The sequence below is a fragment of the Pseudophryne corroboree genome (genome assembly GCF_028390025.1).
Source record: "Pseudophryne corroboree isolate aPseCor3 chromosome 3 unlocalized genomic scaffold, aPseCor3.hap2 SUPER_3_unloc_2, whole genome shotgun sequence".
NCBI classification, from domain to species: domain Eukaryota; kingdom Metazoa; phylum Chordata; class Amphibia; order Anura; family Myobatrachidae; genus Pseudophryne; species Pseudophryne corroboree.
The window spans coordinates 779,767-851,855 of NW_026967508.1; the positions used below are offsets into that span (position 1 = coordinate 779,767).

Here is a 72,089-nt window from a genome sequence, read left to right on the forward strand (position 1 = left end):
CCTCCTCAGCCAGGGTATCAAATTTGTAGAATTTAGCAAACGTGTTTGCTCCTGACCAAGTAGCTGCTCGGCAAAGTTGTAAAGCCGAGACCCCTCGGGCAGCCGCCCAAGATGAGCCCACTTTCCTTGTGGAATGGGCTTTTACAGATTTTGGCTGTGGCAGGCCTGCCACAGAATGTGCAAGCTGAATTGTACTACAAATCCAACGAGCAATCGTCTGCTTAGAAGCAGGAGCACCCAGCTTGTTAGGTGCATACAGGATAAACAGCGAGTCAGATTTTCTGACTCCAGCCGTCCTGGAAACATATATTTTCAGGGCCCTGACTACGTCAAGCAACTTGGAGTCCTCCAAGTCCCTAGTAGCCGCAGGTACCACAATAGGTTGGTTCATGTGAAACGCAGAAACCACCTTAGGGAGAAATTGAGGACGAGTCCTCAATTCTGCCCTGTCAGAATGAAAAATTAAGTAAGGGCTTTTATATGATAAAGCCGCCAATTCTGACACACGCCTGGCTGAAGCCAGGGCTAACAGCATCATCACCTTCCATGTGAGATATTTTAAGTCCACAGTGGTGAGTGGTTCAAACCAATGTGACTTTAGGAAACTCAAAACAACATTGAGATCCCAAGGTGCCACTGGAGGCACAAAAGGAGGCTGTATATGCAGTACCCCTTTTACAAATGTCTGAACTTCAGGCACTGAAGCCAGTTCTTTCTGGAAGAAAATCGACAGGGCCGAAATTTGAACCTTAATGGACCCTAATTTTAGGCCCATAGACAGTCCTGTTTGCAGGAAATGGAGGAAACGACCCAGTTGAAATTCCTCTGTAGGGGCCTTCTTGGCCTCACACCACGCAACATATTTTCGCCAAATGCGGTGATAATGCTTTGCGGTTACATCTTTCCTGGCGTTGATCAGGGTAGGGATGACTTCATCTGGAATGCCTTTTTCCTTCAGGATCCGGCATTCAACCGCCATGCCGTCAAACGCAGCTGCAGTAAGTCTTGGAACAGACTGGAGCAGGTCCTTTCTTAGAGGTAGAGGCCACGGGTCTTCCGTGAGCATCTCTTGCAGTTCCGGGTACCAAGTCCTTCTTGGCCAATCCGGAACCACGAGTATAGTTCTTACTCCTCTCCTTCTTATGATTCTCAGTACTTTTGGTATGAGAGGCAGAGGAGGGAACACATACACTGAATGGTACACCCACGGTGTCACCAGAGCGTCCACCGCTATTGCCTGAGGGTCCCTTGACCTGGCGCAATATCTGTCTAGTTTTTTGTTTAGACGGGACGCCATCATGTCCACCTTTGGTTTTTCCCAACGGTTTACAATCTGGTGGAAGACTTCTGGGTGAAGTCCCCACTCTCCCGGGTGAAGGTCGTGTCTGCTGAGGAAGTCTGCTTCCCAGTTGTCCACTCCCGGAATGAACACTGCTGACAGTGCTATCACATGATTTTCCGCCCAGTGAAGAATCCTTGCAGCTTCTGCCATTGCCCTCCTGCTTCTCGTGCCGCCCTGTCTGTTTACGTTGGCGACTGACGTGATGTTGTCCGATTGGATCAATACCGCCTGACCCTGAAGCAGGGGTTTCGCTTGACTTAGGGCATTGTAAATGGCCCTTAGTTCCAGAATGTTTATATGAAGAGATATTTCAATGCTTGACCACAAGCCCTGGAAATTTTTTCCATGTGTGACTGCCCCCCAGCCTCTCAGGCTGGCATCCGTGGTCACCAGGATCCAATCCTGAATGCCAAATCTGCGGCCCTCTAGTAGATGAGCACTCTGCAGCCACCACAGAAGAGACACCCTTGTCCTTGGCGACAGGGTTATCCGCTGATGCATCTGAAGATGCGATCCGGACCATTTGTCCAGCAGATCCCACTGAAACGTTCTTGCATGGAATCTTCCGAATGGAATCGCTTCGTAAGAAGCCACCATTTTCCCCAGGACTCTCGTGCACTGATGCACTGACACCTGGCCTGGTTTTAGGAGGCTCCTGACTAGCTCGGATAACTCCCTGGCTTTCTCCTCCGGGAGAAACACCTTCTTCTGGACTGTGTCCAGAATCATTCCTAGGAACAGTAGACGTGTCGTTGGAATCAGCTGCGATTTTGGGATATTTAGGATCCACCCGTGCTGACGTAACACTACCTGCGATAGTGCTACTCCGACTTCTAACTGTTCCCTGGACCTTGCCCTTATCAGGAGATCGTCCAAGTAAGGGATAATTAATATGCCTTTTCTTCGAAGAAGAATCATCATTTCGGCCATTACCTTGGTAAAGACTCGAGGTGCCGTGGACAACCCAAACGGCAGCATCTGAAACTGATAATGACAGTTTTGTACTACAAACCTGAGGTACCCTTGGTGAGAAGGGTAGATGGGACGTGGAGATAAGCATCCTTGATGTCCAGAGACACCATATAGTCCCCTTCTTCCAGGTTCGCTATCACTGCTCTGAGTGACTCCATCTTGAATTTGAACCTTTTTATGTAAGTGTTCAAGGATTTCAGATTTAAAATTGGTCTCACCGAGCCGTCCGGCTTCGGTACCACAAACAGTGTGGAATAATACCCCTTTCCCTGTTGTAGGAGGGGTACCTTGATTATCACCTGCTGGGAATACAGCTTGTGAATGGCTTCCAAAACTGCCTCCCTGTCGGAGGGAGACTTTGGTAGAGCAGACTTCAGGAACCGGCGAGGGGGAAACGCCTCGAATTCCAGTTTGTACCCCTGCGATACTACCTGTAGAATCCAGGGGTCCACTTGCGAGTGAGCCCACTGCGCGTTGAAATTCTTGAGACGGGCCCCCACCGTGTCTGCGTCTGCTTGTAAAGCCCCAGCGTCATGCTGAAGACTTGGCAGAAGCAGGGGAGGGCTTCTGCTCCTGGGAAGCAGCTGCATGGTGCAGTCTTTTTCCTCTTCCTCTGCCCCGGGGCAGAAATGAGTGGCCTTTTGCTCGTTTGTACTTATGGGAACGAAAGGACTGAGTTTGAAAAGACGGTGTCTTTTTCTGCTGATGTGAGGTGACCTGGGGTAAAAAGGTGGACTTTCCAGCCGTTGCCGTGGCCACCAGGTCCGATAGACCAGCCCCAAATAACTCCTCCCCTTTATACGGCAATACTTCCATATGTCGTTTGGAATCCGCATCCCCTGACCACTGTCGCGTCCATAACGCTCTTCTGGCAGAAATGGACATAGCACTTACTCTTGATGCCAGGGTGCAAATATCCCTCTGTGCATCACGCATATATAGTAATGCATCCTTCAAATGCTCTATAGTTAACAATATATTGTCCCTGTCCAGGGTATCAATATTTTCAGTCAGGGAATCCGACCACGCTACTCCAGCACTGCACATCCAGGCTGAAGCGATTGCTGGTCGCAGTATAACACCGGTATGTGTGTATATACTTTTTAGGATATTTTCCAGCCTTCTATCAGCTGGTTCTTTGAGGGTGGCCGTATCAGGAGACGGTAACGCTACTTGTTTAGATAAACGTGTGAGCGCCTTATCTACCCTAGGGGGTGTTTCCCAACGCGCCCTAACCTCTGGCGGGAAAGGATATAGTGCCAATAATTTCTTAGAAATTAGCAGTTTTTTGTCGGGGGAAACCCACGCTTTATCACACACCTCATTTAATTCGTCTGACTCAGGAAAAACTGTTGGTAGTTTTTTCACCCCCCACATAATACCCATCTTTGTGGTACTTGTAGTGTCAGAAATGTTCAATGCCTCCTTCATTGCCGTGATCATGTAACGTGTGGCCCTACTGGACATTACGTTTGTCTCCTCACCGTCGACACTAGACTCAGTATCTGTGTCTGGGTCTGTGTCGACCCACTGAGGTAACGGGCGTTTTAGGGCCCCTGACGGTGTCTGAGATGCCTGGACAGGCACTAATTGATTTGCCGGCTGTCTCATGTCGTCAACAGTTTTTTGCAAGTTGCTGACATTGTCACGTAATTCTTTAAATACGATCATCCAGTCAGGTGTCGACTCCCTAGGGGGTGACATCACTAACACAGGCAATTGCTCCGCCTCCACATCATTTTCCTCCTCATACATGTCGACACACACGTACCGACACACAGCACACACACCGGGAATGCTCTGATAGAGGACAGGACCCCACTAGCCCTTTGGAGAGACAGAGGGAGAGTTTGCCAGCACACACCAAGCGCTATATATATATATACAGGGATAACCTTTATAAGTGTTATTCCCTTTATAGCTGCTTTTTATTATTATTAGCTGCCAATAGTGCCCCCCCTTCTCTTTTTTACCCTGATTCTGTAGCAGGTCTGCAGGGGAGAGTCAGGGAGACGTCCTTCCAGCGGAGCTGTGAGGGAAAATGGCGCTTGTGTGCTGAGGAGATAGGCTCCGCCCCTTCACGACGTCCTTATCTCCTTTTCTGTAAAAATGGCAGGGGTTAAATACATCCATATAGCCCAGGAGCTATATGTGATGTATTTCTTTTTGCCAACCTAAGGTATATCTGTTATATTGCGTCTCCGGGCGCTCCCCCCCCAGCGCCCTGCACCCTCAGTAACCGGAGTGTGAAGTGTGCTGAGAGCAATGGCGCACAGCTGCGGTGCTGTGCGCTACCTTAGTTGAAGACAGGACCGTCTTCTGCCGCCGATTTCACCGGACCTCTTCGCTCTTCTGGCTCTGTAAAGGGGCCGGCGGCGCGGCTCCGGTGACCCATCCAGGCTGAACCTGTGATCGTCCCTCTGGAGCTAATGTCCAGTAGCCTAAGAAGCCCAATCCCCTCTGCACGCAGGTGAGTTCGCTTCTTCTCCCCTTAGTCCCTCGATGCAGTGAGCCTGTTGCCAGCAGGACTCACTGAAAATAAAAAACCTAAAATAAACTTTTATTCTAAGCAGCTCAGGAGAGCCACCTAGCCTGCACCCTTCTCGTTCGGGCACAAAAATCTAACTGAGGCTTGGAGGAGGGTCATAGGGGGAGGAGCCAGTGCACACCACCTGATCCTAAAGCTTTTATTCTTGTGCCCTGTCTCCTGCAGAGCCGCTATTCCCCATGGTCCTTACGGAGTCCCAGCATCCACTAGGACGTCAAAGAAACTTTTAATAAACCCTAATTAGGGCTGTATTGATGCTTCATAAAAATCAGCCGTGCGTCCACGAGCTGAAATGATTGTAAGAAGGAGACTGATGAAAAGTGCCTCTGTTATAAGTCACTGTCCTCCTTAAACACAATAGAATCTCATTAGTAAAGTGTCCCAGTATTGGACTTGCGGACAACCGTGCTGTAGTGTTAAGTAGCAAATGGATAGTGATGGTCAAATTCACTTTGTAGTATATCACCTGATGTGGGAGCCTCTCCGTCAAAGGCGCTGTACTAAGCCGGGTTTGCAGCGGCTCTGTGCAGTGAACGTACAGCTGGTCTCGTCACCTGGTGAACCATCCAGATAAACACGGTGGTTTGATTCCGCTATAGGGTGCTGTGCCAATCTGGATATGCAGCAGTGTAGAAAGGCTGAAGCAGCAGATTCCCCAGCCGTTGGTGGAAAAGTCCGTATTAATTGCGGCTGCGGTCCACTCGATGCGTACGGCTCACAGGGTGTCAGGAAGATATAGCAGTCAAATGGAGTCCTTCAAAGGAGTACCTTAACGCGTTTCTCGGCCCACAACACTGGCCGTTTCATCAGAAGGAGTACAGCGCCTTACAATCATTTCAGCTCGTGGACGCACGGCTGATTTTTATGAAGCATCAATACAGCCCTAATTAGGGTTTATTAAAAGTTTATCATTTATATTTATATTTAATTTTATTCATATTTGCTCAGGAGATATGGCAGTCTTGTTTACATTCATATAATATCAATTGTTTATTTTTAGGCTAGTTTATGTACTGCATTTTTATGTGGATGACATTAATATTTTAAATAAAACAATATACTGGATTCATTCTGCGCTCCCATTCTTTCTTTTTTCATAATGTCTGCTGGACCTGCTAGTATATCCGACAAAGACACCCTGTTGAAACAGCACTGTACTCATGGGTAAGCATTGTGGCGACCCGGCGGAGAGTTGTTGGAGCGACTCTTTCTAAGGTATGTATAAGACGCTTTTTAGAAAGATCACTCAAGAAAAAAATAGTCACTAACCGATCACTCACTGCTGCAGGTTCTGGGGTCCGTCCGTTGACGGCGCGGTTGCTTGTGGTGTTGTGCGGAAATACGGCGTGGTTGGCGGCAGAGGTGATACAGGTTCTGGGAGTCGGGAGTGCGGGGACCGAATGGCTAGAGGCGCCTGTGTCTGCAGTATAGGAGGTGGTCATGTTGGAGACCAAATGCAGCACCTGTGGGTGTTAGCCAATCCTGTGCTTGTGCTGTCTATAAGTAGGCTGGGATTATTTCACTCTTGGCCAGCGCTTTGTTGTAGCTTCTCTGTACCCTAGCTCTGTGCTCTCTCTGTGGATTTCTGTGTGATTCCAGTGGTCCTGATATCGCCTTCGCTCCCAGGGGTCTGCCTGCAGCCTTCACCGCAAGAGATCCACCAGCTCCCTGCTGTGCTGTCAGTCAATCGCTCTCCAAGTGGCAACAACTGGAGTCCCATGAGAGGTTACCTTGTCGTTCAGTGACTGCCTGCTTCAAACACACAGCCTGTGAAAGTTTCTACTTAATCCTGGTTCTTGTTTACCCAGCTCTCAGCTTAACCCATTCTTCTCCATTGTCGTCTGCTGCAGCTTTTCACAGTGCTACAAGTATTATCTTCACAACCAGCAAGTATTCCTTTCAGTATTGTATCTTCATTTTTGCATCATTCAAAGACAGCTCTTTATTAGTGCTTCAGTTCAGCCTCTAAGCGTCGGTAACAAGTCTTCACAGTTATTCATCCATGTCTACAATATACCGTTAACTCTTCTTACAGTTTGGCACCAATTATTGCTTTATATTGGACAATTCTTCATTAATCTTCAGGCACATTTTATCTTATTCATATGAACATTTCTTCAATACTGATCCTGCTTATCTTGGTTCTGGTATGAATGGTCGACCATGTTATGGTCGACAGTCATTAGATCGACATGGTCGACATGGACACATGGTCGACAGATGAAAATGTTCGGCACATGAAAAGGTCGACATGAGTTTTTCTACTTTTTTTGGTGGTTTTTTGTGTAAAGTGACGGGGAACCCCAATTAGTGCACCGCGTCCCCTCGCATGGCGAGCGAAGGGCAAGGTGCCTCACTGCACTCGGCACAAATTACTGTTCCCAGTCGTAGTCCACGTGGATCGTAAAGTATGGAAAAGTTCCACATAAGAAAAAAAAGTAACAAAACTCATGTCGACCTTTTCATGTGTCGACCATGTGTCCATGTTGACCATGTCATTGTCGACCTAATGACTGTTGACCATAACATGGTCGACCATCTGAACGGATACCTTTATCTTTTTACCATTCATTGCAGTACGTCAGTTTATATATGGTGACTAATGATTGTCATTTAACTCCTTATTGGAACTATTGTCTATTAATAAATATATGAACTGGAACTATATCCGTCCTCCCTGTTTTCACCATACTCCAGCACCTACACCTTCGGTTGGTCCAAGGTTAACGGATCCACAAAATCAGTCGGTCCTGACAATAGTAAGACTATAAAAATAAAATAAGAAAGCTTATGGCTGCTAAAAACCAGCAGCCCATTGACCGTGGTCCGGCTCCTGCCGCACCAAACAAAAAACTGATTTGCCTGAGCCAGGAGGCGGGGATATATGGATGGGCCCGTTGCATGCTGGGAGGCCGAAAAGCTTTGACCGATTGGTACAAATCCGCTGTCACTTCATCAGATCCCAATGTTATCCTGTGGACCCTGCCCGAGAAATACTAAATCTGGTAAGTACAAAATTCATATAGCCGCATGTTGAATGTGGAGCAAAACCAAGTATCCACTCAGTAGCCATTTTATTAGGTATACCTTCCTAGTACTGGATAGGGACCTCTTTGTTCCCAGAACGGGCTGAAATCTATGTGGCATGGATCCCACAAGGTCTTGGAAACATTCCACAGAGATTCTATTCCACAGTGACATGATGGCATCACATATTTAATGCAGATCTGTCATTTGCACATTCATGCTGCAAACCCAATCCCCCACCCCCCATTCCACCACAAATTTGCACTTTAGGATTATGACCTGATGACTGTGGAGGCCATTGGCGAACAAAGAACTCACTGTGATAATGGTGGAAACATCTTGAGATGATCTGTGGCTCATAACATGGCGCATGATCTTGCTGGAAGTAGTCATTAGGAGATGGGTAGACAGTGGCTATAAAGGCATGCACACGTTCAGCAACAGTGCTCAGATAGTTTGATACATTTAGATCATGCTGAACTGGCATTATGGGCCTAATGTGTGCCAAGAAAATGTAACACCACCAGCCTGAGCCATTGACACAATGTTGGGTATATCCATGGATTCATGAAGTTCGCACCAGATTCTGACCCTACCTACCAATGGCATGTCCAGTGGTGGAACTCAAGGAGACAATGGGAGATTTTAGCTTTGGACGCCTAGGTATTTGGAGGGGTGGCAGTGGGTGCACCAAGTGGTCAAAGAGGGCAGTCTCCCAAGATCGGTTCTGTGCCATGCATTACCTTTAGTGACTGAATAGCATTACATACAGTTTGTACTCTCTGTATGTGCGCTGCTCTCTCTTCTGCCTGTAATTAATGTCGGGTGGTCTTGTTGAAGAGTGGGGGGCAATCTGGTCTGTGTGTGTGTGTGGGGGGGGGGGGGGGGGGGATCTTGCACCGTGGCATAATTTCTATGTCACAGTAGAAATTGAGAATTCATCCAACCAGATGTTTTTCCAAGTTACAACTGCCGAGTTTTGGTGAATCGGTGCTGTTCTACTTCCTATCCTTATCTGACATGTGCCTCCTGGACTGCTGGCTATCGAGGGAGGGCCTCCACCATCTTCTCATCCTGCAGTCTCCTCCAGTTTGTCCACAATCAATCAGCAGCTCTGATCCTGTCTGCCTGCTCTTCCAGGGGACTGGTTCACTGACAGCTATTATACCTACCTGTCATTCTGTTGTATAGAGATCTCAGTGGTGGGGTTTTTTTCTCCTCTACTGTCTAATGTAAAATAAGACTTGGCCATGCATAAGCAATATGGGTGCGGATCGTTGGGTCAACAGTAACTAGGTCAAAAGTCAGTAGGTCGACCTCTATTGGTCGACAGTAACTAGGTCGACACCTGAATTAGGTCAGCACGGTCATCAGGTCGACGAGTTTTTGTATTTTTAAATGGTGTTGTTTTCTTCATAAAGTGTCCGGGAACCCCAATTAGTGTACCGTGTCCGCTCGCCAATGCTTTGGGCAAGGTGCCTCGCTCTGCTACAGCTGCGCTCGCCACAGGTTACTATTCCCAATCGTAGTCCAAGTGGATTGTAAAGTATGAAAAATAATGAAAAACCCATGTCAACTGTTTCATGTGTTGACCTAATGAGTGTCGGCCTAAGTGTCAACCTAAAAGACCGGATACCAAGCAATATATAATACAAAACAGATTCCAAATACCATTCAAAATATTAGCGCTCCAAATTCCCCTCGCTGCGTCACTCACTAAGCATCTTTTAGAATGGTCCTGGACATGCGAAATCCTGAAAGATAGCTTCACCTACCCTGTCAGCCAAGAAGATCAAACTTTATCAAATGTTTTAGAAGAATTTCAAATTATAGCAGTCATGTATTCCATTTTGTATACATACCATATTCGGGCTATTATTGCCTGCATGGGAGAAGGTATTGGGTTTTGTCAAAGGGAGCAAGATATATAGGGGATCGAAAGGGATAGTGGTTTCAAATAGGTGCGAGAGTAAGGCAGTTACATCCCGCCAAATAACAGCAATACCAAGAACTGCATCTATCTGAGGCGTCAGGGAACATATATGGGGCAGATGTATTAACCTGGAGAAGGCATAAGGAAGTGAAAAACCAGTGATAAGTGCAAGGTGATAATTTACATATTGGAGCCGATTGGCTGGTGCATTTAACAGTTAGGAGCTGATTGGCTGGTGCGTTTATCACCTTGCACTTATCACTGCTTTATCACTTCCTTATGCCTTCTCCAGGTTAATACATCTGCCCCATAGTACCAGCGGTATAACAATTTCTAAACATTACACAGATTAAACTGGAGGCAGTGGGAATGTGGGAAATTTCATCTTCATTTGGATCGCTTGCCACCACACTTGTAATTGAATAGTGGCACTAGCCAAAGTAACAAATATCACAAATATAAAATTTACTCGGAAAAAGAACATCTTCCCAGTGTAATAATAATTTTATTTATATAGCCAACAGGATTCAAGGCGCTGTAAGCACAGTGACTGTCGCACTTGTTTGTGAATAATAGAGCTTGGTAATACCTGAATATTTTGTTATCTAAGTATTGTAGCAATGTTATACTTTGCTTTAAAGACTGATCTACATCCCTATTGTATTTAAAAAAAGAGGAGCACATTTTTATAACATGAAGGAAAATAAAGCAGTGATAAAACAATACTCCATATTCTGTAATATTATCCTTTCCTCCAGTTCATATAAACGGTACAAGAAGGGCTCCGGCTGACATAGAGGGGGCTCCGAGGCATATAAAGGGGCAGTAAGAGGCTTTGACGCATATAAAGGTGCACTAGGGGGCTCCGAGGCATATAAAGAGCCAGTAAGAGGCTCTGAGGCATATAAATGGGCACTAGGGGGCTCCGAGACATATGAAGGGGCATTAGGGGGCTTCGAGGCATATACAGAGGCTATGAAGCATAAACAAGAACATGGTGGTGCATCAAGGCATATAAAGGGTCTCTATGAGGCATCTAAAGGGGTATTAGTGGGCTCTGAGGCATATAACAGGGCATGAGGGGGGCTTTTCCTTACAGTCGTTAGATAATGACCTGAAATCTGACAAACAAAATGGTTGTAAATCTGCTACGGCTTTGGTCACAGATACGGGGCAGGAATCTGAAAATAAAAATGTGATAACCCTAGATAGGTATCAAGAGGTTTCTGATGTGTAAACCCTTTATGAAAAAGGCCTCTGACCTGTGTGTATTTTCCAATGATTAATAAAAATTGATTTATCTGTAAAACATTTCCCACATCCAGAACATGTACAAGGCGGCTAACCTTTGTGAACTCTCTGATGCTGAATAAGACCTGCTTTCTGCTTAAAACGTTTCCCACATTGAAGACACATAAATGGCTTCTCACCTGTGTGTATTCTCTGATGCTGAAGAAGACCTGACTTCTGCTTAAAACCTTTCCCACACTCAGGACATAAAAATGGCTTCTCGCCTGTGTGAGTTCTATGATGCTGAAGAAGACCTGACAGCTGAGTAAAACATCTCCCACACTCAAAGCATGCGTAGGGCTTCTCACCTGTGTGGATTCTTCGATGTTGAGCTATTTCTGATTTCTGTTTGAAACATTTCCCACAATCAGGGCAAAAATAGGGCTTCTCACCTGTGTGAGTTCTAAGATGCTGAATAACACCTGCTTTGTGCCTAAAATATTTCCCGCACTCAGAATATGACAATGAATTTGCACCTTTGTGATACTTTTGATGTCTGACAAGATGTGATTTCAGTGGAAAACATTTCCCACACTTAGAACATGGAAACAGTTTATGTTTTGTATGAGTTGTATCCTGTGTAACAGCAACTGTGTAATATGGGGAACTTTCCTCATTACTAGAGGGATCAGATGATGGAACTGCAGTGTATAGTACTGGACATAACTCTGGGGGGGTGGCGTTTTCTCCCGTAGAATCCTGTGGCATGATGCTATCTTTCGTATCACAGTCTGTAGATAAAGCTAGACGTTTGCCCGTGCTATTGTGTCCACCTGCCGGGGATAGAAGAAACATACATTTCTGAATTGCAACAAAATGTCCAAGCAATCGCTCAATGAAACATTTACAAGTTACAATTCGCGAATGAAGAATTGAGGAATTTGCTATTTTTATTAGCAAATTCGTAAATAATAGCGGTTTATTTTTATGTTAAGAAATGTGTTTGGACAAATTGGTTATTTAGGTCGACACGGAAAAGATAGACAGGTGAAAAGAGTAAAGTCGACACGTGGAAAAGATCGGCATGAAAATAGTTGTCACGGGTAACTGTCGACACAACTTTTTTTTGTGTCATTTTGTTTGGTAAACCCCGTCACCTCAAATTAGTCAATCACTTCGCTCACCATGCTTCAGGCGAGGTGCCTGTTCCCAATTGTAGGCCACGTGGATGGTAGAAAAGGAAAAAGTTGTCACCTTTTGTACCTATGGACCTTAAGCACTGTCAACCTATTAACCAAGTCGACCTAATGGATGTCAACCATATGAGATCGTCCTATTGACTGTCAACCTAATTAGGGTCGGCCTGTCATCTGGATACCAAATATTTTTTTTTATTGAATTGGGATTAAATAAATTAGCTCATAGTCACAAAATTAGTCATTTAAAAATAAATGGATGGATGCTGGGGTCCACATTAGTACCATGGGGTATAGACGGGTCCACTAGGAGCCATTGGCACTTCAAGAGTTTGAGTGTGTGGGCTGGCTCCTTTCTCTATGCCCCCCCTACCAGACTCCGTTTAGAAAATGTGCCCGGAGGAGCCGGTCACAGCTAGGGGAGCTCTCCAGAGTTTCTCTAGTAAAGTTATTTTTTAGAGTTTATTATTTTACAGGGAGGCTGCCGGCAACAGCCTCCCTGCTTCGTGGGACTAAGGGGGGGAGGGGGGAGTAGTGTCCGCCCTGCGGGGTCTGAGCCACTATCTCCGCTGACAGGACACTGAGCTCCTGAGGGGATCAAACGTTCCCTGCCACAGGGGACCGCTCACCCCGACAGCATGCCGCCACCCCTTTACAGAGCCAGAAGATGGCAAGATATGGCGGCACAAGAGTAGGAGCGCAGCGCTGAGCGGCTGTGTATCGGGAAGGGTCAGCGGCACACAGTGTTGGCGCTATGAGGGGCGTCCTGAGCCAGCATCTTAATACCCTACACTGGTCACGGACGCTAAACGGAGAGTGAATGCCCAGGCTAGCGTCAGAATCTGCAGTACACAGACGCTAACCGGAGACTGAATACCCCAGCTAGCGACGGCCAGTATAAAGAATTTGTGCGGCGGGAAGATGAGCCATCTTCAGGAGGCGGAGCTTCTCCTCAGAGCGGACCTAGCAGTGTTCAGTGCCATTTCCCTGCCTGCAGTTGCCGTACACTGGGAGCTGTCCCTCCAGGCAACTCCTGCTATCCTGAGCGGTACCATGGGGTTGCAGATGAGGGAGGGGGGGGGGGGGGGGGGAGGAGAGAGGGCAGAGGCTAAGTAAAATCTGTGTAGTCTATTATGGTACACGGATGGCAATGGTAGTTTATTTGTTCTACTAACCGGAGACTGAATCCTCAGTACACAGACGCTAACCGGGGACTGAATTCCCAGGCTAGCGACGGAATCCTCAGGCCAGTATATAGAAGGTGCGCGGGAAGACGCGCCATCTTCGGACGGCGGGGCTTCTTCTCAGTCCGGTCCCAGCAGAGTTCAGTGCCATTTTCCTATCTGCACCACAGACTGCAGACGGTGATGGAGACGTGCTGGGGGGGGGGCAAGGGGGCGGCACACCTTGCAGGGGGTGCAGCCCATGTTTGAGGCCATTAGAGATATGTTAAATATTGCTGACATGTCACCTGAGCAAGGTTGAGGAGGCTTACTACACTGACAATAAGAAAGCCTCGCTAACCTTCCCTGCGTCTAAAGTATTAAACACTATTTGAAAAATCCTGAGTGTAAGGATTCCAGATCCCCACAAGTGTTCTGGTTACTTTCCCCTTACCTCAGGAGAATAGAAAGAATTGGGAAAAACCCACCCATAGTTGACGCATCTGTGTCCGGACTGTCAAAGAGAGGGTGGTTTTACCTGTCCCGGGATCTGCCGCGTTGAAAGAACCGGCTGATCGCAAGATTGACACTACGCTCAAATCCATATACACGGCTTCGGGGGCGATACTACGGCCTACCATTGCCTGTGCATGGATTTCTAAAGCTATAGTAAAGTGGTCAGGCATGTTACTTGAAAAATTGGTTACAACGGATAAAAGTAACGTTGAATTGTTCTTACGTAACATACAGGATTCTGCGGGATTAACGGTGAAATCCATGAAAGACCTGGGTTCGATGGCTGCAGGAATATCCTCCATGTCTGTCTCAACTTGTAGAGGACTCTGGCTGCGCCAATGATCTGCCGACACGGAATCCAGGAGAGGTGTGGAGACCCTACCCTACACGGGTGTGGTATGAAAGATAGTGTCTTTTTTAGACAGTCAATAGACAGACAGCATATGTTAGACAGACATTAGGTCAACAGAGTCAAAAGGTAGACAGGATCAAACGGTCAACATGAAAAAGATACAGTACAAAAGGACGACAGGGTCAAAAGGTCGACATGGAAATGGTCGACATAAAAAAGGTAGACACCATGTTTTTTGCATTTTTGTGGTTTGTGTGGATAGTTTAGTCATCTGGGACCACCAATTGTAGAAAGGCAGGTTGGATGTGCAACACGCCTTTCAAGAAGGTCTGTATTTCTGGAAGGGAGGCCAATTCCTTCCGAAAGAGAATTGATAAGGCCAAAATTTGTACTTTAATGGAGCCGAACTTTAGGCCCGCATCCACACCAGCTTGCAAAATATAGAGCAACCGTCCCCGCGGAATATCCTCCGTAGGAGCTTTCTTGGATTCACACCAAGACACATATTTTCTCCAAATACGGTGGTAATGCATTGCCGTTACTTCTTTTCTAGCCTGAAGAAGTGTGGGAATGACTTCACTGGGAATACCCTTCTGGGCTAGGATTTGGCGTTCAACCGTCATGCCGTCAAACGCAGCCGTGGTAAGTCTTGATACACGTACGGCCCCTGTTGTAACAGGACCTCTCGAAGAGGAAGAGGCCAGGGATCTTCTATGAGCAACTCCTGAAGATCTGGATACCAGGCCCTCCTAGGCCAGTCTGGAACAATGAGTATCGCCTGAACCCTTGTTCCTCTTATGATCTTTATCACCTTGGAATGAGTGGAAGTGGAGGGAACACACAGACCGACTGAAAACACCCACGGTGTCACCAGGGCGTCCACCTCTATTACTTGAGGGTCCCGCGACCTGGAACAATATCTTTGAAGTTTCTTGTTGAGGCGAAACGTCAACATGTCTATTTGAGGAATTCCCCAATGACTTGACACTTTTGCAAAGACCTCTTGATGAAGGCCCCACTCTCCTGGATGGAGATTGTGTCTGCTGAGGAAGTCTGGTTCCCAGTTGTCTACACCCAAAATGAAGATCGCTGACAGAGCGTTTACATGCCTTTCCGCCCAGCGGAAAACTTTAGTGGCTTCCACCATTTCCGCTCTGCTCTCCGATCCGCCCTGGCGGTTTACGTACGCCACTGCTGTATGTTGTCCGACTGAATTAAGACGGGCAGACCACGAACAAGATGTTCCAGAATGTTTATGTGCAGAAAAGCTTCCTGGCTTGACCACTTTTCCTGGAAATTCGTTTCTCCCTGAATGACTGCTCCCCAGCCCTGGAGACTTGCATCCATGGACACCAGGATGCCGAACCTTCGTCCCTCTAGGAGGTGAGAACTGAGCAGCCACCACAGGAAAGAAATTCTGGTCCTGGAAGATAAGATTATTTTCCGGTGCATGTGCAGGTGAGATCCGGACCACATGTCCAATTGGTCCCGCTAAAAAACACTCTGGCAGTTAACCTGCTCACTGAATGTAGGCCGCAACCCCCTTTTTTCATCAATGAAACGTATTGATGGCTTGACACTGTTGTAGATCTGACCCGACTCTGGATTTTCAGAGCTCTTTCCATTGGAAAAAACAAACTCTCAACAGTTCTGTATCTAACATTTTTCCCAATGCTGACAACCGCGTCGTTGGGCTCAACTGTGATTCTGGTAAGTTCAGGAGCCAACCACCTTGTTGAAGATCCGTCAGGGATAAAACAACGTTTTGCACCACTTGTTTCTTGCCCTCTCCGTACGCAGGAGAGCGTCCCAGTACAGAGTAATAATGCTTTTACTATTAAAAGGAAATCATCATACCGCCATCACTCCGATGAACTGGCACTGACAATCCTGAATAGCAAACCCAGGTAAGCCTAATGCAGAAGAACCGTATTTAGACCCTCTTTCTCCTTTAACAGATTGGAGATCCCTACCCCGAGAGATTCCATCTTGTAGTTCAACTTCTTAAGTAGAAATTGTTTGGAATTGTTCTGACCAGGCCTTTCGGCCTCAGAAGCACGAAAAAGCTTTTTTTTTTTTTTTTTTTTTAGTGACTGGGACAGCAGCGCAATGACCTGATCCTGACCTAGTATGGCGTCGCATACTACCTCCCCATCCAGAGGAGATTTTGAAAAATCAGTGAGGGGAATCATCTGGAAACTCCAGTATGTCCCCCTTTGGACTCTATTCTTAAACTCACTGGTCCATGTCCGTTCAAGGACTGACTGAAGAGTATTAGACGTGGTCCCACAGGTGTGGCCTCCCGCAAGATAGTCCCAGCAACACGCGGTGGATGTGGTGGAAACAGAGGATGATTTCTGCTTCTGCGAACTTGAAAAGGCTGCTGACCTCTTACCTCTTTCACCTTCCTGTACCTGCAAAGAAAGGGAAATCCGTATCCATTCGGTCGAAATGACTGCATCCTACAAAAATGCGTCACCAACCGTTGTGAGGGAACATAGGTCAAGAAGGTAGACTTACTAGTGGTATCTGCCGAGATCAACTTAACAAAGCCATCCCCAAACCAGGTTTCACCTTCATAGGGAAGATACTCCAGTTCTTCTCGGAGTCAGCCTCAGCATTCCATTGGTGAATCCACAACGCCCTCCTAGTCGAGGCTGCCATGGAAGTGGCCCGCGAAAACAAGAGTCCTATATCCCTTGTAGTCGCACGGCAGTATGCTGCAATGATATAGACATGACTCTATTTAAGTTGCATACAACTACTCCCCCATGCGCATGTAATGCCAGTATAATCAACGTACATGCGGACACACAATTGGAGTATCACATATCTTCCTGCATACAATCCTTTGTGACAGGGCCCCGTGCAGAACAGGGAGTGACTCTCACCTTCTATCCATTGACAAGAAAAAACTTTACCTCAGCATTCATTATAAATATCTCTATACACATATATACATACATATATACCTTCCAATGCACCTATACACACATATCTATCTATATATACACACACACACACACACACACACTATAACTATAACTATATATATATATATATATATATATATAAATATATATAAAATAAGATTTTACTCACCGGTAAATCTATTTCTCGTAGTCCGTAGTGGATGCTGGGACTCCGTAAGGACCATGGGGAATAGCGGGCTCCGCAGAAGACTGGGCACATCTAAGAAAGATTTAGGACTACCTGGTGTGCACTGGCTCCTCCCACTATGACCATCCTCCAGACCTCAGTTAGGATACTGTGCCCGGAAGAGCTGACACAATAGGGAAGGATTTTGACTCCAGGGTAAGACTCATACCAGCCACACCAATCACACCGTATAACTCGTGATAGTATACCCAGTTAACAGTATGAACAAAACCGAGCCTCTCAACAGATGGCTCAACAAGAACCCGTTTAGTTAACAATAACTATATACAAGTAATGCAGACAATCCGCACTTGGGACGGGCGCCCAGCATCCACTACGGACTACGAGAAATAGATTTACCGGTGAGTAAAATCTTATTTTCTCTGACGTCCTAAGTGGATGCTGGGACTCCGTAAGGACCATGGGGATTATACCAATGCTCCCAAACGGGCGGGAGAGTGCGGATGACTCTGCAGCACCGAATGAGAGAACTCAAGGTCCTCCTCAGCCAGGGTATCAAATTTGTAGAATTTTGCAAATGTGTTTTCCCCTGACCAAGTAGCAGCTCGGCAAAGTTGTAAAGCCGAGACCCCCATGGACAGCCGCCCGAGATGAGCCCATCTTGTTGGGTGCATACAGGATAAATAGCGACTCAGTTTTCCTGACTCCAGCCGTCCTGGAAACATAAATTTTCAAGGCCCTGACTACGTCCAGTAACTTGGAATCCTCCAAGTCCCTAGTAGCCGCAGGCACTACAATAGGTTGGTTCAAGTGTAAAGCTGACACCACCTTAGGGAGAAACTGGGGACGAGTCCTCAATTCCGCCCTATCCATATTGAAAATCAGATAGGGGCTTTTACATGACAAAGCCGCCAATTCTGATACACGCCTGGCCGAAGCCAAGGCCAATAACATGACCACTTTCCACGTGAGATATTTTAGATCCACGGTTTTAAGTGGCTCAAACCAATGTGATTTTAGGAAACTCAACACCACGTTGAGATCCCAAGGTGCCACTGGAGGCACAAAAGGGGGCTGAATATGCAGCACTCCTTTTACAAATGTCTGAACTTCAGGTAGTGAAGCTAGTTCTTTCTGGAAGAAAATTGACAGAGCCGAGATCTGTACCTTAATGGAGCCTAATTTTAGGCCCATAGTCACTCCTGCTTGCAAGAAGTGTAGAAATCGACCCAGTTGAAATTCCTCTGTTGGGGCCTTTCTGGCCTCACACCAAGCAACATATTTTCGCCATATGCGGTGAAAATGTTTTGCAGTTACGTCTTTCCTGGCTTTAATCAGCGTAGGAATGACTTCCTCCGGGAATGCCCTTTTCCTTTAGGATCCGGCGTTCAACCGCCATGCCGTCAAACGCAGCCGCGGTAAGTCTTGGAACAGACAGGGCCCCTGCTGCAGCAGGTCCTGTCTGAGCGGCAGAGGCCATGGGTCCTCTGAGATTAACTCTTGAAGTTCCGGGTATCAAGACCTTCTTGGCCAATCCGGTACAATGAGTATAGTTCTTACTCCTCTTTTCCTTATTATCCTCAACACCTGGGGTATGAGAGGAAGAGGAGGGAACACATAAACCGACCGGTACACCCATGGTGTGACTAGAGCGTCCACAGCTATCGCCTGAGGGTCCCTTGACCTGGCGCAATATTTTCCTAGTTTTTTGTTTAGGCGGGACGCCATCATGTCCACCTGTGGCTTTTCCCAATGGTTTACTATCTGTTGGAAAACTTCTGGATGAAGTCCCCACTCTCCCGGGTGGAGGTCGTGTCTGCTGAGGAAGTCCGCTTCCCAGTTGTCCACTCCCGGAATGAACACTGCTGACAGTGCTAACACGTGATTTTCCGCCCATCAGAGAATCCTTGTGGCTTCTGCCATCGCCGCCCTGCTTCTTGTGCCGCCCTGTCGGTTTACATGGGCGACCGCGGTGATGTTGTCTGACTGGATCAGAACCGGTTGGTTTTGAAGCAGGGCCTTTGCCTGACTCAGGGCATTGTAAATGGCCCTCAGTTCCAGAACATTTATGTGTAGGGAAATCTCCTGACTTTTCCAAAGTTCTTGGAAGTTTCTTCCCAGCGTGACTGCCCCCCAGCCCCGAAGGCTGGCATCCGTTGTCACCAGGACCCAGTCCTGTATGCCGAATCTGCGGCCCTCCACGAGATGAGCACTCTGCAGCCACCACAAGAGAGACACCCTGGTCCTTGGAGACAGGGTTATCAGCCGATGCATTTGAAGATGCGATCCGGACCATTGGTCCAAAAGGTCCCACTGAAATATTCTGGCATGGAACCTGCCGAATGGGATTGCTTCGTAGGAAGCCACCATCTTTCCCAGGACTCGCGTGCAGTGATGCACCGACACCTGTTTTGTTTTTAGGAGGCCTCCGACTAGAGACGACAGCTCCTTGGCTTTCTCCTCTGGGAGAAACACTTTTTTCTGGACTGTGTCCAGAATCATTCCCAGGAACAGTAGTCGTGTCGCAGGAACCAGCTGTGACTTTGGAATATTCAGAATCCAACCATGCTGGAGTAGCACCTCCTGAGAGTGCTACGCCCACTAACAACTGCTCTCTGGATCTCGCTTTTATCAGGAGATCGTCCAAGTATGGGATAATTAAAACTCCCTTTTTTCGCAGGAGTATCATCATTTCGGCCATTACCTTGGTAAACACCCTCAGTGCCGTGGACAGGCCAAACGGCAACGTCTGGAATTGGTAATGACAATCCTGTACCACAAATCTGAGGTACTCCTGGTGAGGATGGTAAATGGGGACATGCAGGTAAGCATCCTTGATGTCCGGAGATACCATGTAATCCCCCTCTTCCAGGCTTGCAATAACCGCCCTGAGCGATTCCATCTTGAACCTGAATTTCTTTATATATGTGTTCAAGGATTTTAAATTTAAAATGGGTCTCACCGAACCGTCCGGTTTCGGTACCACAAACATTGTGGAATAGTAACCCCGTCCTTGTTGAAGTAGGGGTACTTTGACTATCACCTGCTGGGAATACAGCTTGTGAATGGCCTCTAACACAGCCTCCCTGTCTGAGGGAGTCGTTGGTAAGGCAGATTTGAGGAAACGGCGGGGGGGTAATGTCTCGAATTCCAGCTTGTACCTCTGAGATACCACTTGAAGGATCCAGGGATCTACCTGTGAGCGAGCCCACTGATTGCTGAAGTTTTTGAGACGGGCCCCCACCGTACCTGGCACCGCCTGTGGAGCCCCACCATCATGCGGCGGACTTGGAAGAAGAAGCGGGGGAGGACTTTTGCTCCTGGGAACCTGCTGTTTGTTGCAGCCTTTTTCCCCTACCTCTGCCTCTAGACAGAAAAGACCCTCCTTTTCCACGCTTGTTTTTCTGGGTCCGAAAGGACTGCACCTGATAAAATGGCGCCTTCTTAGGCTGTGAGGGGACATGGGGTAAAAATGCTGATTTCCCAGACGTTGCTGTGGAAACTAGGTCCGAGAGACCATCCCCGAACAACTCCTCACCCTTGTAAGGCAAAACTTCCATGTGCCCCTGTCCACTGCCGGGTCCATAACCTTCTCCTGGCAGAAATGGACAGTGCACTGATTTTAGATGCCAGCCGGCAAATATCCCTCTGTGCATCTCTTATGTAAAAGACCGGGTCTTTAATATGCTCTATGTTAAGCAATATAGTGTCCCTGTCTAGGGTGTCAATGTTTTCTGACAGGGATTCTGACCACGCAGCTGCAGCACTGCACATCCAGGCTGAAGCAATAGCTGGTCGCAGTATAACACCAGTGTGTGTATATATAGCCTTCAGGAGAGCCTCCTGCTTTCTATCCGCAGGTTCCTTTAGGACGGCCGTATCCAGGGACGGTAGTGCCACCTTTTTTGATAGACGTGTAAGCGCTTTATCCACCCTAGGTGGTGTTTCCCAACGTGACCTATCCTCTGGCGGGAAAGGGTACGCCATTAGTAATTTCTTTGAAATCACCAATTTTCTATCGGGGGAAGCCCACGCTACCTCACACACCTCATTTAATTCTTCAGAAGGGGGAAAAACTACAGGTAGTTTTTTTCTCCCCAAACATAATACCCTTTTTTGTGGTACCTGGGGTTACATCAGAAATGTGTAAATAATTTTTCATTGCCTCAATCATATAACGAGTGGCCCTAGTGGACATTACATTTGCGTCATCGTCGTCGACACTGGTATCAGTATCCGTGTCGACATCCGTGTCTGCCATCTGAGGTAGCGGGCGCTTTAGAGCCCTGGATGGCCTTTGAGACGCCTGGGCAGGCACGAGCTGAGAAGCCGGCTGTCCCGCATTTGGCATGTCGTCAAATTTTTTATGTAAGGAGTCGACTCTTTCGCGTAATTCCTTCCACAAGTCCATCCACTCAGGTGTCTGCCCCGCAGGGGGTGACATCACATTTACAGGCATTTGCTCCTCCTCCACATCAGCCTCCTCATCAAACATGTCGACACAGCCGTAACGACACACCGCACACACACAGGGAATGCTCTGATAGAAGACAGGACCCCACAAAAGCCCTTTGGGGAGACAGAGTGAGAGTATGCCAGCACACACCAGAGCGCTATATAATACAGGGATTAACTAAATTATATCCCCTTATAGCTGCTGTATATGTATATTGCGCCTAAATTTAGTGCCCTCACTCTCTTTTTTACCCTTTCTGTAGTGTAGTCTGCAGGGGAGAGTCAGGGAGACGTCCTTTCAGAGCTGTGAGGAAGAAATGGCGCCAGTGTGCTGAGGGAGATAGCTCCGCCCCTTTTTCGGCTGACTTTTCTCCCGCTGTTTTTTGTATTCTGGCAGGGGTAATTATCACATATATAGCCCCTGGGGCTATATATTGTGATATATTTGCCAGCCAAGGTGTATTTATTGCTGCTCAGGGCGCCCCCCCCTAGCGCCCTGCACCCTCAGTGACCGAAGTGTGAAGTGTGTATGAGGAGCAATGGCGCACAGCTGCAGTGCTGTGCGCTACCTTGGAGAAGACTGATGTCTTCAGCCGCCGATTTTCCGGACTCTTCTTGCTTCTGGCTCTGTAAGGGGGCCGGCGGCGCGGCTCCGGGACCGAACATCAATGGCCGGTTCCATGCGGTCGATCCCTCTGGAGCTAATGGTGTCCAGTAGCCTAAGAAGCCCAAACTACCCACAGTTAGGTAGGTTCGCTTCTTCTCCCCTTAGTCCCTCGTTGCAGTGAGTCTGTTCCCAGCAGGTCTCACTGTAAAATAAAAAACCTAAATTATACTTTCTATCTAGGAGCTCAGGAGAGCCCCTAGTGTGCATCCAGCTCGAGCCGGGCACAGGATTCTAACTGAGGTCTGGAGGAGGGTCATAGTGGGAGGAGCCAGTGCACACCAGCTAGTCCTAAATCTTTTTAGATATGCCCAGTCTCCTGCGGAGCCCGCTATTCCCCATTGTCCTTACGGAGTCCCAGCATCCACTTAGGACGTCAGAGAAATATATACACACACACACACATATACATATCTAATACGTATACGTATTTTTTGTCAGGAACAGCAAGGTCCCTAGTGACGTTAATATTCTAATGTGTATGAACAGGTACTGAATGCCAATTTTTGAGGATCTGATCAGGAAACATTATGGTCGACCTAAGAAAGATTATTTGAATCGATCTCAGGGAGTAGTAACTGGGCAAAATAAAATTTTTGCGACCCTGAGGGGTCTGAGCGAAATCCATTCCATGAATATGACTCCCTCCATAAATATTATCACGTCTGTGATCGTGCCACAGACCTATATAATCACGCTATACATACATATTACATATAGATATAGCTCTATCTGATATGCATCACATTATCATGTCCATATCCACCCAGTCAGATATTGTTGGTGCCAACAGAGACATCCCCCTCGTCTGTGTCTCCCATATAGTTTTCCTCTACTTACATGTTGACATATTTACATGTTCCAAGTACCATTAGGAGTCGACAGTACCGACATAGTCATTCCCTTTGTGGCAGAGCCCTCAGCCTCAAATATGCCGACACACGTGTACCAAACACCCACAGACATCGCACTGGCTATAAGGGATAGGCCCCAGTACATTCTGTCATGGAAACACAGAAGGAGTTTACCAGCTCATTTCCCCCAGCACCAGCGCACTTCAGTCCCGCTCAAATCTTTATACTGGCGGGGGGTCTATATTTAGTGCCTAGGCACTTTTAATATACTTATTAGCCAGTTTAAAAACTTCAGTGTTCATGCTGCCCAGGGCGCCCGCCCTGCACCCTGCCAGTGCCGCTGTGTGTGTGGAAGCATGGAGCGCAGCGCGACAGCTGCGCGGTACCTCAACACTGAAGTCTTCTGTCGTCACTCAAGTCTTCTTCTCTTCTATTACTCACCCGGCTTCTTTCTTCTGGCTTCTGTGAGGGGTATGACGGCGCGGCTCCGGGAACAAGCAGCTAGGCGCACCAAGTGATCGGACCCTCTGGAGCTAATGGTGTCCAGTAGCCAAAGAAGCAGAGCCTTTGAACTCACAGAAGTAGGTCTGCTTCTCTCCGCTCAGTCCCACGAAGCAGGGAGCCTGTAGCCAGCAGGTCTCCCTGAAAATAATAAACCTAACAAAAGTCTTTCCAGAGAAACTCAGTAGAGCTCCGCTGTGTGTGACCAGTCTCACCGGGCACAGAATCTAAACTGGAGTCTGGAGGAGAGGCATAGAGGGAGGAGCCAGTTCACACCCAAAGTCTTAAATTGTGCCTATGTCTCCTGAGGATCCCGTCTATACCCCATGGATCTTGAAGCATCCCCAGCATCCTCTAGCACGTATGAGAAAGTAACATATTAAAGAAGAAAATTAAGAAAAATCACAAGGCATGGCTAAATCTCTGAGTCTATGGCATGCAAAATCATGCCATACATGGCGGGATAAAGCAAAGATGTATGTGGACACATCTGTATATATAAGACCATGACGCACCTAGCCTCCCAGGGTACAGAATATAGTAATAGCAATAAGTGTGATACAGGGGAAGGAAATCCACACAGCAGCTACAGGCACACTCAGTCACAGGTACAATGCAGAAGTTATTTCAGATTATATATATATATCACAAGTACAATGCAGAAGTTATTTCAGATCATATATATATATATATATACATACACACACACACACACACACACACACAAACATATATAGATATAACAATGCACAGTAGATACTGGCTGTATGTGTCAGAATACTTGTACTAAATATTCAGGTAGAAGTACCCTTGTTATTAACTAACACTGTCTAAAATGACATGTAGAATACTTAAGTGACTGTAAATGCACAGCGCTGATGAGGCAGGCGGATTTACAGTGGAGACATTGGGCCTAATTTGGATCTGATCGCTCGCTAGCTAGTTTTGCAGCGCTGCGACCAGATAGACGTCGCCTATAGGGGAGTGTATTTTAGCTTTGCAAGTGTGCGAACGCGTGTGCAGCCACCCTGTACAAAAAACAGTTTGTGCAGTTTCTGAGTAGGACTGACCTTACTCAGCCGCTGCGATCACTTCAGCCTGTTCGAGCCCGATGTCAGACACCCGCCCTGCAAACGCTTGGACACGCCTGCGTTTTTCCAATCACTCACAGAAAACGGTCGGTTGCCACCCACAAATGCCTTCATCCTGTCAATCTCCTTGCGATTGGCTGTACAAATGGATTCTTTGTTAAAACCATTGCTCAGCAATGATCTATATGACGCACGTGCGCATTGCGGTGCATACGCATGTGCAATAGGGACCTGATTGCTGCGCAGCGAAAAATGTTAGCGAGCGAACAGATCTGAATTAGGCCCATTGCCCTGCAGGCCCGGAGATCAGACCAGCTACTTGTGTAAAGATGGCGCCAAAATCTCTGTCAGGGAGTGAGGGGAAGTGAATTGCAGCCCCAGGGCGGGAACACCAGCAGTAGATGGCGCCCGGAGTTGGGGGAGGGGCTACAGGTCAGCGCCTTATCCACTCTGCTGGTCCTCACCACCGGATACTGTGGAGCCTATGTAAAACGGATTTATTAAAATCCGACCTGTGCTCCCTGCCCTGGTGGATATAGTGGGGTCCCTGTGCAGTACAGTGTCCACGCCAGCGGCGCAGTCCTTCTCCTAGGACCGCGATTTACCTGGGGGACCTTCTTACCTCCTCCCTGATGTGCAGCCATGCGATCCTGGAGAGGCAGTGTGTACCTGTGGACCGGTGAGCCTCTGCTGCATGTACCTGGGAACCGGCTGGGGGAGTATGCAGCGCTGCTAGGGAGGTGATGGAGCTGCAGCACAGCATGTCATAATGACATAGAAAGTGCTGCGGCCCTTGAAGTCTTCCAAAAAAAGCTCTTTTCAGGGCTGCCTAGCACAGCCTCTCCGTTAAGTGACCTGCTATGCAGGCACCAACGTACAAACTGAGCTCCTGTGCACAGACGTGGGGTTATAGAGGAGGCCATGCAATGCATCCTGGGAACACAGTCAAAGCTTTAGCCTGTTGGTTCCTCGAATCAAGATCCAACTCTACACCCCAATTTATTCCCTGTGGAATCCCAGTGTACCCCGCTGCAGAAATAGGAGATACACCAAAGAGTGTGGGGAGGAGACTGGTCAGATCTCTGGGCTGGTAACACACAGTGACATGATGTGAGGGGGAGAGTAGGAGTATAATAGGGGCTGATGGCTCCTGATGTATGAGATACACCACAGTGTGTGAGGAGGAGACTGGTCAGATCTCTGGGCTGGTAAATTACAGTGACATGATGTGAGGGGGAGAGCAGGAGAATAATAAGAGCTGATGGCTCCTGATGTATGAGATACACCCGAGAGTGTGGGGAGGAGACTGGTCAGATCTCTGGGCTGGTAACACACAGTGACATGATGTGTGGGGGAGAGCAGGAGTATAACAGGGGCTGATGGCTCCTGATGTATGAGATACACCAGAGAGTGTGGGGAGGAGACTGGTCAGATCCCTGGGCTGGTAACACACAGTGACATGATGTGAGGGGGAGAGCAGGAGTATAATAGCAGCTGATGGCTCCTGACTCCCCCACTGGGCAGATAATTTGTCTCTAGTGACAGAGGAGAGTGTAGGATAAGAGATTGCTGTAGTGACAGAACAAGGAGAATATGTGATTCTGTGCTTAGTGATTATTACTCACCTGTGCTGATACCTGTATGAATTGCCTCCTTCTCACACTGCTGATCACTCCACACATAGATCTCTTCTTCTATATTTTCGACTTTAATATTAATGAGATCTTCAGCCTAAATAGCCCCATAATGTCCAATGAATTGACAAAAAAAAAATCAGTGCATAAGAAACTAACGTTTGTACAGATCATATAGCGTAAACACACTTTATTATTTTGCAAGACCATCAATGCCACCTACCTGACCATCATGTGGGACACTGTGATTCTCCTCTGTATGATCCTGGGAATAAAGAGGACGGGGACATCTCTCTGGGGTATTCCTGTTACTGGCCCCATCTGAAGGAGACACACAGTGACTGAGTACATTGTATATATGTGATTATCAGATGATGTGTATCTAGGTGGCCCCATAGCTGCTCTCTCCATTACACTACATGATAGTCTCCTCTTACCCGGTGATGTGAGGGGCCGGTGATTCTCCATCATCACGTCCTTGTACATACCCCTGTGTTCCTCTATATACTCCCACTCCTCCATGGAGAAATAGACGGTGACATCCTCACACCTTATAGGAACCTGACACACACAATGAAACAGTCATCACCCAGGCACATCCCCCGGTGTTACTGTATAATGGCCTATTCCCAGCAGTCACCTCTCCAGTCATCACCCAGACACATCCCCTGGTGTTACTGTATAATGTCCCATTCCCAGCAGCCACATCTCCAGTCAACACCCAGACACATCCCCTGGTGTTACTGTATAATGTCCCATTCCCAGCAGTCACCTCTCCAGTCATCCCCCAGACACATCCCCCGGTGTTACTGTATAATGTCCCATTCCCAGCAGCCACCTCTCCAGTCATCACCCAGACACATCCCCCGGTGTTACTGTATAATGTCCCATTCCCAGCAGTCACCTCTCCAGTCATCACCCAGACACATCCCCTGGTGTTACTGTATAATGTCCCATTCCCAGCAGTCACCTCTCCAGACACATCCCCTGGTGTTACTGTATAATGTCCCATTCCCAGCAGTCACCCCTCCAGTCATCACCCAGACACATCCCCTGGTGTTACTGTATAATACCCCATTCCCAGCAGTCACCTCTCCAGACACATCCCCTGGTGTTACTGTATAATGTCCCATTCCCAGCAGTCACCCCTCCAGTCATCACCCAGACACATCCCCTGGTGTTACTGTATAATGTCCCATTCCCAGCAGTCACCTCTCCAGACACATCCCCTGGTGTTACTGTATAATGTCCCATTCCCAGCAGTCACCCCTCCAGTCATCACCCAGACACATCCCCTGATGTCACTGTATAATGCCCCATTCCCAGCAGTCACCTCTCCAGTCATCACCCAGACACATCCCCTGGTGTTACTGTATAATGTCCCATTTCCAGCAGCCACCTCTCCAGTCATCACCCAGACACATCCCCCGCTGTTACTGTATAATGTCCCATTCCCAGCAGCCACCTCTCCAGTCATCACCCAGACACATCCCCCTGTGTTACTGTATAATGTCCCATTCCCAGCAGTCACCTCTCCAGACACATCCCCTGGTGTTACTGTATAATGTCCCATTCCCAGCAGTCACCCCTCCAGTCATCACCCAGACACATCCCCTGGTGTTACTGTATAATACCCCATTCCCAGCAGTCACCTCTCCAGTCATCACCCAGACACATCCCCTGATGTCACTGTATAATGCCCCATTCCCAGCAGTCGCCTCTCCAGTCATCACCCAGACACATCCCCTGGTGTTACTGTATAATGTCCCATTCCCAGCAGCCACCTCTCCAGTCATCACCCAGACACATCCCCTGGTGTTACTGTATAATGTCCCATTCCCAGCAGTCACATCTCCAGTCATCACCCAGACACAACCCCTGGTGTTACTGTATAATGTCCCATTCCCAGCAGTCACCTCTCCAGTCATCACCCAGACACATCCCCTGGTGTTACTGTATAATGTCCCATTCCCAGCAGTCACCTCTCCAGTCATCACCCAGACACATCCCCTGGTGTTACTGTATAATGTCCCATTCCCAGCAGTCACCTCTCCAGTCATCATCCAGACACATCCCCCGGTGTTACTGTATAATGTCCCATTCCCAGCAGTCACCTCTCCTGTCATCACCCAGACACGTCCCCCGGTGTTACTGTATAATGTCCCATTCCCAGCAGTCACCTCTCCAGTCATCACCCAGACACATCCCCTGGTGTTACTGTATAATGTCCCATTCCCAGCAGTCACCTCTCCAGTCATCATCCAGACACATCCCCTGGTGTTACTGTATAATGCCCCATTCCCAGCAGTCACCTCTCCAGTCATCACCCAGACACATCCCCTGGTGTTACTGTATAATGTCCCATTCCCAGCAGCCACCTCTCCAGTCATCACCCAGACACATCCCCCTGTGTTACTGTATAATGTCCCATTCCCAGCAGTCACCTCTCCAGTCATCACCCAGACATATCCCCTGGTGTTACTGTATAATGTCCCATTCCCAGCAGTCACCTTTCCAGTCATCACCCAGACATATCTCCTGGTGTTACTGTATAATGTCCCATTCCCAGCAGTCACCTCTCCAGTCATCACCCAGACACATCCCCTGGTGTTACTGTATAATGTCCCATTCCCAGCAGTCACCTCTCCAGTCATCACCCAGACACATCCCCTGGTGTTACTGTATAATGTCCCATTCCCAGCAGTCACCTCTCCACTCATCACCCAGACACATCCCCTGGTGTTACTGTATAATGTCCCATTCCCAGCAGTCACCTCTCCAGTCATCACCCAGACACATCCCCTGGTGTTACTGTATATTGTCCCATTCCCAGCAGTCACCTCTCCAGTCATCACCCAGACACATCTCCTGGTGTTACTGTGTAATGTCCTATTCCCAGCAGTCACCTCTCCAGTCATCACCCAGACACATCCCCTGGTGTTACTGTATAATGTCCCATTCCCAGCAGTCACCTCTCCAGTCATCACCCAGACACATCACCTGGTGTTACTGTATAATGCCCCATTCCCAGCAGTCACCTCTCCAGTCATCACCCAGACACATCCCCTGGTGTTACTGTATAATGCCCCATTCCCAGCAGTCACCTCTCCAGTCATCACCCAGACACATCCCCTGGTGTTACTGTATAATGTCCCATTCCCAGCAGTCACCTCTCCAGTCATCACCCAGACACATCCCCTGGTGTTACTGTATAATGTCCCATTCCCAGCAGTCACCTCTCCAGTCATCACCCAGACACATCTCCTGGTGTTACTGTGTAATGTCCTATTCCCAGCAGTCACCTCTCCAGTCATCACCCAGACACATCCCCTGGTGTTACTGTATAATGTCCCATTCCCAGCAGTCACCTCTCCAGTCATCACCCAGACACACCCCCTGGTGTTACTGTATAATGTCCCATTCCCAGCAGTCACCTCTCCAGTCATCACCCAGACACATCCCCTGGTGTTACTGTATAATGCCCCATTCCCAGCAGTCACCTCTCCAGTCATCACCCAGACACATCACCTGGTGTTACTGTATAATGCCCCATTCCCAGCAGTCACCTCTCCAGTCAGCATCTGAATGATCTTGTTGGTGAGTTCCAGGATCTTCTGGTCATTGTGTTTCTCATCTGTCAGTGAGTGAGGTGGAGGCACCGTGATGTGGCTCTTGGTCCTGCTCAGTCCTCCTGACACACGGCGACTGCTGCTGCGTGTCACACGTTTACCATATGACTTCACTACTGTGTAATCCTGTGTATTAAAGTGAAGTGAATTCAGCACAAGATGTATATACCTGTCACTGGTTCACAAATAAGACCCAATATACAGTTATAATTATATACTTTGAAATTCTGGCCTCAGAAAGTCAGACAATGTTTTAGGACATCAAACACTAACACAACTTTTTACACACAAGAGAATAATCAGAACAGGGTTAAATGAAGAAGCCCATGACATCACAGACCTTTTCTGAAGGCGAGGAATGGGGAAGGGGGAGTCTATATCTATGGCTGTGTGCCTATTCCAGAATGTATAGGCTGGATGCACCTGTGAAGAAGGACAGTGACACTGTGCCTTGACAAGGTGAGGAACGTAAAGACGTTTTTGTGATAAACCATTGTCTCGCAGTATCAACCAGCGCAAGGATAAATATCATCCAAGTGCACGACTACTAAATAATACGAAAGATAACTAAAAATTTAATTGATGAAAGTTTGAAACCTCTCAGGTGCGTAACAGATTCTGAGGGGTCTCACAAGGTATTTATAGTGCCCGTCCCCTCAATATGGAAAGCTGTTTTTGAACTCATCTCCTTCTTAGAGTATTTGTTAAGGTCCCATCAATGACAGGTCTTAGAGTCTGGCCCCTATTCCAAACCAGGAGGTCCACATTGGCAGTAGAGGATCATCTTCCCCCTTTGGTATACAATTTGCAATCAGTGACCCTGAATCTGTGTCCATTACTGGGGAACAGGTCCCGCCGCTGCTGGTTTTCCAGTTACAGTCAAAAAAAATAATAATAAAAAAAAATATTTGGTGCCTGGAATGTTAGTATTGATTTTGGTTATATTGGGCGTGCTAATTCCAAATACGAAATCAGTTTTTCTCTATCAGCTATACTTTTTGCGCATGCGACCATCAGTCTGAGCAGGACGTCATTCGTCCTGGTTGTCAGAAACTTTCTGGGCAACCACAAAGCTCAAAACTATGCTGAGCTAGTAAAACAACATGCTCATTAATTTCAGAGACCTTGGATGTAATATGAGCATAAAAGTTAATTACTTACACAGCCACTTGGACCGTTTCCCAGAAAATTTGGGTGATATGAGCGAAGAGCAAGGGGAAAGATCTCACCAGGACATTAAAACAATGGGGGTCATTCCGAGTTGATCGATCGTTAGCAGTTTTTCGTTGCCGTGCAAACGCTAAGGCGCCGCCCTCTGGGAGTGTATATTAGCTGTGCAATAGTGCGATCGCTTCCATCGCAGAACGGCTACAAACAAAAAAAAATTGTGCATTTTTAGAGTTTGCCCAATACCTACTCAGCGCTTGCGATCACTTCAGATCATTCAGTTCCGGATTTGACGTCACAAACACGCCCTGTGTTCACCCAGCCACACCTGCGTTTTTCCTGGCACACCTGCGTATTTCTGAACACTCCCTGAAAACGGTCAGTTGACACTCAGAAACGCCCACTTTCTGTCAATCACTCTGCGGAGACCATTGCGACTGAAAAGCATCCCTAGACCTTGTGTGAAACTACATCGGCCGTTGTGAAATTAGGTCGCACATGGGCAGAAGTGCCTTTTTTGCATCATCGCTGCGCACATCAACTCGGAATGACCCCCAATGGAAGATCGCTACCAGGGACGATCGCAGTCTGAAGCCCTTTGTGGTGTGCGCACCCTGGGAGCCCAGTGAGATGCTTTAAGCTTTTCAGGGCTGCAATCACCTCTGCCTGATTGATAGGCAGAGGCGGGCGAGAGGGGGTGTGCCAACGGCGTTAAAATGCCATTGGCACGGGCGAGTCCGGACCATTGCGGCTGCGTGATGCAGCCACTGCGACCAGGGACGTGGCGAGTAGCCGAATGCTAGCGCAGCTTGGCTGCACTGGGAAGGAGCTACTCGCTGGGTGCAAAAGCATCAGCCGAATGCGATGCTTTTGCACCCATGAGATGTGGGGGCGGCAGAGCCAGACAAGGGGCAGACTATCCCTGTCCTGGGCGTCACCCTGCATGTCTGAGAAACTGATCGTAGATGTGGTAAATTTAGAATATCTACGATCAGATCTGAATTACCCCCAAAGTTCATTCAAGAATGTCCCACAAAATGTTCTTTTCATTTATGGTTTCATTTTATTATTTTGAAGAAAAAGCGTTATTTGAGTCACTACAGTGTTACTGTAATGTTAGTGTGTTTTATTGACGTCACTAAAATATTCTAAAAAACATTTTTAGACTATTTTTTTAAATATTTTGTGTTTTATTATTTGAATCACAGGCCTAATATGAAATAGGGTAACACAAATCACACAATGTTTATATCTCAAAAATTAGAGCCGACAGGTGAAAATTCATGTTATATTTGAAATCAGCAAACCAAACATAGGCCCTCATTCCGAGTTGTTCGCTCTGTAAATTTCATCGCATCGCAGCGATTTTCCGCTTAGTGCGCATGCGCAATGTCCGCACTGCGACTGCGCCAAGTAAATTTGCTATGAAGTTAGTATTTTTACTCACGGCTTTTTCATCGCTCAGGCGATCGTAGTGTGATTGACAGGAAATGGGTGTTTCTGGGCGGAAACAGGCCGTTTTATGGGCGTGTGGGAAAAAACGCTACCGTTTCCGGAAAAAAACGCAGGAGTGGCTGGAGAAACGGGGGAGTGTCTGGGCGAACGCTGGGTGTGTTTGTGACGTCAAACCAGGAACGACAAGCACTGAACTGATCGCAGATGCCGAGTAAGTCTGAAGCTACTCTGAAACTGCTAAGAAGTTTGTAATCGCAATATTGCGAATACATCGTTCGCAATTTTAAGATGCTAAGATTCACTCCCAGTAGGCGGCGGCTTAGCGTGAGCAACTCTGCTAAAATCGCCTTGCGAGCGAACAACTCGGAATGACCTCCATACATAAAATCAGCTAAAAAATCCTCGCCACCAAACACCTGCTGGGCTGTGTTATAGTAGCACAGATGTGTACTTATAGACTGCCCTGTGTATACCGCAACACTGACCGCTTGTAGCACCCAATAAAGGAGAATAATAAAAATAATGAAGCTCTTGTGGTGGCACCTCAAATGGAAAACATATGTTTTACCTCGCCACAGGTTATATTCCCACTCGGTTGGTGGCGTGGACCCACGAACCGACTTAGGATAATCTGCAGTGGTCGGGATTCCGGCTGTCTGTGTTCCACCAGCTGTTAGGATTCCGTCTCCTGAATGCTGATATATTAACTGCATCCCCCTCAAATGTCATCCCTGTTCCTCAACAATTACATATGCTTCATCTCTTTTTAGGTAACGAATACACACTTTGTTGTTTGAAGTAATAAATGTTGGTAATGATGCCATTCCCATTATCTATTTTTAACTTAAATATCCTTGGAAAGCAAGATCGTATCTAAAGATTCAACCACATTTTTCCTTATGTCCTTATTTTATAATATTCCTCAATATAATGGCTGGAAAAAAGGAGATTTATGATAAGACTTACCATTGTTAAATCTCTTTCTGCGAAGGTACACTGGATTCCACAGGGAATAACATCGGGGTGTAGAGTTGGATCTTGATCCGAGGCACCAACAGGCTCAAAAGCTTTGACTGTTCCCAAGATGCATAGCACCGCCTCCTCTATAACCCCGCCTCCCTGCACAGGAGCTCAGTTTTTAGTTAACCAGCCCAATGCAGTAGCAGGAAAAGAGACGACAACAGTTAGTAGCCACAAACACCATATTCTCACGACAGGAGAAGTGTCAGCGGCTAATGTCATACCAACCCAAAGAAGCTAAGTGCGTCAGGGTGGGCGCCTTGTGGAGCCCAGTGTACCTCGCAGAAAGAGTTTTAACAAAGATAAGTTCTTACCATAAAACTCGTTTTCTGCTGCTGGGTACACTGGGCTCCACAAGGATAGACATTGGGGATGTCCTAAAGCAGTTCCTTATGGGAGGTGAGGCACTGTAGAGGGCACAAGAACCCGGCGTCCAAAGGAAGCATCCTGGGAAGCGGCAATATCGAAGGCATCGAACCATATGAACGTGTTCACTGAGGACCACGTAGCCGCTTTGCACAATTGTTCAAGGGTCGCACCACGGTGGGCCACCCAAGAAGGTCCAACTGACCGAGTAGAATGGGCTGTAATTAGTGATGTGCACCGGAAATTTTTCGGGTTTTGTGTTTTGGTTTCAGTTCCGCGGCCGTGTTTTGGATTCGGACGCGTTTTGGCAAAACCTCACCGAAAAATTTTTGTCGGATTCGGGTGTGTTTTGGATTCGGGTGTTTTTTTAAAAAAACCCTCAAAAACAGCTTAAATCATAGAATTTGGGGGTCATTTTGATCCCAAAGTGTTATTAACCTCAATAACCATAATTTCCACTCATTTTCAGTCTATTCTGAACACCTCACACCTCACAATATTATTTTTGGTCCTAAAATTTGCACCAAGGTCGCTGGATGGCTAAGCTAAGCGACCCAAGTGGCCGACACAAACACCTGGCCCATCTAGGAGTGGCACTGCAGTGTCAGACAGGATGGCACTTCAAAAAAATTGTCCCCAAACAGCACATGATGCAAAGAAAAATGAAAGAAAAAAGAGGTGCAAGATGGAATTGTCCTTGGGCCCTCCCCCCCACCCTTATGTTGCATAAACAGGACATGCACACTTTAACGAACCCATCATTTCAGCGACAGGGTCTGCCACACGACTGTGACTGAAATGACTGGTTGGTTTGGGCCCCAACCAAAAAAGAAGCAATCAATCTCTCCTTGCACAAACTGACTCTACAGAGGCAAGATGTCCACCTCATCATCATCGTCTGATTTATCACCCCTTTCACTGTGTACATCCCTCTCCTCACAGATTATTAATTCGCCCCCACTGGAATCCACCATCTCAGGTCCCCATGCACTTTCTGGAGGCAATTGCTGCTGGTGAATGTCTCCACGGAGGAATTGATTATAATTAATTTTAATGAACATCATCTTCTCCACATTTTCTGGAAGTAACCTCGTACGCCGATTGCTGACAAGGTGAGCGGCTGCACTAAACACTCTTTCAGAGTAGACACTGGAGGGAGGGCAATTTAGGTAGAATAAAGCTAGTTTCTGCAAGGGCCTCCAAATTGCCTCTTTTTCCTGCCAGTATACGTACGGACTGTCTGGCGTGCCTACTTGGATGCGGTCACTCATATAATCCTCCACCATTCTTTCAATGGTGAGAGAATCATATGCAGTGACAGTAGACGACATGTCAGTAATCGTTGGCAGGTCCTTCAGTCCGGACCAGATGTCAGCACTCGCTCCAGACTGCCCTGCATCACCGCCAGCGGGTGGGCTCGGAATTCATAGCCTTTTCCTCGCACCCCCAGTTGCGGGAGAATGTGAAGGACGAGCTGTTGACTGGTCACGTTCCGCATGACTTGACAATTTTCTCACCAGCAGGTCTTTGAACTCCTGCAGACTTGTGTCTGCCGGAAAGAGAGATACAACGTAGGTTTTAAATCTAGGATCGAGCACGGTGGCCAAAATGTAGTGCTCTGATTTCAACAGATTGACCACCTGTGAATCCTGGTTAAGCGAATGAAGGGCTCCATCCACAAGTCCTACATGCCTAGCGTAATCGCACTGTTTTAGCTCCTCCTTCAATCTCTCCAGCTTCTTCTGCAAAAGCCTGATGAGGGGAATGACCTGACTCAGGCTGGCAGTGTCTGAACTGACTTCACGTGTGGCAAGTTCAAAGGGTTGCAGAACCTTGCACAACGTTGAAATCATTCTCCACTGCGCTTGAGACAGGTGCATTCCACCTCCTTTGCCTATATCGTGGCCAGATGTATGGGCTTGAATGGCCTTTTGCTGCTCCTCCATCCTCTGAAGCATATAGAGGTTGAATTCTACCTCGTTACCACCTCTTGCTTCAGATGATGGCAGGGCAGGTTCAGGTATTTTTGGTGGTGCTCCAGTCTTCTGTACGCGGTGCCTGAACGCCGAAAGTGGCTCGCAATTCTTCTGGCCACCAACAGCATCTCTTGCACGCCCCTTTCGTTTTTAAATAATTCTGCACAACCAAATTCAAGGTATGTGCAAAACATGGGACGTGCTGGAATTTGCCCAGATGTAATGCACGCACAATATTGGTGGCGTTGTCCGATGTCACAAATCCCCAGGAGAGTCCAATTGGGGTAAGCCATTCTGCGATGATCTTCCTCAGTTGCCGTAAGAGGTTTTCAGCTGTGTGCGTATTCTGGAAAGCGGTGATACAAAGCGTAGCCTGCCTAGGAACGAGTTGGCGTTTGCGAGATGCTGCTACTGGTGCCGCCGCTGCTGTTCTTGCAGTAGGAGGCAATACATCTACCCAGTGGGCTATCACAGTCATATAGTCCTGAGTCTGCCCTGCTCCACTTGTCCACATGTCCGTGGTTAAGTGGACATTGGGTACAACTGCATTTTTAGGACACTGGTGAGTCTTTTTCTGAGGTCTGTGTATATTTTCAGTATCGCCTGCCTAGAGAAATGGAACCTAGATGGTATTTGGTACCGGGGACACAGTACCTCAATCAAGTCTGTAGTTGGCTCTGAATTAACGATGGATACCGGAACTACGTTTCTCACCGCCCAGGCTGCCAAGGCCTCAGTTATCCGCTTTGCAGCAGGATGAGTGCTGTGATATTTCATCTTCCTCGCAAAGGACTGTTGTACAGTCAATTGCTTACTGGAAGTAGTACAAGTGGTCTTCCGACTTCCCCTCTGGGATGACGATCGACTCCCAGCAGCAACAGCAGCGCCAGCAGCAGTAGGCGTTACACTCAAGGATGCATCGGAGGAATCCCAGGCAGGAGAGGACTCGTCAGACTTGCCAGTGACATGGCCTGCAGGACTATTGGCTTTCCTGGGTAAGGAGGAAATTGACACTGAGGGAGTTGGTGGTGTAGTTTGCAGGAGCTTGGTTACAAGAGGAAAGGATTTACTGGTCAGTGGACTGCTTCTGCTGTCGCCCAAAGTTTTTGAACTTGTCACTGACTTATGATGAATGCGCTGCAGGTGACGTATAAGGGAGGATGTTCCGAGGTGGTTAACGTCCTTACCCCTACTTATTACAGCTTGACAAAGGCAACACACGGCTTGACACCTGTTGTCCGCATTTGTGTTGAAATAATTCCACACCGAAGAGCTGATTTTTTTTGTATTTTGACCAGGCATGTCAATGGCCATATTCCTCCAACGGACAACAGGCGTCTCCCCGGGTGCCTGACTTAAACAAACCACCTCACCATCAGAATCCTCCTTGTCAATTTCCTCCCCAGCGCCAGCAACACCCATATCCTCATCCTGGTGTACTTCAACACTGACATCTTCAATTTGACTATCAGGAACTGGACTGCGGGTGCTCCTTCCAGCACTTGCAGGGGGCGTGCAAATGGTGGAAGGCGCAAGCTCTTCCCGTCCAGTGTTGGGAAGGTCAGGCATCGCCACCGACACAATAGGACTCTCCTTGGGGATTTGTGATTTCGAAAAACGCACAGTTCTTTGCTGTGCTTTTGCCAGCTTAAGTCTTTTCTTTTTTCTAGCGAGAGGAAGAGTGCTTCCATCCTCATGTGAAGCTGAACCACTAGCCATGAACATAGGCCAGGGCCTCAGCCGTTCCTTGCCACTCCGTGTCGTAAATGGCATATTGGCAAGTTTACGCTTCTCCTCAGACGCTTTTATTTTTGATTTTTGGGTCATTTTACTGATCTTTTGTGTTTTGGATTTTACATGCTCTGTACTATGACATTGGGCATCGGCCTTGGCAGACGACGTTGATGGCATTTCATCGTCTCGGCCATGACTAGTGGCAGCAGATTCAGCACGAGGTGGAAGTGGATCTTGATCTTTCCCTATTTTTTTAACCTCCACATTTTTGTTCTCCATATTTTTAATGCGCACAACTAAAAGCCACCACAGGTATACAATGTAGATGGATGGATAGTATACTTATGGACGACGAGTGACAACACAGAGGTAGGTACAGCAGTAGCCTACCGTACTGCTATATACAGTATAATAAATGGACCTGGTGGACACTGTCAGCAAACTGCTAAACTAGTATAAAGAAAAAAAGCCACCACAGGTATACAATGTAGATGGATGGATAGTATACTTATTATTATTAATGGATGACGAGTGACTGACGACACAGAGGTAGGTACAGCAGTGGCCTACCGTACTGCTATATACAGTATAATGGACCTAGTGGACACTGTCAGCAGACTGCTCAACTAGTACTACTAGTATAAAGAAAAAAAGCCACCACAGGTATACAATGTAGATGGATGGATAGCATACTTATGGACGACGAGTGACGACACAGAGGTAGGTACAGCAGTGGCCTACCGTACTGCTATATACAGTATAATAAATGGACCTGGTGGACACTGTCAGCAAACTGCTAAACTAGTATAAAGAAAAAAAGCCACCACAGGTATACAATGTAGATGGATGGATAGTATACTTATTATTATTAATGGATGACGAGTGACTGACGACACAGAGGTAGGTACAGCAGTGGCTTACCGTACTGCTATATACAGTATAATGGACCTGGTGGACACTGTCAGCAGACTGCTAAACTAGTATAAAAAAAAAGCCACCACAGGAGTGTTTTTCAGGCAGACAAACGTATACTGGTGGTTACTGTCAGCAAAACTGTGCACTGTACTCCTGCTATAGCTGCTCCCCAGTCCCCACAATTAAGCAGTGTGAGCACTCAGCACAGATATATCATGCAGCACACTGAGCACTGATATGGTATGGAGCGTTTTTTTCAGGCAGAGAACGGATTAAAAAAAAAAACTGGTGGTCACTATCAGCAAAACTCTGCACTCTACTCCGAGTCCTAACAGCTGCTCCCCAAAATTAGTAATAAAACAAGTAATCAACTGTCTCTTCTACAATTATAAACGGAGAGGACGCCAGCCACGTCCTCTCCCTGTCAATCTCAATGCACGTGTGAAAATGGCGGCGACGCGCGGCTGCTTATATAGAATCCGAATCTCGCGAGAATCCGACAGCGGGATGATGACGTTCGGGCGCGCTCGGGTTAACCGAGCCATACGGGAGAATCCGAGTATGGCTCAGACCCATGTAAAAAGGGTGAAGTTCGGGGGGGTTCGATTTCTCGGAAACCGAACCCGCTCATCACTAGCTGTAATGTGAGCAGTAGCTGACAGAACAGCCCTCACATAAGCATCTCCTGATTAAGGTGGAACGAAGAAACAACCTTAGGCAAATATCCGGGACGAGTTCTAAGAACCGCCTGGTCACGGTGAAATATCAGATATGGGGAACTACAAGACAAGGCACCCAAACCCGACACTCTTCTAGCTGAGGCAATAGCCAGCAGAAACACCACCTTAAGTGAAAGCCACTTAAGATCAGCTGAACCAAGAGGTTCAAACGGAGACTCTTGTAATGCCTCCAAAACCACGACAAGTCCCAAGGAGCCACAGGCGGGACATAGGGAGGTTGGATACGCAACACACCCTGAGTAAAGGTATGCACATCAGGTAAGGTCACAATTTTTCTCTGAAACCACACCAACAAGGCAGAAATGTGATCCTTGAGGGAGGCCAGACGCAGGCCTAAGTCCAGGCCCTGCTAAAGAAAAGCCAACAACTTGGCTGTACTAAACTTGGAAGCGTCATAATTGTTAGATGCGCACCAAACAAAGTAAGAATGCCAGACCCTATGGTAAATCCAAGCAGAAGCCGGTTTCCGGGCCCGCAACATAGTTTGAATGACCTCCTCAGAAAACCCTTTAGCCCTCAAGATGGAAGCTTCAAGAGCCACGCTGTCAAAGACAGCCAGGCTAGGTCCTGGTAGACACAGGGGCCCTGAACGAGGAGGTCTGGGTGTTGTGGAAGTAGGATTGGACACTCTGACGAGAGGCCCTGCAGGTCTGAGAACCAGTGCCGTCTGGGTCACGCTGGAGCTATGAGAAGCAGGATTGCTCTTTGCTGCTTGAACTTCCGAATTACCCTGGGCAGGAGTGACACCAAAGGGAACACGTACGGCAGCCGAAACCTCCACGAATGCTGCTTGAGGATCCCTTGTCCTTGCTCCGAAGACCGGAACCTTGTGGTTGTGTCGAGACGCCATCAGATCCACGTCTGGAAGGCCCCACCTTTCCACTAGGAGTTGAAAGACTTCTGGATGGAGGCCCCACTCTCTGGCGTGTACGTCCTGATGACTGAGAAAGTCCGCTTCCCAATTCAGGACTCCCGGAATTAATATTGCCGATATGGCCGGTAGATGGCGTTCCGCCCATTGCAGAAACCGTGAGACTTCCTTCATTGCCAAACAGCTTTGAGTGCCACCTTGATGATTTATGTAAGCCACTGTGGTGGCGTTGTCCGACTGTACTTGAACAGGACGGTTCTGAATTAAATGCTGGGCCAGGTTCAATGAGTTGAAGACCGCCCGCAATTCCAGAATGTTGATCGAGAGGAGAGACTCTCTTTGGTCCACCGACCCTGAAGGGAGTGTTGCTCCAGCACCGCGCCCCAACCCCTTAGACTGGCATCTGTCGTCAACAGGACCCAGTCGGATATCCAGAAGGGACGGCCCATGCACAATCGTTGGTCCTGGAGCCACCAGTGCAGCGACAGACGGACCTCCTGAGTCAATGAGATCATGTGAGACCTGATCCGGTGAGGCAGGCCGTCCCACTTGGCCAGAATCAGCCTCTGGAGGGGGCAAAAATGCAATTGAGCATATTCCACCATGTCGAATGCTGACACCATGAGGCCCAGCACTTGCATCGCCGAATGTATCCACACTTGCGGACGAGAAAGGAAGCAACGAATCCTGTCCTGAAGCTTCAGGACTTTCTCCTGAGACAAGAACAACCGCTGTTTGTGAGTGTCCAATAGCGCTCCCAGGTGCACCATGCTCTGAGCAGGGACCAGGGAGGATTTCTTCCAGTTGATGAGCCATCCGTGGGCTTGCAGAAACCGGACAGTCATATCCAGATGATGTAGGAGAAGTTCTGGGGAATTTGCCAGGATCAACAAGTCGTCCAGATACGGTAGGATCCTGACCACTTGACGGCGGTGTACCACCGTCACCACCGCCATAACTTTGGTGAAGACTAGCTATGTAGTCAATAGATATAACATTGCACAGTAAGAACTGGATGTATATCACAGGTTACTTGTACCAGAGAACCCTGACTAAATGCACTCTTTCTTAACTATCACTGTCTAAATTACATGTAGAATACTTAAGTGTCTTATAAAGTCACAGTGCTGACTACCAGGCGGCTTTACAAAGGAGGATTTGCCCAAGCAGTCCCAGGAACAGTGTAGCTGAGAGAAATGGCGCCCAAACACTGACAGGGAGTGAGGCAGATATGCAGCTCCAGAGCGGGAACATTTACTGGAAATGGCGCCCTGGGGCTGGGGGAGGGGCTCCAGGTCTAAGTCTTATCCCCTCTGCTGGCAAAACCACCTGGTAATGCTGGCTACAAATAAAAAGGTTTGAAGAGAAAACCTGACCTGCACCCATGCCCTGGTGATCTAGTGGGATCGTCTGTACTGCCACAGTGTCCACCGGCCGCGCCGGATGGCGATACAGCACGGGTTCCGCGAGCGGGACCCACTCACCACCTCCCGAAGCGCGGACACGCGATCCCGGAGAGCCCCAGTCATGTGTGCCTGACCAGAAGAAAACCGGAGCCTCCCGCTGTAGTTACCCGGCAACCAGGGCGCAAGAGTGTACAGCGCCGCTGGGGAGAGATGGAGCTGCAGCAGTGAATGTCTCCTAACATCTACACGCTGCTGCAGCCCTCTATCCTTGTGGAGCCCAGTGTGCCCCGCAGCAGAAAAGAGTGATGTCACTGTGACACTCCTAGACTCCCACACCTCCCCAGTAAGGTCCCTGTTAGTAATAGTCAAAAGAGTAATGTCACTGTGACACTCCTAGACTCCCTCACCTCCCCAGTCAGGTCCCTGTGTTAGTAAAAGAGATAAGAGTGATGTCATTGTGACACTCCCAGACTCCCACACCTCCCCAGTAAGGTCCCTGTTTTAGTAATAGAGATAAGAGTGATGTCACTGTGACACTCCCAGACTCCCTCACCTCCCCAGTCGGTCCCTGTGTTAGTAATAGAGATAAGAGTGATGTCACTGTGACACTCCCAGACTCCCTCACCTCCCCAGTCATGTCCCTGTGTTAGTAACAGAGATAAGAGTGATGTCACTGTGACACTCCCAGACTCCCTCACCTCCCCAGTCGGTCCCTGTGTTAGTAATAGAGATAAGAGTGATGTCACTGTGACACTCCCAGACTCCCACACCTCCCCAGTAAGGTCCCTGTGTTAGTAATAGAGATAAGAGTGATGTCACTGTGACACTCCCAGACACTCTCACCTCCCCAGTCAGGTTCCCATGTTAGTTATAGAGACGAGTGATGTCAATATTACACTACCAAAACCCTCTCACCTCTCCAGTCAGCAGGTAGATGATCTCCAGGGTGAGGTTTAATATATTCTCTGTCCTGAGATTTTTGCCCTTGTACATCTTCCCAGGGACAGTCAAACAATAAAAATAGGACACGGCCCTGCAGGTGAATTAGAAATAGTTAATAAATTAAGAAGAAGCACTGTTACAGAAATAAAAGCAACAGACCCACTTATATGGAGCTATGTAATTGGACAATGAAGGTATATGAGCTATTACATCAAGACAAATCATATAACTGACAGCTGAGACTGATGTGCAGAATATTTTCATTTTGTAATCTCTCGCACGTCAGAACTGAATGAATAAATAACACTGCTTGCATACTAAGCAGTTACTTTTATGCCGCAGTAAGGGTATAGTTGTTGTTTATTTGCTATTCCACATTAGCCAATCAATTATTTTACTGTCCCAACCACAGCGCGCTAATCTCCACCGTCCTCCTGAGCAATAGTCAGTGTGTGTGTGTGTGTGTGTGTGTGTGTGTGTGTGAGAAACAGCACACTGGCAGGGAAGGAAAAAGAAAATAATATAATATACTATGCCCTCCTTAATGGCGAGGGAGAGGTCCGAAGATCTTTCGCTTACACAGAGATCATTTATCACCAATATTCCTACAGGGGGCTTCTATAGGCGACACATCACATAGTAAGCCGTTCGCCAGGCACCACAGTCTGCTCCACCTGCACTTTAACAGTACTGCACCAGTCTGCTCATCCTGCAAGGTGACAACAAGACAACAGAGTCTACTCTTCCTGTATTATAATAGTATGCCACCAAATTCTGCTCCATGTGCATTATAATTAAATTACACCACAGTCTGTTATGAATAACAACAGGGCACCATGTCTAATAATAATATAACGTAAGGGTAAGGACAACAGAGTCTGCTCCATATGCAATATCACCAGAGTCTGCTCCACCTGTACAATAATAACATTGCACCGTAAACATATAATAAACAGATGCGATTACCTTCTGCTCCTTCATTCAGTCTCAACTATTTATGGTAAGCCACCCGGAAGCAGTTGTAAAGCAATTCCTGTTTGTGCGTTCCAAGGGTGAACTACCGGTTTGTGCGTTCCAAAGTAGCTCCAACAAAATGGCCGCCGCTGTCTGTCCAGTCAGTGCCACCAAAGACAGAGTTGCCAAACATTTGAAGTAAATCACGTGGTGGCGAAGGCGTGTCTATGCAAATTAATAACTGCGGCCTCTTGGGAAGGGTTAGATTCAGGCGTCCAGCAGCATTATATATAACACATAACCAGCACATTTTTCACGTCCACCTGATCAGTATAAAGTCCAGACTTCTGTTATAGACAAAGTGAAGCCAAATAATGCATACTTATATATGGTCCTAGTATACAGTATATGTCCTAGATAACGCCATGTGTATATAGCCCAAATAATGCACATTACCATACCCTCCAACATTTTACACATAAAAAGCGTTAAAATGCAGGAAATGGGGCGTGGTCACGGGTAAAGGGGGCGTGGTTACGCCCAGCATCTACCTTTTCCTATGGTTGGTTCTCCCCCTTGCGTCGTAACTCCTCCCCCTTACGGAAAAGGTCCCTTAGCCCACTTGATTCTAGCATCTACCATTTTCCTATACTTTCAATGGAAGTCCGCAGAGCCAAAAATCAGTACAGACCATTAAAAAAAGGTACTGTACCTATTAAAAAGGTACAGTTGGAGGGTATGCTGTACTGGTATATGTTATCCCATATTCCTGCCCTGGATATACAACAATAAGATTTTACTTACCGGTAAATCTATTTCTCGTAGTCCGTAGTGGATGCTGGGGACTCCGTAAGGACCATGGGGAATAGACGGGCTCCGCAGGAGACAGGGCACTTTAAGAAAGGATTTGGATACTGGTGTGCTCTGGCTCCTCCCTCTATGTCCCTCCTCCAGACCTCAGTTAGAGAAACTGTGCCCGGAAGAGCTGACAGTACAAGGAAAGAATTTTGGAATCCAGGGCAAGATAATACTTGCCTACCTGCCCCTCTCCATGAGGGAGAAAATGCTCTGTTCCTGGACTTTTCTGGTAATGTATGATTGCCATCACCTGAGGTGAAACACCTTTCTTATCAATTACCCAGCTCACCACAGGTGATGGCACAACCATAATATAACCCTTATTTCTCTAACGTCCTAAGTGGATGCTGGGGACTCCGTAAGGACCATGGGGAATAGCGGCTCCGCAGGAGACTGGGCACATCTAAAGAAAGCTTTAGGACTATCTGGTGTGCACTGGCTCCTCCCCCTATGACCCTCCTCCAAGCCTCAGTTAGATCTCTGTGCCCGAACGAGAAGGGTGCACACTAGGGGCTCTCCTGAGCTTCTTAGTGAAAGTTTTAGTTTAGGTTTGTTATTTTCAGTGAGACCTGCTGGCAACAGGCTCACTGCATCAAGGGACTAAGGGGAGAAGAAGCGAACTCACCTGCGTGCAGAGTGGATTGGGGCTTCTTAGGCTACTGGACATTAGCTCCAGAGGGACGATCACAGGCCCAGCCTGGATGGGTCCCAGAGCCGCGCCGCCGGGCCCCTTACAGAGCCAGAAGGCAGAAGAGGTCCGGAAAATCGGCGGCAGAAGACGTCCTGTCTTCAACAAGGTAGCGCACAGCACTGCAGCTGTGCGCCATTGCTCTCAGCACACTTCACACTCCGGTCACTGAGGGTGCAGGGCGCTGGGGGGGGGGGGCGCCCTGAGACGCAATAAAAAACACTTTGGATGGCAAAAAAATGCATCACATATAGCTCCTGGGCTATATGGATGCATTTAACCCCTGCCAGAATACATAGAAAAACGGGAGATAAGGCCGCCGATAAGGGGGCGGAGCCTATCTCCTCAGCACACTGGCGCCATTTTCCCTCACAGCTCAGTTGGAGGGAAGCTCCCTGTCTCTCCCCTGCAGTCACTACACTACAGAAAAGGTTAAAAAAGAGAGGGGGGGCACTAATTAAGCGCAGTATTAAAGATACAGCAGCTATAAGGGGAAAAACACGTATATAAGGTTATCCCTGTATATATATAGCGCTCTGGTGTGTGCTGGCAAACTCTCCCTCTGTCTCCCCAAAGGGCTAGTGGGGTCCTGTCCTCTATCAGAGCATTCCCTGTGTGTGTACTGTGTGTCGGTACGTTTGTGTCGACATGTATGAGGAGAAAAATGATGTGGAGACGGAGCAGATTGCCTGTAATAGTGATGTCACCCCCTAGGGGGTCGACACCTGAGTGGATGAACTGTTGGAAGAAATTACGTGACAGTGTCAGCTCTGTATAAAAGACAGTGGTTGACATGAGACAGCCGGCTACTCAGCTTGTGCCTGTCCAGACGTTTCATAGGCCGTCAGGGGCTCTAAAGCGACCGTTACCTCAGATGGTAGATATAGACGCCGACACGGATACTGACTCCAGTGTAGACGGTGAAGAGACAAATGTGACTTCCAGTAGGGCCACACGTTACATGATTGAAGCAATGAAAAATGTTTTACACATTTCTGATAATACGAATACCACCAAAAAGGGGTATTATGTTCGGTGAGGAAAAACTACCTGTAGTTTTCCTGAATCTGAGAAATTAAATGAGGTGTGTGATGATGCGTGGTTTTCCCCCGATAACGACTGATAATTTCTAAAATGTTATTGGCATTATATCCTTTCCCGCCAGAGGTTGGGGTGCGTTGGGAAACACCCCCTAGGGGGGATAAAGCGCTCACACGCTTGTAAGGGCTCTACCCTCTCCTGAGATGGCCGCCCTTAAGGATCCTGCAGATAGAAAGCAGGAGGGTATCCTAAAATGTATTTACACACATACTGGTGTTATACTGCGACCAGCAATAGCCTCAGCCTGGATGGGCAGGGCTGGGTTGGCGTGGTCGGATTCCCTGACTGAAAATATTGATACCCTAGATAGGGACAGTATATTTTTGCCTATAGAGCATTTAAAAGATGCATTTCTATATATGCGTGATGCACAGCGGAATATTTGCCGACTGGCATCAAGTCTAAGTGCGTTGTCCATTTCTACCAATAGAGGGTTATGGACACGTCAGTGGTCAGGTGATGCGTATTCCAAACGGCATTTGGAAGTATTGCCTTATGAAAGGGAGGAGTTATTTGGGGTCGGTCTTTCAGACCTGGTGGCCACGGCAACAGCTGGGAAATCCACGTTTGTACCCCAGGTCGCCTCTCAACATGAGAAGACGCCGTATTATCAGGCGCAGTCTTTTCGTGGACAAGGGGCAAAAGGTTCCTCATTTCTGCCCCGTGACAGAGGGAGAGGAAAAAAGGCTGCAGAAATCAGCCAGTTCCCAGGAACAGAAACCCTCTCCCGCCTCTGCCAAGCCCTCAGTATGACGCTGGGGCTTTACAAGCAGAATTAGGCACGGTGGGGGGCCCGTCTCAATGAATTTCAGCGCGCGGTGGGCTCACTCGCAAGTAGACCCCTGGATCCTTTAGGTGATATCTCAGGGGTACAAATTAGAATTCGAGACGTCTCCCCCTCGCCGTTTCCTAAAGTCGGCTTTACCGATGTCTCCTTCTGACACGGAGACAGTTTTGGAAGCCATTCACAAGCTGTATTCCCAGCAGGTGATAATCAAGGTACCCCTCCTGCAACAGGGAACGGGGTATTATTCCACACTGTTGTGGTACCGAAGCCAGACGGCTCGGTGAGACCGATTCTAAATCTAAAATCTTTGAACACTTACATACAGAGGTTCAAATTCAAGATTGAGTCACTCAGAGCAGTGATTGCGAACCTGGAAGAAGGGGACTACATGATGTCTCGGGACATCAAGGATGCTTACCTTCATGTCAAAATTTACCCTTCTCACCAAGGGTACATCAGGTTTATGGTACAGAACTGTCACTATCAGTTCAGACGCTGCCGTATGGATGGTCCACGGCACCCCGGGTCTTTACCAAGGTAATGGCCGAAATGATGATTTTCCTTCGAAGGAAGGGAATTTTAGTTATCCCTTACTTGGACGATTCTCTGATAAGGGTAAGATCCAGGGAACAGTCGGTGTAGCACTATCTCAGGTAGTGTTGCGGCAGCACGATTGGACTCTCAATATTCCAAAATCGCAGCTGGTTCCGACGTCTTGTCTTCTGTTCCTAGGGATGATCCTGGACACAGTCCAGAAAAAGGTGTTTCTCCCAGAGGAGAAAGCCAGGGAGTTATCCGAGCTAGTCAGGAACCTCCTAAAACCGAGCCTAGTCTCAGTGCATCAATGCACAAGGGTTCTGGGTAAAATGGTGGCTTCCTACGAAGCAATCCCATTCGGCAGATTCCACGCAAAAACTTTCCAGTGGGACCTGCTGGACAAATGGTCCGGGTCGCATCTTCAGATACATCAGCGGATAACCCTGTCACCAAGGACAAGGGTATCCCTCCTGTGGTGGTTGCAGAGTGCTCATCTTCTAGAGGGCCGCAGATTCGGCATTCAGGACTGGGTCCTGGTGACCACGGATGCCAGCCTGCGAGGCTGGGGAGCAGTCACACAGGGAAGGAATATCCAGGGTTTATGGTCAAGCTTGGAGACATCACTTCACATAAATATCCTGAAGCTAAGGGCCATTTACAATGCTCTAAGCTTAGCAAGACCTCTGCTTCAAGGTCAGCCGGTGTTGATCCAGTCGGACAACATCACGGCAGTCACCCACGTAAACAGACAGGGTGGCACAAGAAGCAGGAGGGCAATGGCAGAAGCTGTAAAGATTCTTCGCTGGGCGGAAAATCATGTGATAGCACTGTCAGCAGTATTCATTCCGGGAGTGGACAACTGGGAAGCAGACTTCCTCAGCACGACCTCCACCCGGGAGAGTGGGGACTTCACCCAGAAGTCTTCCACATGATTATAAACCGTTGGGAAAAACTCGACAGGTATTGCGCCAGGTCAAGGGACCCTCAGGCAATAGCTGTAGACGCTCTGGTAACACCGTGGGTGTACCAGTCAGTGTATGTGTTCCCTCCTCTGCCTCTCATACCCAAGGTACTGAGATTGATAAGATGGAGAGGAGTAAGCACTATATTCGTGGCTCCGGATTGGCCAAGAAGGACTTGGTAACCGGAACTTCAAGAGATGCTCACGGAGGATCCGTGGCCTCTACCTCTAAGAAGGGACCTGCTCCAGCAAGGACCCTGTCTGTTCCAAGACTTACCGCGGCTGCGTTTGACGGCATGGTGGTTAAACGCCGGATCCTGAAGGAAAAAAGGCATTCCGGATGAAGTCATCCCTATCCTGATCAAAGCCAGGAAGGATGTAACTGCAAAACATTATCACCGCATTTGGCGAAAATATGTTGCGTGGAGCGAGGCCAGTAAGGCCCGACGGAGGAAATGCAACTGGGTCGATTCCTACATTTCCTGCAAACAGGAGTGTCTATGGGCCTGAAATTGGGGTCCATTAAGGTTCAAATTTCGGCTCTGTCAATTTTCTTCCAAAAAGAACTAGCTTCAGTCCCTGAAGTTCAGACGTTTGTAAAAGGGGTACTGCATATACAGCCTCTTTTTGTGCCTCCAGTGGCACTTTGGGATCTCAATGTAGTTTTTGGGTTCCAAAAGTCACATTGGTTTGAACCACTTAAATCCGTGGAGTTAAAATATCTCACATGGAAAGTGGTCATGCTGTTGGCCCTGGCCTGGGCCAGGCGCGTGTCAGAATTGGCGGCTTTATCCTGTAAAAGCCCTTATCTGATTTTCCATTCGGACAGGGCGGAATTGAGGACTCGTCCTCAGTTTCTCCCTAAGGTGGTTTCAGCGTTCACCTGAACCAGCCTATTGTGGTAAAAAGGGGGGGACCTGCGGCTACTAGGGACTTGGAGGACTCCAAGTTGCTAGACGTTGTCAGGGCCCTGAAAATATATGTTTCCAGGACGGCTGGAGTCAGGAAATCTGACTCGCTGTTTATCCTGTATGCACCCAACAAGCTGGGTGCTCCTGCTTCTAAGCAGACTATTGCTCGTTGGATTTGTAATACAATTCAGCTTGCACATTCTGTGGCAGGACTGCCACAGCCAAAAATCTGTAAATGCCCACTCCACAAGGAAGGTGGACTCATCTTGGGCGGCTGCCCGAGGGGTCTCGGCTTTACAACTTTGCCGAGCAGCTACTTGGTCAGGAGCAAATACGTTTGTAAAATTCTACAAATTTGATACCCTGGCTGAGGAGGACCTGGAGTTCTCTCATTTGGTGCTGCAGAGTCATCCGCACTCTCCCGCCCGTTTGGGAGCTTTGGTATAATCCCCATGGTCCTTACGGAGTCCCCAGCATCCACTTAGGACGTTAGAGAAAATAAGAATTTACTTACCGATAATTCTATTTCTCGTAGTCCGTAGTGGATGCTGGGCGCCCATCCCAAGTGCGGATTGTCTGCAATACTGGTACATAGTTATTGTTACCAAAAAATTTGGGTTATTGCTGTAGTGAGCCATCTTTTCTAGAGGCCCCTCTGTTATCATGCTGTTAACTGGGTTCAGATCACGAGTTGTACGGTGTGATTGGTGTGGCTGGTATGAGTCTTACCCGGGATTCAAAATCCTTCCTTATTGTGTACGCTCGTCCGGGCACAGTATCCTAACTGAGGCTTGGAGGTGGGTCATAGGGGGAGGAGCCAGTGCACACCAGATAGTCCTAAAGCTTTCTTTAGATGTGCCCAGTCTCCTGCGGAGCCGCTATTCCCCATGGTCCTTACGGAGTCCCCAGCATCCACTACGGACTACGAGAAATAGAATTATCGGTAAGTAAATTCTTATTTTAAGCAATAACTATATACAAGTATTGCAGAAGAAGTCCGCACTTGGGATGGGCGCCCAGCATCCACTACGGACTACGAGAAATAGATTTACTGGTAAGTAAAATCCTATTTTCTCTAACGTCCTAGTGCAGGGGTGGCCAAACAGTCGATCGCGATCGACTGGTCGATCGCGGACATGCGACCAGTCGATCGCGATCCGCCGCCCAGCCACCCGAAGCCGCGCCTCCCCTGCCTGCCGCTCTGCCACCTCAGTCTGCGGCAGTGACGGACGAGTGTATAGCTCAAATCAGGTGCCGGTTCGTTAGCCAATGAGAGCTCACAGACCGGCACCTGATTTGAGCCATACACGCTGCCGTCACCGCCGGAGACCAGAGTCAGACTGAGGAGGCAGAGCGGCAGACAGGAGAAGCGGTGCGATCGGGTCAGAACTGCCGTCGTTGCCTGTGTGGGAGGGGCTGGCCTGACATGTGGGGCGGACTAGCCCTGTGCTGGGCGTCCCCCCGCATGTCAGTGTAAGTGATCGTAGCTGTGCTAAATTTAGCCCAGCTACGATCAGGTCGGAATGACCCCCACAGTCTATATGATGAAATGTGTTTCCGGCGTAGCCTGGTGACATCACAATGCTGTGATGCCACCCATTGACTAGGAAGTTAGAACTAGCTGCTGGGGACTGGAGTTAGAAGGCTGGACATCCAAATACAGAGCTACACACACCACTTCTAGACTACTCCATGTTGCCGTATTAGTGATGCTGTAACTTGGGCCTAATTCAGACGTGACAGCAACAGCAACATACTTCTCTAATGGGCAAAACCTTTAAGGTCATTCCGGGTTGATCGCTCGCTGACGATTTTCGCAGCGCAGCGGTCAGGTAAAAAAAACTGCAAAACTGAAAACATTGCTGAGCGATGGTTCTAGTGAAGAATCCATTTGCACAGCCGATCGCAAAGGTGACTGACAGGAAGAGGGCATTTATGGGTGTCAACTGACCGTTTTCTGGGAGTGTTTGGGAAAATGCAGGCGTGTCCAGGCGTTTCCAGGGCGGGTGTCTGACATCAATTCCGGGACCTTCGTCGCTGGATTCATCGCACAGGATAAGTAACTGCAGCACAGCAGGGCCGTGGGCGGCGACTATGTGTTTGCACGGCTGCTAAAAGTAGCAACCGAGCAATCAACTCGGAATGAGGGCCCATGTGCACTGCAGGGGGGACAGATGTAACATGTGCAGAGAGAATTAGATTTGGGTGGGGTGTGTTCACACTGAGATCTAAATTGCAGCATAAATATAAAGCAGCCAGTATTTACCCTACAAAGAAACAATATAACCCCCCCAAATCAAACTCTCTCTACACATGTTACATCTGCCCCACCTGTAGTGCACATGGGGGATCATTCTGAGTTGTTCGCTCGGTAAAATTCTTTGCATCGCAGCGAATGTTCGCACTGCGACTGCGCCAAGTAAATTTGCTATGCAGTTAGGAATTTTACTCACGGCTTTTTCTTCTGTCAAAGTCAGAAAAATATCATGATGCACATTGCCATATTTGCACCTCATGCGTGTCCCCGCTGCGCGTGCATGAGCCCTACCCTGTGTGCGTATACTCGCTGTTGCGTGCACCCGCGGGCACACGGTATGCGCATTTACGGTAGTGTTTGTGTACGCCTAGCGGGCGACTCAATCGTAACATATTTTAACTATATAATGTATTTTGTAGATTATGGTCCCTTTGATAGAATCTGAAAGTTTAGTTAATATAGCATGTTCATAGACAAAGAGATCCCTCTTTGTTTGATACGAAGGGTCAGACAGGGGTTACACAGTGGTGTTTAGTATCCATCGGAAGAGTATTTAATTAGCAATATTCCGGTGTTGGTGTGAAGCGGATTAATCGCTCGTGCGAATAGTTATGACTATAAGAAGTTTATGGACATATACTATGTTTGCACTTTATTACCCATGCGGCGGGAAACCCGGTTCCCCTCCCACCTGAGCAGTTTGAAATAGTCACAGCCCACCTGTATGAACCAACCTATGACCTTTTGTTATAATGCAGAGACGAATTCCTGTGTCCAATGAACAATGAGATTGTAGGGACCATTGTATTGTATTGTGTGTAGTGTATATATAGACAAGCCGATCTGATCCAGTTCCCACTCTACTCTCTTCAACAGTTCTCATCACTGATAATCGGGAGCTGGATATCCAGAAAGGCGCATGCGATTGTTCCCCTTGTGCGTAAGTTTCTCCGCAACCATATTGTCTTTATTGTTATTGTGAGCCATCCTCTCTTCTCTCTTCTCTCTCTCCCATTCCTCTTAAATGTAATTGTGCTGCTATTGTATTTTATGTGTAGTTATTCGGTTAGATATTCTGTGTTAGTTTGGTAGTGTATAACTTGTACTGTATATTCTTTTGCAATTGAACGTTCATTCTCTTCCTTAAAGGCGTTAGAACCTTAGACCGGTATTAGAGTGTTTATTATATTGCTAAAGGGTTCTCAGAGCGTCACAGACGCTCATACTGCTTTTAAACTAACAAGGTTACAGTGTGTTGCATTTACACCTTATCACTGCACAAAGGTTTACATTATAAGTACATTGTAAATGGTATAGTCATAAAGGTTTAACTCTGTGAGCGTCAGCGCCGCTTGTGATCTCCACGTGGTCTCGAGCGTCCGCTACGCTGGTAGCGTATCATTGCGTTAGTCGGCAGCCTATAGCGTGCTTGCCTTTACGCTTTAAGCCGTGAGTGAACGTGACGCTCGTGCGTCTAATCCACGGCTAAGCGTCTGTTACGCTACGTGCGTACTCTTACGGTAATTCATACGCTATTTGCGTACTGTGTTCTTTCACCTTTTAGAGTGTATTATATAAGATAAATATTAGGCTTTATCAATTGGCGGCTCGTCCGTCCTTCACATATCTGCACTAGGTAATTTCAGCAGACATTATCGGTCAGCAAAGGGCGGGAGGTAATATTCCTCGTAGTGCTGACCAGATAAGCGTCTGCCTTAGTAAGGAGTGCTGAAGGAATCCGGGACCGGAGGTAAGAACAATACGCTAGTGTCTTTTAAAACTGTTTTTTTTTTGTTCTGTCTTGCGTACGCACGCACGCATACATCTGCATTTCTTTTCATTCGTGTATTTTCACATCTCACTCTCCTGGTTGCCATTTCACAATTGATAACGTGCTAAGAAAGATTTGTTGCTATTGGTAGTTAAAAAGTAAAAATAATAAGTTAAGGGGTAATTTGTAAAACACACACAGCTTTGCATAAGGAAAGACCTGTGTGGTGCTCGGTAGATGATTACATTTAAAAGATCATCTACATTGATATAAACGTGTTAATTGTATTTCTGTGGACATATCTGGCTAGCGTACACGTGTCTCTAACAAAAGGCTGAGACTCGCGTACGCAACACAAAGGCCGACGCACGTAGCGTATATTACGCAACGGAGCGTCTGGGTACGCCCACATAATACAAATCACACAATAGTATTATTTTAACAGGCGAAAAAGAGGCAACGCGCTAAATAGCGCAAGTCAATTTTTAGTGTCCAAAATTTTAAGCTAATAGATCCTTCTCCGATTTGCGGCTCATCTGGTCTAGACTGTTACTGAATGAAAGGAATTTCTGCGCAGAAATAAAAGTAAAAGTGTACATGTGGTGAGTGTGTGTATAAATATATAAGTTTCTACAATTTTTTTGGGTTGAACCACAAGAAGTCGAGTTCTCGTGAGGTACATACATGTAAGTGACGTGCATGGTGGCTTGGGAGGCATCCCTTGTTAAACATTAAATTGAGCATTAGAGTATAGCAGACCAGGAGGTCTACTTTAGCACAGACCAGGAGGTCCAGACAGACCAGGAGGTCTAGGTACAGCAGACTAAGAAGTCCGCTATAGGGAAAAGTAGCACAACACCAGGAAGGGTTGGTGCGGAACCCATATAGGCCATTAAAGCTCTGGCTGAAGGAATTAGCAGCCGAAATTTTCGATTCCGTTGGTCGCTCCGCACATAAGATTAGTTGCTTATGTGCAGAACGATTGTACCGCACGTAATTGTGTGCATTAGTTAGTAACTTGACCCAGTACCATTTGCGTACGCCAGAGAGGTCATAAACGCTACTTGTACATTCTAACGTGATTTGTGTAATTTTTTTTATTTTAAGGGAGGTTCGCTGGTCACTCAGGAACTATCCAACAACCAATAGTTACTGGAAAGCGTTAAGTGCTCTGCGGATCACACTCACATGTTCCAGTAAATAGAGGTTCAGGTCGCAGGGGCCCTAGGTCGAGTACGCCAGCGCTAAGGCAGTGTGTGGGCATATTGGTCGGCGTGGGCGAGTGAGTGGAGTACTCGGTAAACTGCCACCGTCGGCCTACCCCGGACATCTTGGTTTTGTAAGGGTTCGCTGAAGACCCTGATTTGAAGGTCAGAGGTAGTGAAAGCAACACCTGCAAAGATGGGGGCCAGTTGTTCAGGTAGTGGGCGATCAACCTCGGTTCGGGTTGATTCAGTAAACCGGCCAATTGGGTCGGCAAGGTATGTAATGTGTGAGAAATACGGTTCACACACAGAGTTTTTATGCGATGAATGGGAAAGAATGACTGTGCACGACGGGGAGAAGTTCCCCCGGGTAGGCAGCTTTAGCCCAGATGTGTTACAGAACCTAAGGAGAAGGATATGTCTCATTAAATCAGCAAAGAGACGGATCAAACATTATGACTATTTACAGTTATGGCAACAGGAGGGTGAAATACAGAGAGGATTGGCTCAGGCGGCTGGATCTAACCCTATCAGGAAACTGATAGCTACGGCACCACCGCCACCATATATAACGGGAGAGAAGTTGGTTGCGGAGAATGACGCACTAGTGTGTAATAAACAGGCATTTAGTAACTGTATAAATGTTAAGGATAATGTGAATAAGATAACTAATGCAAGTACTAACCCATGCAAGTTGTACCCTGTTTTAAACTTTCCCCAGGAGTGTGATCAAGAGGACTAGTCAGCAACAATATCGGCGCTCTCTCTAGCAGCCACCATATCAGAAACAGCAGTAGGCACATCCCAACCCCCAAGATTAGTATCAAAGGCCCCAAGCGGAGGGACAGGTGAGGTCGTATCGACTGGTAAGTACGGCACCATACACTATGCTGAAACCATTTCACCACATGCTGTAGAATCTACTCAGAATGATGTTATTAGACTTAATCCCGTTAGGGTAATAGCAGTGCCAAATGGGAAAACTGACACTTCAGGAGTCACTCCTGTCCGAAACATCGCCATGCACTGCCCGTTTTCCCGAATGGAATTAAGAGCAATAGTGTCCGAATTCCCTGATCCTAGAAAAGATCTAGTTGCTAGCCAGAAATACATTAGAGACCTAGGGAATACTGTAGAGCCCAATAACAAAGACTGGCAGATATTGCTGAGGGCATGTTTACCCTCCAATATCGACTCAGAAAGGTTTTTAGCTGACTGTAAATTAAATGAAGATGTACCCCTTACGGATGTGTACAACCAAGACAATGTAAAGAGAATACATTTACAGTTAAAAGAGTATTTTCCAGCTGTTGTCAAATGGAACAGAATTTTCTCCATTAAACAAAAGGAGGCAGAAACAGCTGCTGAGTATTTTCATCGGGCACTACAGGAAATGGCTAAATACACAGGGATAGAAGACATTAAGACAAATGTAAATCATAGAGAAGTAGCAGTATCTGTGTTAATGGATGGTTTAAAAGAAGCATTAAGGACAAGGGTACAGACCACGCAACCATGTTGGCGAGGTCTGTCAGTGGCTACTTTGAGAGAGGCCGCTGTTGATCATGATCGGAATATCACCAGACACAGGGAGTCACAAAGTGATAAGTTAATGGCCATAAGTATACAGGCTTTGACCACAAGGCAACCTTTGTATAAATCTCCGATCCCTGTGGGTAAGTCAAATGTGGTAACTTGTTATTCCTGTCATAGAGAGGGACACTTTGCACGAGACTGTAGAATGAAAAATACACAAAAATCATATCAACCCCCTAGACAACGACATGACACACGAAATTGGGATCAAGGACCACAGAGTTATGAGCCACATGCAGGGGAAACAAAAAGATATCCCCCAAAAAGAGACTGGCAAGTTTCTGGTAGTTCCCATTTACCCCCTTCACAAGTAGTTGCAGCCAGCGCGATTCAGGGAGGTCACCATACCCAATAGGGGTGTGGCCACACCTGTAATCTGCAGCCAGTAAAATATATTGCAAGTCTTGGAAGTGAACCCGAGAGTGCAATTGATGTAGCTGGTAAATCATTAAATTTCTTTGTAGATACAGGGGCGGCCAAATCAGTGATAAATTCGACAGTGGGCATGAGAACCACTGGTAAGACAATTCCAGCCATGGGAGTAACGGGAGTAGTACAGCACTACCCTGTTAGCAAACCAGCAGAGATTACAATAGGGCCTTTGCATACCAAACATTCCTTTTTGCTGGCTGCATCGGCACCGACTAATCTCCTGAGAAGAGATTTATTGTGTAAAATGGGGTGCGTCATTTATTGTACTCCTGAAGGTGTATTCTTAGACATACCTGAGAATAACGCTCAGGAAGTGCGAGACATGCTAGACTCCCCATCAAAATTAATATCACATACTGTTATGACAAATAGGACTCCATCCCAAGTAGAGGAAATGACATCCCAAATACCAGAGTCACTTTGGACTAAAGATGGACAAGACACTGGATTAATGGCAAACGTAGCTCCAGTAGTTGTGCAAGTAAAAGATGGTAGGATAGCTCCAAAAATCCCACAATACCCTCTGAAGCCAGAGGTGGAGTTAGGAGTGTACCCCGTAATAGAGCGCTTGCTACAACAGGGCATTCTGGTAAGAACATCCAGCACTGCCAATAGTTCCATCTTCCCTGTTAAAAAGAGTGGGGGGAGGGGTTACAGGCTAGTGCAGGATCTAAGGGGGATTAACAAAATAGTTGAGAGTCAGTTCCCCGTAGTGCCAAATACAGCTGTCATCATTATGCAGATCCCTCCCACTGCGAAATTTTTCACTGTTATTGACCTCTGCTCTGCCTTTTTCTCGGTACATCTACACCCTGACAGCCAATATTTGTTTGCATTCACATACAGAGGAGTCCAATACACATGGACTCGATTACCACAAGGTTTCATAGACAGTCCAAGCATATTTTCACAGGCTTTGCATGATTGTTTACAGTCTTTCCAACCAGAGAGTGGATCAATATTGATACAGTATGTGGATGATTTACTCCTGTGTTCAGATTCACTGGAAGCGTCCCTGAAAGATACGAAACAGCTCCTGTTTCATCTTTCAGACACAGGACACAAGGTTTCCAAAGACAAGTTGCAATTATGCCAGGCTAAAGTGAAATATTTGGGACACTGTCTGACACAAGGACTGAGACACCTGACCGCTGATAGAATCCAAGCAACTAGAGACATGACTCTGCCACAAACCCAGCAACAGATCAGAACGTTTTTAGGAATGTGTGGGTATTGCCGTAACTGGATCCCAGGTTTTTCCATTCTAGCATTACCTTTACAAGAGATGGTCTCATCAAGCAAACCTGATCGGATTTCGCATACAGACGAATCCGAGATGGCATTTGAGAGTCTTAAACAGTGCCTAACGCAGGCGCCAGCATTAGGTATGCCAGACTATGGGAAACCCTTTGAGCTGTACGGAACAGAAAGTGCTGGTTGCGCGGCAGGCGTCCTAACCCAGAAGCACGGTGATGCCAGCAGGCCGGTAGCATACTATAGCACTCAGCTAGATACGGTAGCGCGATCCCTCCCCACATGCTTGCGAAGCGTTGCTGCGATAGCATTGCTAGTGACAAAAAGCGAAGATGTAGTGCTAGGTCACAACCTCACAATCCATACACCACATGCAGTGTCAGCCTTGCTACATTCTGCTCAAACTAGACACGTCTCATCAGCGCGGTTTACAAGATGGGAATTGGCATTAATGGCCCCCGTAAACATCACCATAAGGAGATGCAGCGCATTAAATCCTGCAACGTATCTCCCAGGTGTGCCTGGACAGGCACAAAGGGTGGAGGATGAGAGTAATAGTAAAGGAGGATTTAATACAGGGGATGACATGCATGATTGTATGGAATATTTGACCCAAAATTTCACGGCAAGGCCTGACATCAGTGACAACCCACTGGAAGATGTAGATTTTACTTTCTACACTGACGGTAGTTGTCACAGACAGACGGACTCGGGAGACTTGTGTACTGGATACGCAGTCGTAGATGACCAAGGCACCATAGAAGCAGAACCGCTAGGCCCACCTCACTCAGCCCAGGTTGCTGAACTGGTTGCCCTAACCAGAGCATGTGAATTGGCCAAGGGCAAGTCAGCCAATATCTACACCGATTCTAGATACGCCTTCGGGGTAGTCCATGATTTCGGAGCCCTATGGCGCCTCAGAAATTTCATGATGGCAGCTGGTACACCGGTAGCGCATGCAGCTCACATCAAAAGGCTTCTAACAGCAATACAGGAGCCCGACAGAGTGGCTGTTATCAAGTGTAAAGCACATACATATAGCCAAGACCCAGTATCACTTGGTAACAGCCGAGCAGACGAAGCTGCTAAGTTAGCAGCTGGTACCCACAGACAGACAGACACCACACAACTGATGGTATTTAATACCGTCAACACACAGAAATTGTGTGAAATGCAAAATTTGTGTTCCACTCAGGAAAAGGCAGTTTGGAGGTCAAAAGGATATGGCCAGGAGTCCTCAGGACTCTGGACAGATGGACAGGGTAAACCAGTGGCACCCAGAGCATACCTTCCAAGTCTGGCTGAAGCAGCACACGGGCTGACTCATTTGGGCAAAGAAGGGATGTGTAAGCTAGTAAGAGCTTATTGGTGTGCCCCAGGATTTTCTTCCCATGCGGGAAAAAGGGCAATGACATGCCTCACCTGCTTGAGGAGGAATATCGGAAAGGCAATACCGACGGAACCATCCCATATCCCACCTACAAGCGGCCCTTTTCAGGTAATACAAATTGATTTCATACAATTACCCCCTTGTCGAAATTTGAAGTATGTACTAGTTTGTATAGATGTGTTCTCAAATTGGGTCGAAGCATTTCCTGCGGCCACAAATACCGCTATGTTTACTGCTAAGAAAATTGTGCTGGAATTTGTGTGTAGATACGGTATCCCTAGAATAATTGAAAGTGATAGGGGTACCCATTTTACAGGTGATGTCTTTCAAGGAATGTGTAAGTTGATGGGAATTGATAGTAAGCTGCACACTCCGTACCGCCCCCAGGCGAGTGCGAAAGTAGAAAGAGTGAACAGCACTATTAAAAATAAACTGAGCAAAGTTATGGCAGAAACAGGATTGACATGGCCAGAAGCTTTACCCATTGTACTATACAGCATCAGAACCACTCCCAGGTCCCCTCTTAATCTGTCCCCCTTTGAAATTCTGTTTGGTCGACAACCGCATGTTATGATTAACCCTCAGGATGATTTGAAGTGCAACAATGAAGTGACTGTAAAATACCTGGTTAACATGAGTAAACAGCTAAGGAATCAAAATGATAATTTTCTACGCTCAGGTTGCCTTATTGACAGATGGGAAGGACCATACCAAGTCTTATTGATTAGCACGACAGCATTGAAGGTTGCAGAGAGAGAGACTTGGGTTCATTCGTCCCATTGTAAGAAGGTTGCTGATCCAGAGAGGTCCCGTGATAAAGAACAGAAGGTAGAGGAAGTTGTATCACTGGAGTGTCTGTTTCAGGAGGACTGAGACGTCACCTGGGCATTGAAAATAATAAGATCGGAGGCAGTTGTCAATACCCTGGTCCCTTTTATTGTTTTTCTCCACTTCCCATCCCATCTCCCTCAATTATTTGTTTCCCCCTTCTCATTCTTCTCCGTTTCCTCCTATGAGATGGACTTGCCCCAAGAGACTGTGATTCGGATTTTCCTGTTGACCATGATGTTGACCAGAGCAGTCTGTTCCGGCGAGAGTACCATGGAGGTCGAGAGAGGTTCTGGAATGGGTTCTGATGACAAAGATGGAGGCGTAGATTTCCAAGAACAACATAATCAACAAGCAAAGGCGAGTATCAGAAAACGATCCGATAGCATTGACAATAGAAGGAATTGTGAAGGATTGTTAGCCTAAGAGAACTGTATCTGTAGACTCTGTGACAATGTAGTTGAGGATGGGTGCATCAAGAAATGTCAGTCCAGTTTTAATATTCACATGGACCGGCAACCTTTGAGTGACTATCACTCCTTAGTGGGTAATGTGTTAAATCAGACAGATTGTTGGGTATGCTCTCAAGTACCTCAAGGTCATAGCAAATCAGGATTAGTACCATTTCCTTTAACGGTAGGGGAGGTACTTGAGCTAAGTGGTGGGAGGCCGGTGGACAGAAGGTTTAATATCTCCAGTCCTCCTAGTTTGAAGCTCCACCAATAACATGTGGATAGATCCCTAATATGTTTTAACATTTCCAATCCCCGAAAGCCGGGAAATTGGGAAGTGTCATGGAATAACCAAACCATGACCTTTTCATATAGAGCAGATAGAATGCCTACAGAAACAGAACTTATACGCCACATAGCCGGTAGTGGAAAATCTTTCCGATATAGGTATACCCTAGGAAGTAGGATCATGAGAGTTGGAGAGGTATCACCAGGATACTGTGCACATATAGTACAAACAGATACGTGTACTAAACAGATGGGAGAATTAGGGTTAGGAGATTTCATATGGAAAATGTGTAATATGGTTATGTCCTACTCCGTCCCATATGTCCTCCCCAATGATGCATATTTCATATGCGGGAGGAAGGCGTATAAGTGGCTTGACCCAAACTCAGAAAGATTATGTTATATTGGAAAAGTACTGCCTTAGGTAATGACTGTATCGCATACCAAAATGAAAGATATTCACCGTGGTGTCCAAGCTCCTTACACTCACACTCATTACGAGCACGTAGTTAAAAGGCAACTGACAGAAAGGACAGAGCATCCAGCCTCTGACCTGATCCATGAATCCACCGGGATTCAGGTTCTACTCGCGTTAGACTTCACTCGCACCCCCAGAGGAGTGTTGAACTATAAATATATATCTGCGCTTGCAAATTTATTAGACAATATCACTGAAATGTATGACGACACTTTTAGGTATACTGGAAGGGAGCTCCAAGCTTATAGAACAGAACTGGTTCAGCATAGGATGGTTCTTAATTATCTCATGGCAGTGACAGGTGGATATTGTGTCACACTGGCAACGCAGTACGGCGTGAAATGCTGCACTTATATTACGAATAGCACCGAGGACCCGGTCGAGGTCATAGACCAAAAGATGGACGACATTCTCCAATTAAAGTGGGAATTCCGCAGGAGACACAATCTCACCCTTGCTGCTGTGGGTAATGAGCTGACCGGTTGGGTGTCATGGTTGAACCCGCGAAATTGGTTCTCTAGTTTAGGAGAATGGGCTCAAGGAATTATAATGGATGTAGGGAAATTTCTTCTGTGTATCTTGGGTGTTGTCATATCGATTGGTTTGATATTCAGATGCGTTCAGGCTTTAACGAAGTGTAAACGAAGTACTAAGGTGATGAGTCTAAGGAGTGAGGAAATTGTAATTCCAATGGATTTGATTTATGACCCAGCAATAGAGACAATGTTGTGATGAAAATGTGATTCCACGGTCCGTTTCTTTCACCCGTTTCTCCTTTGTTTTCCTCCAAGGTACAAAGACATCCGCCTGGAAGAAGAATTTGACAACCTTTTACACAGACAACTGATGGACTATGCCATAGACCCCCTTTTCCCTAGTAATTTTAACTTACGCTAGCCCAACACTTTTTGTAAGTCTATGGACATTGAAAAAGCTTTTTGCATACCGTTGATAGCAAAAGCCCAAAGGAGACTACAGTCAACATGTACATCAAGACAAGACTTCAGACAAGACGTCAATCAACAAATGCATATTAACCTCACATAGAATATCACTGCATTTACCATAATTGTTTCTTATCTTCATCTCTACAACCTTCAGGTAATGACACACATAGTCGGTAGGGAATACAGGCACAGATATCAGCATTCACATATCCCCCATTCATGTATCATCAACTAAAATGTGCTCCCCCATTTTGTTACAACCAAAAGCCGAAAAGAGCTCGGTAAAGTTTGACAGCCCATCCACAGACCCTTAATACGGGATAAGAAGGAATTCAAATGTATACTTCGCAATACCTCGAAGCTTGATTTAAAACACGTACGGCACGATGATACATGACCCCCCAAACATGGATTCATACACACATGCTTCTACTATCTCACTAGGTCATACCCTTTTCACACCTTCTTCTCTCCTCCCCTACCCGACCATAGAAATGTATTTACACATGACATATATTTTTCTCTTTTTGAAATGTTTTAGGAAGTGGCAGTTATTGGTGACTGCCAAAGGGTGGACTGTCAAAGTCAGAAAAATATCATGATGCACATTGCCATATTTGCGCCTCATGCGTGTCCCCGCTGCGCGTGCATGAGCCCTACCCTGCGTGCGTATACTCGCTGTTGCGTGCACCCACGGACGCACGGTATGCGCATTTACAGTAGTGTTTGTGTACGCCTAGCGGGCGACTCAATCGTAACATATTTTAACTATATAATGTATTTTGTAGATTATGGTCCCTTTGATAGAATCTGAAAGTTTAGTTAATATAGCATGTTCATAGACAAAGAGATCCCTCTTTGTTTGATACGAAGGGTCAGATAGGGGTTACACAGTGGTGTTTAGTATCCATCGGAAGAGTATTTAATTAGCAATATTCCGGTGTTGGTTAGAAATGGATTAATCGCTCGTGCGAATAGTTATGAATATAAGAAGTTTATGGACATATACTATGTTTGCACTTTATTACCCATGCGGCGGGAAACCCGGTTCCCCTCCCACCTGAGCAGTTTGAAATAGTCACAGCCCACCTGTATGAACCAACCTATGACCTTTTGTTATAATGCAGAGACGAATTCCTGTGTCCAATGAACAATGAGATTGTAGGGACCATTGTATTGTATTGTGTGTAGTGTATATATAGACAAGCCGATCTGATCCAGCTCCCACTCTACTCTCTTCAACGGTTCTCATCACTGATAATCGGGAGCTGGATATCCAGAAAGGCGCATGCGATTGTTCCCCTTGTGCGTAAGTTTCTCCGCAACCATATTGTCTTTATTGTTATTGTGAGCCATCCTCTCTTCTCTCTCTCCCATTCCTCTTAAATGTAATTGTGCTGCTATTGTATTTTATGTGTAGTTATTCGGTTAGATATTATGTGTTAGTTTGGTAGTGTATAACTTGTACTGTATATTCTTTTGCAATTGAATGTTCATTCTCTTCCTTAAAGGCGTTAGAACCTTAGACCGGTATTAGAGTGTTTATTATATTGCTAAAGGGTTCTCAGAGCGTCACAGACGCTCATACAGCTTTTAAACTAACAAGGTTACAGTGTGTTGCATTTACACCTTATCACTGCACAAAGGTTTACATTATAAGTACATTGTAAATGGTATAGTCATAAAGGTTTAACTCTGTGAGCGTCAGCGCCGCTTGTGATCTCCACGTGGTCTCGAGCTTCCGCTACGCTGGTAGCGTATCATTGCGTTAGTCGGCAGCCTATAGCGTGCTTGCCTTTACGCTTTAAGCCGTGAGTGAACGTGACGCTCGTGCGTCTCATCCACGGCTAAGCGTCTGTTACGCTACGTGCGTACTCTTACGGTAATTCATACGCTATTTGCGTACTGTGTTCTTTCACCTTTTAGAGTGTATTATATAAGATTATGTGACAAGAACACTGGGATAGTGTTTGAGGGCAGGTATATTTGTCCCAGGTTCTTGTCTTACATGTTTTAGAAAATGTTAACTTCTAGGAAAAATGCTTTTTGTTTTGTCTGAACCTTTTCAGTTTGCTGTAAAAGCTGGGTAAAGGCTCTGAGAGAGAGATAAGGCGAGTTCTAGACATTGGGCCCAGTTCGGGTCTTTGGCCTCACAGAGGGCTAATCAGGGTTTCAGCTGTGTAAGAGTGTTATAGGGCTTCTAACCTGATTAGTATGGGCGGACTGCCTGGGAAGGCTGCAGGATCTGTGTGGAAGAGACACGCTTTCTGATGCAAGTGAGCTATACAGTATGTACTGAAGAACTCTGTGTTTTGTTTAGTGACAGTTAGGAATATCTTATGTTTAGTTAGTGCCGGACAGGCAAGGTATTTTTATTTTGGGGTTTGTTTTATTTTCTGTTTCAATAAAACTGGCCGGGGTCAGTTGTACCAGAAACTGGACTTGTGTTATTCCTCAGCTGCTGCGTGCTGCCATATTCCCCAGGAAGAGGCGCCTTGCACCCCTACAGTGTTACAACTTGGTGGAGAATGCGAGCAACTCCGTTCTGCGCATAAGTGAAAGCAGCAGCTTTGTGAGGCCTGCAGAAAACAGTGGTTTATGCAGATACAGCCCAGTGGGAAGTTACTAAGACTCACCCCTGAGGGTTTGATATATGTCCTGGGTGAAAGCAGCTACAAAGCCGCCTGGAAAATCTGTCGACATGGAGGATCTGCTTAAAGCCTTGCTGCAAGCTACAGCGGCTCAGCAGGAGGCCAACAGACAGCAGCAGGTGGCTATGGAGGAAAATAGGAGACAGCAGCAGGTGGCAATGGAGGAAAATAGGAGACAGCAGCAGGTGGCTATTGACGAACTTTACAGGCAACAGCGTCAGGATAGAGAGGCCTTAGCAGAAGTGGTGCAGAGCCTTGCAGCCCGGATTGGAGATATGGCCGTCAGTGCTCAGACCAGCTCTAGTTCTATACGGGCCAGTCACTTCCTGCAGAAAATGACAGAGGCTGATGATGTGGAGGCCTACTTGACCACGTTTGAAAGGACTGCAGAGCGTGAGAACTGGCCAAAAGCACAGTGGGCCAGTCTGCTGGCACCTTTTCTGTCAGGTGAGCCCCAAAAAGCTTACTTTGATTTAAGCCCTGCTGAGGCTCGGGACTATGATAAATTAAAGACTGAGATCCTGACCCGCCTGGGAGTCACGCTGTCAGTACGAGCACAACGGGTGCACCGTTGGGTGTACGCCATGGAGAAGCCTCCGCGCTCTCAGATGCACGACCTTATTCAGCTAACAAAAAAATGGCTACAGCCAGAGACATTAACTGGTCCCCGATGGTTGAAAGAGTCGTCATGGACCGCTACTTGAGATCTTTGCCCATGGTCCTGCGCAAGTGGGTGAGCCATGGAAACCCGGGTACTGCTGACCAATTAGTGGACATGGTAGAGCGGTATTTGGCAGCAGAGGAACTACTGATGACCACCCAGCAACCCATAGATCCTCGACAGCGCCCTTCAGTAAAGACTGGTAAGACTGTTCCGTGGGAAAACGTTGCTGGGCGGCTAAGAGAACGCAAGGCTGGAGAGACTGTAAACACTGGCCCTGGAGACAGGCCAATGGGGCTAGAACGGTCTATGTTGCCCAAACGGGTTGATAATCGTGTGGTTAAATGTTTTAGATGTGGTATGCCAGGTCATGTTATTGCCAATTGCCAAGTCATGCAAGAAACCATGCAATGTGATGCTGCCTTTGAATGTCGCAGAATGTCTTTCTTTGCTAGGTTAGCCTGTACTGTGGTACCTTCACCTGTGCTGGAAAAACAAATGTGTGATGTGTTCTTAGAGGGTAACCGGGTAGAGGCCTTGCTAGATTCAGGAAGTTTAGTTACCCTCGTGAAAGCTGGGTTAGTGAACCCCTTAAAGGTCCAGCAAATACCTATTGGGGTAACTTGCATACATGGGGATACCCAGTATTATGTCACTGCTGAAGTGAATATAGAAACTTGTTGTGGGTCAGCAATGGTTAAAGTAGGACTGGTCCCCACCTTGGTGCATAAGGCCATAATAGGGAGGGATTTTCCTCATTTTTGGAAACTGTGGGAATCACGTTTATCAACAGATGTGAGAAGTGAAGAGCCAGTTGATAATGCCGGTGATTGTATGGATGTACGTGTGTCTTCGGCACTTACTGACCCTTTGCCTTTTGCCAGTTTGGCTGGGGAAGTGACATATGGGGAGTCCAGTGAGGACCCTCTTGCTGGGAACAGAGACATAGTGGTTGGAAACGAAAGCGTGCCTGACCTGGAGGTAAAAAAGGATCTGTTTGCATCTGAACAGTTAAAGGATCCTACCTTGATAAAGGCTAGAGAGAATGTTAAGATTGTTAATGGGGAGCCTGTGGTACCAGGTGACAGGGTTACATATCCCCACATGGCCATCTGTAATGAGCTCTTGTACCACATTGTCAAAAAGGGTGAGGATGTGGTAGAACAGCTGGTAGTACCCCAGCCTTATCGGAGAACGGTACTAGATTTAGCTCATAGTCACGTTACAGCAGGACATTTAGGGGCAGAAAAAAACACTGAAAGAGTTTTACAAAGGTTCTTTTGGCCAGGGGTTTATAAAGTAGTGTCTGAATATTGTTCTTCCTGTCCTGAATGCCAGTATCATGCCCCTAGACCCCATTTCAGGAGCCCACTAGTTCCCATGCCTATTATAGAGGTCCCGTTTGACAGAATAGCCATGGATCTCGTGGGGCCCTTGTTAAAGTCCGCTCGGGGCCATCAGTATATCCTGGTAATAATGGACTATGCCACTCGATATCCTGAGGCTGTCCCTTTACGCACTATCACAACTAAGGCGATAGCTAGGGAGCTGGTGCAGGTTTTTAGTAGAGTGGGAATACCAAAAGAAATTTTGACTGACCAAGGTACTCCATTTATGTCAAAGGTCATGAAAGAATTGTGCAAATTATTTAAGGTCACTCACCTCCGGACGTCCATTTACCATCCCCAAACTGATGGGTTGGTGGAAAGGTTTAATAAAACATTAAAAAGTATGTTAAAAAAGGTGGTTGATAAAGATGGGAAAAATTGGGATTGTTTGTTGCCCTACTTGTTAATGGCCATCAGAGAAGTTCCTCAGTCCTCTACGGGGTTTTCTCCATTTGATTTGTTGTATGGTAGACACCCCAGAGGGCTGTTGGACGTTGCCAAAGAGACGTGGGAAGGACAGCCCACTCCTTATAGAAGCGTTATTGAACATGTATCACAAATGCAGGATAGGATTGCAGCCGTGGTACCTATTGTCAGAGAGCACATGGAACAGGCCCAAAGTGCTCAACAGAGGGTATACAACCGGAGTGCCAAGATATGGGAATTTGCTCCTGGAGATAGAGTTCTTGTTTTGGTACCCACTGTGGAAAGCAAGTTCCTAGCTAAATGGCAGGGTCCGTTTGAGATTAGGGAAAAAGTGAATGAGGTTAATTACAAAGTATACCAGCCGGGAAAGAGAAAACCTGAACAAATTTATCATGTTAACTTAATAAAACCCTGGAAAGATAGGTTGTCTCTGTCAGCGGAGCCTTGCCCTTCGGTGTCTTCACCTCGGTTGCTTCCCGCAGTGAAGGTGTCAGAGACATTATCAGCTGGTCAGAAAAATCAGGTTAAAGAGTTTCTCGTCCAAAATAGGGAAATATTTTCAGAGCTGCCTGGCCGAACGACCATAATAAAACATGACATTGTCACAGAACCAGGGGTCAGGGTCCACTTAAAGCCATATAGGATTCCGGAAGCTCAGTGAGAAGCTGTTTCTAAAGAAGTTAAAACCATGTTAGAACTTGGAGTCATAGAGGAGTCTAACAGTGAGTGGTCCAGTCCCATAGTTCTCATCCCGAAGCCCGACGGTAGCATACGCTTCTGTAATGACTTTCGTAAGTTAAATGAGGTGTCCAAGTTTGACGCATACCCCATGCCCCGAGTGGACGAGCTTATAGAAAGGCTGGGAACAGCCAGGTTTCTCACCACGTTGGACCTGACCAAAGGTTACTGGCAAATACCTTTATCTGATGGCGCAAAAGAAAAAACAGCCTTTTCGGTTCCAGAGGGGCTGTACCAGTACAAGATGTTACCCTTTGGGTTGCATGGGGCTCCAGCAACCTTTCAACGGGCGATGGATAAAATTTTGAGGCCCCATAGAAAATATGCAGCTGCCTATTTGGATGATGTAGTAATTCACAGTACAGACTGGGGGTCCCATTTGGTTAAAGTACAAGCAGTACTGGACTCAATCAGAGAGGCAGGGTTAACTGCTAACCCAAAGAAGTGCTGCCTCGCAATGGAGGAGGTCAAATACTTGGGCTTCACCATAGGCAGAGGTCTGATTAGGCCCCAATTGAATAAAATTGATGCTATTCAAAACTGGCCTCGTCCAGTGAATAAAAAACAGGTAAGGGCTTTTTTGGGAATAACTGGGTACTATAGACGGTTTATTCCCAATTTTGCGACCACGGCGGTGCCGTTGTCAGACCTTACCAAAGGGAAGCAGTCAAATATGGTGAAATGGAACCCTGATGCAGAAAAAGCGTTGCAAGCGTTAAAAGTGGCTTTGTGTTCACAACCAGTATTGATAACACCGGATTTTTCAAAAGAATTTGTGGTACAGACAGATGCCTCAGAGGTAGGGATAGGGGCTGTGCTGTCCCAAACCAGAGATGGGGACGAACACCCTATCATTTATTTGAGTAGGAAACTCAATGAGCATTAAAAAAGGTATGCCATTGTGGAAAAGGAGGCTTTGGCCATTAAGTGGGCACTAGATACCTTGAGATATTACCTCTTGGGTAGACAATTCAGACTAGTGACAGACCATGCCCCTTTAAAATGTATGTATGTAAATAGAGGCAAGAATGCTCGTGTAACTAGATGGTTTCTAGCGTTGCAGGACTTTAAGTTTACTGTCGAACATAGACCGGGAACACAATTGGCCAACACAGATGCATTGTCTCGCATCTTCTGTTTGGGGGCTACAAGTGTTCCGGCCCCTAGGTCGAAACAGGGGAGGGGGATATGTGACAAGAACACTGGTATAGTGTTTGAGGGCAGGTATATTTGTCCCAGGTTCTTGTATTACATGTTTTAGAAAATGTTAACTTCTAGGAAAAATGCTTTTTGTTTTGTCTGAACCTTTTCAGTTTGCTGTAAAAGCTGGGTAAAGGCTCTGAGAGAGAGAGAAGGCGAGTTCTAGACATTGGGCCCAGTTCGGGTCTTTGGCCTCACAGAGGGCTAATCAGGGTTTCAGCTGTGTAAGAGTGTTATAGGGCTTCTAACCTGATTAGTATGGGCAGACTGCCTGGGAAGGCTGCAGGATCTGTGTGGAAGAGACACGCTTTCTGATGCAAGTGAGCTATACAGTATGTACTGAAGAACTCTGTGTTTTGTTTAGTGACAGTTAGGAATATCTTATGTTTAGTTAGTGCCGGACAGGCAAGGTATTTTTATTTTGGGGTTTGTTTTATTTTCTGTTTCAATAAAACTGGCCGGGGTCAGTTGTACCAGAAACTGGACTTGTGTTATTCCTCAGCTGCTGCGTGCTGCCATATTCCCCAGGAAGAGGCGCCTTGCACCCCTACAGTGTTACAACTTGGTGGAGAATGCGAGCAACTCCGTTCTGCGCATAAGTGAAAGCAGCAGCTTTGTGAGGCCTGCAGAAAACAGTGGTTTATGCAGATACAGCCCAGTGGGAAGTTACTAAGACTCACCCCTGAGGGTTTGATATATGTCCTGGGTGAAAGCAGCTACAAAGCCGCCTGGAAAATCTGTCGACATGGAGGATCTGCTTAAAGCCTTGCTGCAAGCTACAGCGGCTCAGCAGGAGGCCAACAGACAGCAGCAGGTGGCTATGGAGGAAAATAGGAGACAGCAGCAGGTGGCAATGGAGGAAAATAGGAGACAGCAGCAGGTGGCTATTGACGAACTTTACAGGCAACAGCGTCAGGATAGAGAGGCCTTAGCAGAAGTGGTGCAGAGCCTTGCAGCCCGGATTGGAGATATGGCCGTCAGTGCTCAGACAAATATTAGGCTTTATCACTTCGCTCTGGCGATCGTAATGTGATTGACAGGAAATGGGTGTTTCTGGGCGGAAACAGGCCGTTTTATGGGCGTGTGGGAAAAAACTGTACCGTGACCGGGAAAAACGCACGAGTGGCTGGAGAAACGGAGGAGTGTCTGGGTGAACGCTGGGTGTGTTTGTGACGTCAAACCAGGAACGACAAGCACTGAACTGATCGCAGATGCCGAGTAAGTCTGAAGCTAATCAGAAACTGCTGCGAGGTGTGTAATCGCAATATTGCGAATACGTCGTTCGCAATTTTATGATGCTAAGATTCACTCCCAGTAGGCGGCGGCTTAGCGGAATGACCCCCATGGTTTTGCCCATTAGAGAAAGATTTTGCTTTTGCGATCATGTCTGAATTAAGCCCTCAATGTGGCAGGCAATATTGATGCTGATCTGTTTGACTTAAATGTGAGTTTGGATGTGTGCTGCTATTAAATCATTGTTACTTTGAATTCACTATGGTGCAAATCCTGCTCTTTCTATGACCATATACAATTATTATTACATTTTATTTATAGGGCGCCACAAGTGTTTTGCAGCAACGTACATACGGCAGACATTAGAACAAAAGAGGGAACACAGAACTTAACGTTGCAGTAACAGAAAAACTAAAACAGAGCACAGGTAACATTTAACAATACAATTCTCAGTACACACAACAGCCAAGGTGAAAGGAAGCAAAGGAGTAGTTGGCACACTACTGGGGGGCAGGCAGTCACCGGAAGAGATCAACAGTCATGAGTGAGGGGAGATGCAGGTATAGATGGTTGCTGAGTAGGAGAGAGCTGTAATTAAAGTGCAAGAGAAGAGGGTTGTGAGAACAGGAGGGAAGAAGGCACTGCTCCAAGGAGCAGGGCCGGTTCTAGGTCTTTTGGCGGCCCGGGCGGAGAATAGGGGCGTGGTTTCATACAGGGGGCGTGGTCAGTTATGCCCCCATTTGTGCCTCCTGTAGCGTAGCGCCGCTTGCACACACACACAAAAAAAAATAATTACAATCCGCTCTCTTCACCGCTGCAGACCTCCGCCGGTGCCGCTCCTCTTCTCGGATCTATGGGAGAGACGTCATGACATCTCTCCCATAGCACAGCATACACAGACACTAGAGGTCAAATATGACCCCTAGCGTCTGTCAGTCCCACAATGCTGTGCGGTGCGCGATGACGTAATTGCGCACCGCACAGCAAAGGTCCTCTTCATGAAGGGAAACTAGACGCATAGCATCTAGTTCCCTTCACAGCAGGGGGGCACAGTCGCAGATCTTGCCATGGTGCGGCGCCCTCCGGATGGCGCCGCCCCGGGCAAAAGTCCTGCTTGCCCGTGACAAGATCCGCTACTGCCAAGGAGCTCACAATCTAGGAGGTGGGGGGAGACAGACAGGTGACATGAGGTGTGAGCAAGCTTAAGGCAGCCTGATGGTAGGAAGTAAGTTAGGCATAGATGGCCAAGGCATGAGGTAGTGGTTTGGGAGAGTGGCC

The 72,089-nt window shown here is 47.2% G+C and overlaps 1 protein-coding gene across 2 annotated transcripts; it reads right to left on the reverse strand.

The window, feature by feature from the left end:
* Positions 1–10,307: 10,307 nt before the first annotated feature.
* On the reverse strand, positions 10,308–43,901 carry LOC134983638 (oocyte zinc finger protein XlCOF7.1-like). Of its 2 annotated transcripts, XM_063949321.1 has the most exons (8): positions 43,786–43,901; positions 43,399–43,528; positions 42,793–42,910; positions 30,165–30,353; positions 27,036–27,159; positions 26,822–26,919; positions 26,590–26,695; positions 10,308–11,885 (listed from the first exon to the last, which is right to left on the reverse strand). In XM_063949321.1, exons 2-8 carry the CDS (start codon positions 43,407–43,409, stop codon positions 11,164–11,166), a joined length of 1,368 nt encoding a protein of 455 aa, XP_063805391.1. In that variant the 5' UTR covers positions 43,410–43,528; positions 43,786–43,901; the 3' UTR covers positions 10,308–11,163. The 2 variants fall into 2 exon arrangements, with proteins under 2 accessions (XP_063805391.1, XP_063805392.1); XM_063949322.1 differs by lacking the exon at positions 43,399–43,528.
* Positions 43,902–72,089: the final 28,188 nt, after the last annotated feature.

Bases quoted from the DNA above. Each gene is read 5' to 3' on its own strand.
- LOC134983638 (XM_063949321.1), bottom strand. The intron at 27,160-30,164 runs GTGACTGCTGGG...TGTGTGTGTCAG, and splicing joins TTCAGATGCTGACTGGAGAG to GTTCCTATAAGGTGTGAGGA. The intron at 11,886-26,589 runs GTGAGTAATAAT...TATCCCCGGCAG, and splicing joins TCATACAGGTATCAGCACAG to GTGGACACAATAGCACGGGC.